Below are 72,089 nucleotides of genomic sequence, written 5' to 3' on the forward strand. Positions count from 1 at the left end.
TGTAATTGATTTTGAAACATGTAAACTCATACTATGGTGTAACTCTTTCAATTATATTTATGATGGTTGTATTTATTTTGAGCACTATTATACTCGTTGTTGTGATACTATACATGAAGTCCGCCACCCCCGGACGTTTTCGCCATCCTTGGTTTGGGGGTGTGACAGATTGGTATCACAGCATTGTTTATAGTGAACTAAGTATATCAAAGCACATAAGATATACAAACTATAAATGCATTAGGACTAAAGTCTCTGATTTAAACATTTTCAAATAACTATACTTTTAGAAATGAAATAGTTTCTTGTTAAAAAGTATGAGTACATGCACACATGGAGTATAGTGTCATATCTAGGTCGATACAAAAGTAAAATGAGGAGTTGGACACTACAAGTAGACCTTGGGATACGTAATCAGACTTGGGATGAATATAGCCTGATCAACTATATTTATCCGAGGTGTGACTAACGTATGCCGGGGAATGGTCGTAGTGAGCAACAAGCCTAAAAACTTCCCATACAAGAAAATCGTTAAGAACCCAACATAACATTTAAAATACTATAGGAGTATTTTGTGGTACTATAACTTATGTGAAAACTAAACAGATTCTTGCTAGTAGATCTATAATCACTAAGTGAATATGCTAAGGTTATATATAACTTAGATATCATAGACTTAGAATCTGTGATTATTGTTTTACTTCTTGTTCCTTGTTTGGTTGTGGTTTTAGAGTATGATCACTTATTCAAAGGTCTATCATATCTTTTGTTATATGTAACTGGTATGCACCATGTCGTTATAGAAGTAACTAAGGAGGATCAAACCCCTATAAGTATTTCTAGGAATATGATTATAATATGCCTCTTACCTCACCCCTATTCTCGCACGGACATCATAGCAAGATTCTACTTACCAGGAGACCCCTACTTTCCGAACCCGGAGAGATAGTGGATGATTAGGAAAAGAGTCGGAAGTGGAGCCAGAGGTCATCAACTCTCCGTACATAGCCAGGGTCCTCGCAAACCGTTTCGACTACATCGGACCTGTGCCCCGTTGGGCAACATTAATTGAGGGGTGGAGTCGCCGTCAGCGACAGCGATCACCATATGGAGACCAACGAGGTTGTAATGACCTCAACCATAGGGGACCGGTTGACAGAGCCCTCCCGGTGATGACCTAGCAGATCACGAACATCGAGTTGGGGAGTTGCACGCTGCTACAGAAGCTACCATGTCACAAACTCGAGACTTGGAAAGCCACTGCTATTTCAGAGACCAACTCATTAAGGACCTTATCGACGCACGGGCGAAGGCAAAGGAGTATCAGGATAGACACTCGACACTTGAAGAGAGAGTGGTCGTAGCCGAGCGTAGGTTGGCAGAACTACAGGACGCATCGACTTCGTTTCAAGCGCCACAAGGGACGGATCGTCATGAGTAGATTTCATATTACTCATAAGACCTTGTAGAATGGGTTATGAGCATGCGTTGATGGTACTCTCCTACATGTGTAGGCTTGACCCTGCAATCTAGTGATTACACTAGTCGAAGGATTTATTTGCGGTCCGAACTTTTCCTTGCAATGATGTGGTGTAGACCTGCATCGGGCGCAAAATTTTCTCTAAAACTAACTATACTAGAATCATACAAATGAAATGGGCATGCGTATTATTTCATTGGAAGCAATACTACTAAGAATTCATAAGTTTATTATATATAGACTCTCATTATGAATTATTTTTCAGAACACCATGAAAAAACGGAACACGATACACTTAGAACTAAGATAAACTTAGTTAGATAGCTCACGACGTATAAACCCTTATTCAAGACTCGTTACCATCTCGCCTTTTTAATCATTATGGTCGAAAGGTACCTTCTTCGTAGGCCTATATGGTGCGATCATGCCAGCACTAATGCACCGGATCCCATCAGAACTTCTCAAGCTGCGGTCACGACAGCCGTGACAGTCGTCATGGCGCAACTCAATGCTAACAACGCCAACAGAGACGAAGGCGGTGTCGGCAATACTAACCGTAGTAACAGTCAAGAACACCAGCGGGTGTCTACCAATGAAGGCGCCTCAGGCCACAAACCTAAGAGCAAGAAACGAGAGTTTTGAGACAAAAAGAAGCGCAACCTACCTCAAAAACACGCTAAAAGACAACAATTTTTGGCTGCCTCTGCAATTGCAACAGCAGTCACGACACATGCCTCGACATTAGCCACAACGTCTACCACTCAAGCACCGGCCAGACGATATATGGGAACACTTCCAAAGTGTAACAAGTGTAGCTACCACCACAATGGGGTTTGTCGGGTAATGCTCTGTAAAAACTGCAACAGGAACGAGCATACTGCCCGCTTCTGCAGGACTCAGGTCCAGCTCATTGCTTCAATCACCAATACCAGCATAAGTCTAGTATGCCACCTATGCGGTGAAATAGGACACTTCAAGAGAGACTGTCCAACTGAGAGGAATGACGGAGGAGCAGGAGGAGTGTGACAACCGAACCAACAGGAGCAACAAGGAACCTTACTAGGACTTTTGGGAATGTTTCAAAAACAAGAACGTTTAAGTACCATATGTTTGTAATGTATGTGGTATGTTTGCTAAGATTTTTGTCTTTCAAAGAGCAGTTAAAAATACACTCTCGTTTAATCGAATCAAAACACTTATATACATCCAGCGATCATAGAGAATCCTGTTAGGGATCATAATATGAAGTATCCTCGCTAATTATCAAAATACATTTACTATCAGTACTAGATGCTGCAATGCGAATCATCTGCAGTAATAATAACACCGACCCACACAGTGATGGGATTTCAGCATTCTAACACTCCTATGGTGTACATGCAACCCTAGAAACCTTGGATCTATGTTTGACTATGATACATGCAAATAATTATTTTTCCCAGTTTCTTATCCTATCTAGCATGGCATGGGGAACTTGAATCAAATAAAGCTAGTAGAATTACTTACCTTGTAGTTGTAGTTGATTGCTTGGAGTTTTAGAGCCTAGCACCAATAGTGTGGATGCCTCAAATGGAAATCACAAATCACCACAAACTTGGAAACTTGAGAGAATAGTCACCAACTTCTTGAAATCGGCCCTCTTAGTTTACACACATCAACTAGTGCAATTTCAAGAACCAAAGCCTCCTTTATATAGTGTGGTGGATTAGGGTTACATCCATGTAAACCCTAATACCCATGTCTTTTCATTTCCATGAGATCCATGGGTTAAAGCTCCATGGAGTATCCATGGACTTTCCATGCAAGCCTAGCCCATTCCAAATAAGCATTAGCCCACACTATATAAATACAAGAGCCCATATTTAATTAGTCATACTTTTGATCTCTAAATTAATTCTAGATTAATTATAGATCAATACTAATTAAATAATATGATTTTATATTAATATATTAGGACTTATAATATATTAATAAATCATAACTTACACTATTCTCAAACGATTATCCATAAATTGTTCGGGTGAAGTGCAACCCAAATGGACCATGCCGGGTCGGGTCAAGTACATACCAAATATAGTTATGGACTTAGACACTATATCCAACACTCTCCCACTTGGATAAGTCTAATAACTATAGTTGCAAGTATGACTTCAGGAACCGATCAGCAATCGTAGCTCTTTAAACTCTGTTGAACTATGAAGCGCCATTTTAGATAAGTGATCATATAATCCTCTGTTCTAGATATCAGCCGGACAAATACATGGAACATGGTCTTGCTTATTATCCAGTATTTGTTTCCCGATTTCCGATTTGTTTGACATAGAACTTAACTGAACACATCAATTTAGTTCTGATCGGGCCCGGTACATAGGTCAAAACAAAATCATCGAGGGGCCCAGATATCGCTTCTAATCCTAGAAGGAACAGATAAACTTTGACTAATATGTTTGCTCTACTACTTGTTGAATTACACACAAAAGCACAGTTTATAACATCGAGTTACCAATGCGTATTCGTGCAATCAATGCATAACCAACTCATAGGCAATAAATCATATCTCTAGGTTTGAAGACTTATATGATATTACCGTCTCACGATCACTCGAGATAAATTCCATGAAGTGATACAAGTGAGCGTGGGTTGAATCCAATACTCATAACTTATGAGCACCATGAGTATTGTAGCCCCGCTTTGTCTAACATCTTAGACCTCTACAAGCCAACCCATGACAGTCTTGATTCATATCTACTTCCAACATATGACCGACTGTGGAGAGTTTGAATAATATGATATAAACCATAACATAATTATTCTGGAAGTCAAAACATGCAAAAAGAAATAATAGTAAATGATTGACAAGAGATAACAACACTTTACTCATAAATAACAGCTTTTATTTATCATCAAATGTCAATTCCATTTTACAAATTTCAAGATTATCTAACTACTAAAACTAATATCATCCTTCAGCCCTATGCTCCGAGCATGCTGGAGATGCTTAGCCCGAGTCAGTCCCTTCGTGAGGGGATCTGCTGGGTTCTCATCCGATGATACCCTCTTTGCCACGAGGATTCCTTCTTCTATTCGATGTCTGATGAAGTGATATTTTCTGTCAATGTGTCTGGATCTCCCATGATCTCTTGGTTCCTTGGCTAAGGCAACCGCAGTATTGCTGTCACAGAAAATCTCCATTGGCTCCTTTATAGCTGGTACAACTCCAAGGTCTCCGATGAAGTTCTTTAGCCATATAGCCTCCTTTGCTGCCTCGCTTGCTGCTATATACTCTGATTCACAAGTGGAATCAGCCACTGTCTCCTGCTTGGAACTTTTCCAAGTAATTGCCCCTCCGTTTAGAGTAAAGACCCAGCCCGACTGAGAGTGTAAATTATCCCTGTCAGTCTGAAAGCTAGCATCACTGTACCCTACAACTCTCAAGTCCTCACTGCCACCAAGGGTAAGGACCCAGTCCTTAGTCCTCCGTAGGTACTTGAGGATATTCTTTTACCCCAGTCCAGTGTGTCTTGCCAGGTTTCCCCTAATACCTGCTAACCATGCTCAAAGCAAAGGCTACATCAGGTCGAGTACACGTCATAGCATACATGATCGATCCTACAGCTGAAGCATAAGGTATTCGACTCATTTCTGTTATCTCAGCCTCAGTATTAGGGCTTTGTGTCTTACTCAATCTAGCGTTACTCTGGATGGGTAACTCTCCTTTCTTGGAGTTATGCATGTTGAACCTTTTCATCACTTTGTCCACATAGGTGCTTTGACTAAGTCCAATTAGTCTTTTACTCCTGTTTCTCAGAATCCTTATCCCTAGGATATAGGCATCTTCTCCAAGGTCCTTCATAGAGAAACACTTCCCAAGCCAGGACTTTACTTCATGCAGGGTTGGGATGTCATTTCCTATGAGTAGTATGTCATCCACATACAGTACCAAAAAGCTGACTATATTCCCACTAGCCTTGATATAGACACAAGATTCATCTTCACTCCTTGAAAAGCCAAATTCTTTGACTTTCTCATCAAAGCAAAGATTTCATCTGTGAGGTGCCTGTTTTAATCCATAAATGGATTTCTCGAGCTTACACACTCTACTGGGGTACTCTGTACTGACAAAACCCTCTGGCTGAACCATGTAAACATCTTCAGCCAACTTTCCATTAAGGAAAGCGGTTTTGACATCCATTTGTCATATTTCATAATCATGAAATGCAGCAATGGCTAACAGAACCCTAATAGACTTAATCTTGGCCACTGGTGAAAAGGTCTCACCATAATCAACTCCCGGAGTTTGAGAATAACCCTTTGCAACCAGTCGTGCCTTATAAGTGTGTACATTACCATCCATGTTGGTCTTCTTCTTGAAGATCCATTTGCACCCAACTATCTTACGATCAGGTACATTGTCAACCAAGTTCCAAACTTGATTGTCATACATGGACTGTATCTCGCTATCCATAGCCTCTTTCCATTTAGCAGCCTCAGGGCCTGCCATGGCTTCTGTGTAGCTGTTAGGCTCATCCAGATTTACCAGTGTGTTATCACTTATAAGTGTCTCACCTTCTGTAGTAATATGAAAACCATAATAATGCTCAGGTGCATTCCTAATTCTGGTAGAACGCCTCATAGGTATAGATTTTTCAGTCGGCTCAATAGGAGTTTCCTCCTCAGGTTGAGGGCTAGGGTTTGAGGTTCCTTCACCACTTGACTCTTGAATTTCCTCAAGGTCAATTTGCCTCCCACTGTCTCCTTGGCTCATGAATTCTCTCTCTCTCGAAAGAATCCTCTTCTTGCTACAAAGACCACATTATCACTGGGTCTGTAGAAGATGTAACCAAAGGATTTCTGTGGGTAGCCGATGAAAATACATCTTTCGCTTCGGGGTTCGAGCTTATCATGAGTCTCGCATCTCACGAAATCCTTGCAACCCCAAATCTTGATGTGGTCTAGATTGGGAACTTTTCCAGTCCACACCTCGTGAGGTGTTTTGTCAACCTTCTTTGTAGGGACTAGATTAAGGATATGGGCGGCAGTCTCTAAGGCATACCCCCAAAATGAGATTGGTAGCGAAGCTCGACTCATCATGGAACGAACCATGTCCAACAAGGTCCAATTGCGCCTCTCAGCTACACCATTCAACTGTGGTGTCCTAGGAGGTGTCAATTGTGAGACAATCCCACATTCCTTAAGATAGTCAAGGAACTCAGTACTAAGATACTCACCACCACGATCGGATCGAAGCATCTTAATGTTCCTGCCCAACTGATTCTCCACTTCTTGCTTAAACTCTTTGAATATCTCAAAGGTTTCTGACTTATGCTTAATTAGGTAGACATATCCATATCTACTAAAATCATCAGTAAAAGTCACATAGAACCGATTAGCATCTCTTGTGGCGGTTCTGAAGGGTCCACACACATCCGTGTGTATGAGGTCCAACAAACCTTCACCCCTAGCACAAGTGCCAGTAAAAGGTGACTTTGTCATTTTACCAAGCAAACAAGATTCACAACTATCATCTGACTTTAGGTCAAATGACTCCAAGACTCCATCCTTTTGGAGTTGGCCTATGCGTTTCTTGCTTACATGTCCAAGACGGCAATGCCATAAGGATGCTTTATCTAAGCTAGTGGAAGAGTTAATACACAATACATTATTTCCTAGATTATCTACAACAGATACAGTTTCATACACGCCATCACAAGGTAATGCTTTAAAATAAAGAACATTATTAAAGAAAGCATCAATACTACCATTATTATTATCAAAATAAAAGGTAAATCCTTGTTTATACAATGCATGAAAGGAAATAACATTTCTTGCCATTTCTGGCGAATAATAACATTTATTCAAATCTAATGTAAACCCACTATTTAGCACTAAGGAATAAACTCCTATCTTGGTGACAGGTGAAGCTTTCCTGTTTCCCATGATCAAGTTTATCTTTCCCTGCTCCACATTCTCACTTCTTTTTAGTCCCTGCAAATCACAACATATGTGAATACCACAACCTGTATCAAGGACCCAAGACTTAGAATGAGGTGAGTTATTAGACAATATAGTGTATATACCTGCATGGTTGGGTTTTACTTTCCCATCCTTCAAATCTTGCTGGTACTTTGGGCAGTTTCGCTTCCAGTGCGACTTTTCATGGCAATAGAAGCATTCAGCCTCATTAGGGTTAGCAGAAGGAGTGACAAAACCTTTCTTGGTTTTGCTTGAAGAGGAGCCTTCAAGGGTCTTACCCTTGGTACCCTTAGAAGGGTTCTTTCTCTTCTTCCCTTTGCCATGCCCGATTGCCAAGACATTGGCCACAGTTGGAGTAGGAGTAGGAGTAGTAACAACCGACTTACCCTTTAGACCACTTTCGGCGGTCTTCAAGAGTCCTTGAAGTTTGCTGAGGGTGACTTCTTCCTTGTTCATGTGATATGTCATGCGGAATTGATCATAACACGATGGCAAGGAGTGCAAAATGATGTCTATTGCTAACTCCTCAGGGAAGTTCACATTCAGCTTCAGTAAACGGTCCACATACCTTTGCATTTTCTGCATGTGGCCCGTGATGGGTTCACCATCCTTCATTCGGGTTGTTATCATGGAGGAGATTATTTCATATCGCTCTTGACGAGCACTTTGATGGTAGCGGTCCATCAAGTCCTGGTGCATCTCAAAAGGATAATAGTCCTCATAGGACTTTTGGAGCTCGGCTGTCATGGTGGCCATCATGATGCATGCCACTTTTGTAGCATCTCTTTCATGTACCTCATATTCAGCAAGCTCTTCAGGAGTAGCAGTTGGCTCGGGTACCTTCAGCTCCTTGTCGAGAACATATTCTTTGTTCTCATACCGAGTGACCATCCTGATGTTTCTGATCCAATCTGTAAAGTTGGACCCATCAAAGATGACTCTCCCACAAAGATTCATGAGAGAGAGGGAGCTAGTAGGGTTTGAGCAAGAAGCATTGTTATTGGAAGACATCTGAAAAGAAGAGGGAATAGATTAGATTAGATATAGAGATAGTCCTTAACAAAACACCCAAATGTAATATTAAGGCTAGGACCCAACATAATATTTTATAACTTAGAAGAGGGATGCCGTAATCTAAGCTATAAGATATTTGAAGGTAGGTGAATGACAATTCACCAATTTCCACCATAAAAAAGGAAATATTTAATTAGGTTTTAATTGGTTTAAAAACTCCTAGATTCTTTGAGATTCATTGAACTTTCTTCAATGGCATGTTTCAATCTCGAGTGTGCCCTTCAAGTTTTGTGACTGGGATGCCGAGGATCACAAAACAAGGTGTGAAGTAACCATGCAAATTACTTGGTACCCTTAATGTATTACCCCTCAATCGATGTGCCGGTTAACCACACACGCTCCATCGATACTATGATAAACATTAAGTCACCCTTTACCTACCTTGTTAAGTTCAAGTTAGTGTGCCGGTTAACCACACACGCTCCACTAACGACTTAAACAAAGTGTAAAGTGTAATTTCATGGATTACCACCTTATTCATATTTTCCTAAAATAACTAAGATTGGGAATTCAATAAAGTTTAGTTACTTTAGTATTATCATTATACTTTTAATGAGAATTTATAAGTCCTTGTCCTACCCGTTCGGCTAACGACCATCCACCGATCAAGGAAGCGGTGGGTGAGAGTGGACACCCATTAAGTTGCCATTTTATAGGCAACAACCTTATACCCCCCTTATAGACCGGCTTCGTGAATGAGGCGTACTAGCGGTAAGACGACTTGATCTTATATATATATATATATATATATATATATATATATATATATATATATATATATATATATATATATTATTAACTTATAATATTATAAAGTATAAGGGTTGAATTTTAACTTTTAAAATTCTAAGGGTTGGAACTAAAGTTTTAATCATGACTTTACTTGTTCCAAAACTTGAGGGCAAGTTTTGTAAACTTTCAAAACTTTTCATTTCTCATAACTTATGAGTTAATGGTTATTAAAAATGAAGACTCTTCATTTTTTGTAATCTATGTGTTGTTTTAATGGTTATTTATAAATGTGACTTTTGGTTATCCATAACTTAAGAACTAGTTATGGACTCCATTAAAACACATAAAGATCAAGAATTAATCTAATCAATTATTAGCACATAATTTCTATGATCTTCTAAACTCATATGTTTATGAATGTTCATATCAAAAATTTCAAGAATCGTAAGTACATATACAAAACTTGAAATTTTGATACGAGCTTTTGAACAAAACTTCGATTTTCAAGTTTTTTTTTTTTTTTTTGCATCAAGTATCAAATAAACAAACCAGGCTCTGATACCACTGATGGGATTTCAGCATTCTAACACTCCTATGGTGTACATGCAACCCTAGAAACCTTGGATCTATGTTTGACTATGATACATGCAAATAATTATTTTTCCAAGGGTCTTATCCTATCTAGCATGGCATGGGGAACTTGAATCAAATAAAGCTAGTAGAATTACTTACCTTGTAGTTGTAGTTGATTGCTTGGAGTTTTAGAGCCTAGCACCAATAGTGTGGATGCCTCAAATGGAAATCACAAATCACCACAAACTTGGAAACTTGAGAGAATAGTCACCAACTTCTTGAAATCGGCCCTCTTAGTTTACACACATCAACTAGTGCAATTTCAAGAACCAAAGCCTCCTTTATATAGTGTGGTGGATTAGGGTTACATCCATGTAAACCCTAATACCCATGTCTTTTCATTTCCATGAGATCCATGGGTTAAAGCTCCATGGAGTATCCATGGACTTTCCATGCAAGCCTAGCCCATTCCAAATAAGCATTAGCCCACACTATATAAATACAAGAGCCCGTATTTAATTAGTCATACTTTTGATCTCTAAATTAATTCTAGATTAATTATAGATCAATACTAATTAAATAATATGATTTTATATTAATATATTAGGACTTATAATATATTAATAAATCATAACTTACACTATTCTCAAACGATTATCCATAAATTGTTCGGGTGAAGTGCAACCCAAATGGACCATGCCGGGTCGGGTCAAGTACATACCAAATATAGTTACGGACTTAGACACTATATCCAACACACAGAACGTACTAACAAGAAGCACAAGGTGCTCTTTCTCCCTAACAAATATTTCGTACGAATACAACATAACACATGTCTTACTAAAAAGATTCGATGTTGTCATTCAATTTGGATTGGTTTAGTCCGCACCTTCCCAATTGAATGGCTACGAATAGACCCTTCACCTAACCCGCTGAATATCGAAACCCTCGTCTCTCGTAAACACAAATCTGACACGGACCTCCGGGTCATCCCTCATTGAGAAACCTTGAAGTACTCATGGGAGGAGTATTATGCCCTCTGAAACCTTTCCGAAGTATTCCCAGCAGACCCTTCGGGAATATCACGCATGCAGCAGATAAAGTTCAAGTACAGAGGCTTGGGACGAATGCAGTCAACCTACCACTACTAAGTGTATACGCGAGGACAATATATAATTAAGATTCTACGGACATTAGATGTGTGTTTCCGCCCTATTTCATGTTCCATGTCTGGTTGTGGACTTGGGGCAGAGTCACCCATCCAACTGTCTTACTAACCTTAATTACATACGACCTATATGCGCGAGTTAATGATAGATGGACCAGGTACGAGTCCTACCATGAGCTTCGGAACAAGGCTACCCAGGAGTACGAGTGGACATTCTACCATTCGAATTAGTCTAGTCACATAAACCAACCCGTATGCTCCCTACCGATCTAATCGACAAACGAGAATCACTAAAGCAAGCCCTATACAGCGCTCCGAGGATAAGACGTTACTTATGCCTCAAGACGGCTAAAGACGTACGGGGTCGGCTGGGTCACTCATGACCTCGAACTAGGAGCAGTAGTATTCACCATAGAGATCTGGAGGCACTATCTCTACGACACGAAACGTACAATCATCGCCAATCATAGGAACCTAGAAGGCAGAGACGATGGGTAGAATTACTGAATGATTACGAGTGTGAGATTCGTTATCACCCAGGTAAGGCCAACGTGGTTGCTGATGCCTTAAGTCGAAAAGAATACTCGGGTCGCCGAGTAAAGTCATTAACCATGACAATCCATTCGCACCTGTCCATGCAAATCAAAGAGGCCCAACTGGAAGCTTTGAAGCCTGAGAATGTGGCGGGTGAGGCATTAAGAGGAATGGATAAGAATCTAGAAGTCAAGGACGACGGAGCTCGTTATCTCATGAACAGAATTTGGACACCGAAATTCTGCGGGTTCAGGGACGTCGTCCTGAACGAAGCACACAAAACTCGATACTCCGTACATCCCGGTTCGGACAAGATGTACCTGGACCTAAAGAAACTCTACTGGTGGCCGAACATGAAAGCCGAGATCGCTACCTACGTGAGCAAGTGTCTAACTTGCGCCAAAGTTAAGGTAGAGTACCAAAAGCCTTCGGGTCTACTCCAGCAACCTGCGATACCCGAATGGAAGTGGGAACAAATAACCATGGACTTCATAACCAAACTGCCTAAGACAACGGGTGGTCTTGATACCATTTGGGTAATCGTCGATAGATTGACCAAATCCGCGCACTTCCTGCCAATAAAGGAGACCGACAAGATGGAAAAGTTGACTAGGACGTACATCAAAGAGATTGTACGACTACATGGTGTGCCGATATCCATTATCTCTGATAGAGATAGTAGATTCACTTCACGGTTCTGGCAGTCCTTACAGAAAGCTCTAGGGACCAGGCTAGACATGAGTACGACCTACCATCCACAAACCGATGGGCAGAGCGAAAAAACTATTCAAACCTAGGAAGATATGCTAAGAGCTTGTGTTATTGACTTCGGTAAAGAGTGGGATACCCACTTACCACTTATTGAATTCTCGTACAACAATAGCTATCATACTAGCATCAAGGTCGCGCCATTTGAAGCTCTTTATCGTCGCAAGTGTAGATCACCACTGTACTGGGCTGAAGTGGGAGATACACAGTTAGCAAAAAGGTCAAGTCCCTAACAGCACCCTCACCGGCCCTGAAATCATAAAGGAAACTACGAAAAAGATTGTTCAAATTCGAGAAAGACTGAACGCATCTCGAGATCGACAAAAGAGCTACACCGATAAGCGACGCAAACCCTTGGAATTCCAGGTTAGGGACCGGGTGCTACTGAAGGTCCCACACCTCTTCACAAACTCTTGAAGTCCCGGTCAAAGTGCTAATGTCGGGACGAAATTCCTTCTAACGGAGGGATAACGTGACAACCGTCACTTTCTGGTCAAGACAAAGTCAAAGAAAGTTAACAAGTCAAACTGGTCAACTCGACTAGTACTAATATGATTAGGGATTTCTTTTTGGTTACTAATGTATGACTCTAAACCTTAAATGCAAAGTAACACTTGAAAGTTTCAAATGTTCAAAATTCTAAACCCTAATCAGAAGGAGGGAAGTAACAACTCTATAAAACACTATCACGTGCCCTTTGGGGGTGTATAACACTCAAAATGGGATGTAACTAAGCCTACAGTCTTTGAACTATGAAGAAAAACATTAATAAAGGCTCCCGACAAAGTCTCTCTCAATCTATCCTATTGTATCTATCTATCTCCCAAATCTCTCCAAGTATGTGAAATCTCTCCCAAATCTCTCCAAGTATGTGAAATATCTCCCAAATCTCTCCAAGTATGTGAAATCTCTCCCAAATCTCTCCAAGTATGTGAAATCTCTCCCAAATCTCTCCAAGCATGTGAAATCTCTCCCAAATCTCTCCAAGCATGTGAAATCTCTCCCAAATCTCTCCAAGTATGTGAAATCTCTCCTAAATCTCTTCAAGCATGTGAAATCTCTCCCAAATCTCTCCAAGTATGTGAAATCTCTCCAAGCATGTGAAATCTCTCCCAAATCTCTTCAAGCATGTGAAATCTCTCCCAAATCTCTCCAAGTATGTGAAATGGCTCCCAAATCTCTCCAAGTATGTGAAATCTCTCCCAAATCTCTCTATGTACCTTCCTCAGTCGAAAACAGCCCAAAACCAAAGGAGAAAACCTAAAGGAACCCTCTTGGTCCGGAACCCTCTTGGTCCGAAACCCTCTTAGTCTGGAACCGGACAATTTCGCATCTCCCTCAGCTTCGGACTCCTTCACTCCGGAGTACTCTTCCCTCGCACGTCTCAGAAGACCTCGCTCCGGAACCCTCGCAGGTTCGCTTCCTTCTCCCGGTTTTCGACCACTTTTGCGTTTTAAGCTCGTTTTCATGATTTACACGTGAGATTTTCACCCAAACTTATATTTTGACATATAAGACCATATATATTCATATTTTAATCACATTTTGGAGGAAATCTCAACTTAAGGACAATATCTAGTGGGTGAGATATTGAGATAGAGTGTTGATCTTTCCATGAAGTATGACTCAAGTTAACCCCCATACCCACATACGACAACCCTCAGTCACTATTCATCCATACCTAGTCAACTATTTGTCCTCTCACACCTCTCCTCCAGCTGGTATCTTGATCAAAAGTTGGAAACCCCCATCTCTCCTTCCACTTTACTCACTCTCTCACCAAGAAACAAACACTTCTCTCTCATTTCCCTCTCAAAGAACTCGAGACTCCAAGGCTGCCTTTGAGCTTCTCACCCTCATTCAGTAAGTATTCTCACCCTACATTGAACATTCTTCACTCCTTCACTCAGATTATGAATCTCTCATAACAAATGTCACCATAATTGTTCTTAGATCTTCAACTCTCCAAGCTCCTATCAAGTGTTCTTGACTTGGAAACCCTTTCTCTTCAGCATACATCTAAGGAAATCACTCAAGGTGAGTTCATACCCCTACATTTTCATGTTTTCTTCAAGTTTTAGGGGGGGGGGGATACAAGTTAATACACCAAAAACTTAACTAAATTCAAACAACAGCTTAATCAGAAAAGTTGAGTCCTATTCACAGACTGTTTTGACCATCTTAGACTTAATATCTTTCAAAACTGTTTAATATGTAAGTAGTTCAGGTTTATACCTTTCTAATGACTACTTGCACATCTCCATACGATTTGCCTACAATTTATGGTGATTTTCACAAAACTGCCTATCATTCAGAAACGAATTCGGACCGGTCTGTGAATATGAACGATTTCACACAAGTTAGAGACTTCTAAAAATCATAATAAAAATTATGAATAAACTACACACATTTTCTAAGCTCTCAGTGGTTACGAAATCAGTTTCCAACTTCGTATGATTTTTCTATGGTTTTTCTAACTCAGTGCAGAAAGGTTGAAAACTAGTTAACAGCTTACAACTTTCATAACACTTTGTAACATGTTGAGCAAAGTGTTTATCTTTGATGATTTCATATTTTACATGTGTTTTCTGTTAAGTTACATTTAAATAACATAAATTACTTACTGAATTGTAAGAGTCCTTTATCATTACAAATATACAAGGTGCAACATAAGAATTTTGGTTATGCTTTGCTAAACATACTACTTACTTAGAGAAAGGTTTTACACGCAATACAAACGAGTTTTTCATATGCTACATGATAAACTATAATAGGAATAGTTTATGGATTTCACATCACGAATTTATTACACAAAGGGTGATTTCACTTCCACCACGGAAAAGGTTTTACATTCAAACTATACGTAAACTCGTTAATGTAAGTTGTGAGATAATTCTTCAATTGTACTCTTAGAATACGGGTTAAAAATTTCCTGCAAGTTATAACCAAAGTCTCTTGTAGGGAGAGCGTGATAACTGTGTATAGATCTATATTGGGATTGACACCCCACACCTCGCTGCTAGCTACATCAGGACATGCAGGTCTACGGGTGACAAAAGTCATAGGATCTTGACGTCTGAAAAACGTTGTAGCAGGTTCATTCTAGTTATAGTATGGTTATAACGACTCACATAGGGAGTTAACAACATTTCAAGTTTACAGGGAAAATGCTACTTTAAAAAAGGGTTTTATCTATCTAAAACTACAAACATGTTATAAGTACAAAATACACACATACTCTCAGTCTTGGGATTTAAGACTACATGACTTTTATAAGGAAAATATTGGATTTTCTTGGGTACACATTACAATTACAAACACGTTATAAGTACAAAATACACACATACTCTCGGTCTTGGGAATTAAGACTACATGACTTTTATAAGGAAAATATTGGATTTTCTTGGGTACACATTACAATTACAAACATGTTATAAGTACAAAATACACACATACTCTCGGTCTTGGGATTTAAGACTACATGACTTTTTATAAGGAAAATAATGGATTTTTCTTGAAGTATACATTACCATTACAAAAAAAGGTTTTCAAACTCTACATCCAAAAGCTTATGAACTCACCAACTTAATTGTTGACACTTTTTCGAAATTACTTGTATTCTCAGGAAATCAGTGAAACAGGAAATCAACAGCTTTTGAGGATTGGACGTTGAATCGTCAAACATTTAATTTTTGTCATCATAGTGTAATTGATTTTGAAACATGTAAACTCATACTATGGTGTAACTCTTTCAATTATATTTATGATGATTGTATTTACTTTGAGCACTATTATACTCGTTGTTGTGATACTATACATGAAGTCCGCCACCCCCCGACGTTTCCGCCATCCTTGGTTTGGGGGTGTGACAAATCCGAATCGGCTACTAGCAAATACGAAATTCGAAGGCGACATCATAGTGAGATGTAATGATGAAGAAATCCACAAACTAATATCTCTAGTAGCCGGTAAGTATTGATGGGATCTAGGATATGTAACAATGTAGAAAAAAAATCCAAAGGGAATGACAACCCTATCAATCTAAAGTAATCCAAAAAATACGACTTTTAGTGAATAGCCGTCAACATACCTACTTTGGAATGAAGCATTCCGAATCACTTTTGTGCTCCTCATACAATTATGAACTCCTGTTAACATGACATCGGTCTTCAAAATCAATCATGAAGAAAATTTAGCTATAATGATCCAAAATCATCATGTAACGAAGTAAAAACCCGATTTTCAACCAAACTGGATCAAGAAGAACCGAAGTCGACTCAATAAAAGTACATAGTCATCGCAATAAATAAACTCCAATTTATTCTCATCAATACACCAATAATACTCAACTTAAATAAATATTTCTCAAGCTTCACAAAAAATCATGATTTTAAGAAATGTCAATCTTCTTTCGTGTAACCATACTAAATTCCCTCGACATGAGAATAAGCATGAAGCATTAAATCCGAAAAAGTCGAAAAATGGAAAATTTTAACGAATTCTTGAGTTTTCGAAATGCATTTGACTTGCGTCGGGATCCAATATGCACTGTTTATCTGAAACTATTTTATCAAAATTATTAGATCTGATCATCCTGAACATCAGCCTCAAAATATTAAACGTTTAGTGAAAATGCCCAAAACTAGCACTTCATTGAAACCTTAGGGAAAAAAGTGTAAATTTTTAGACTCTTCCCCATTTAACTATATCATCATCACGAAGCAATGCATGTATAAACCAGGTACGAAGCACGCACGATTTTAAGAAAAACAAAGCAAGTGATCAGTCCAAAGATGCATAATCGGAAGAATAGATTATGCAAAGCCTGAAGTGAAGTGTTGTTGGTATTTCCAGAAGTACATGTTGTTGGTATTACCCGAAGTACATGTTGTTAAGCCCGAAGAGATGAAATTACACAACCCGAGGAGAACGGATTTGATGAGTCACAATGAATGAATGAATATTGTTCTAACTTCAGGAATCAGGATGCATATGGGTGAACAAATCTTCAATTTTGACTTTTTCTTATAACTTTTGTTTGACTGTATTCAACAATCGATCACCAATTCACTACGAGCTCAGATTCTTCATATATAACAAGATTGGAATCACCAGAAACCTTTAATTCCAATCACTGACCAACGGAAATATAATCAGCTATTTGACACATCAGGTCTTCAAAACATTTATCAGTTCCACATTAATGAGACTGTTTATTCACTCTGGTAAATCAATTTTAATCATCCAATATTAATTTTGACATTTCATTTCCTTCTTAACAACTTCATTGGAATGATAATTAATAGAACTATTACATTTTATCTCAGGGTCTATTCTGTAAATATTTAGATTCATGAGGGTTAGATCTATAAATATGTAGAGGTCTTTAAAACAGATTTAATTAGACGTAAATTGCATTCTGTTCGTTGTACTCTGTAATTAGCTTTCAGAGCTTCATTATGTAAATCAATGGAGTTTTCATCAATTACTTCTCTTTCTTATCATATTAATCATATTGAAATGGTATCAGAGCGTATGATCCTTTGATCTTCGTTGTTTTTTTTCTTTTTTTTTCTCTTATCCTCGTTATAGATCTGAGTTCATCAAAATGGATTCAGTTCCGATTCAAAACTCGAATATACACAATGCTTCTTCATCCGTTCTTAATCCAAAAGGAAATGACAACACTATGTTTCTTGTTTCAAATCTCCTCACTGGAAATGAAAACTATATGCAGTGGAAATTCTCGATCAAACTAGCTCTCGGAGCTAAGAAGAAAACCGGATTTGTTGATGGAACCTTGAAACAACCAGAATCTGCTGGTACTGAACAAGATGAATGGATTAGCAATGATTGTATGGTCAGATCTTGGATTCTGAACGCAATTTCAAAAGAGATCGTCGGAGCCTTCATTTTCTTGACGACTGCAAGAGAATTGTGGCTTGAATTAGAAGAACACTTCGGAGAGAGCAATGGTCCGTTGATTTATCAATTGCAACGACAAATTGCTTCAATCAGTCAAGGTGATTCATCACTTTCAAAATATTATACCAATCTTAAACAGTTATGGGATCAATTGAATTCTCTTGTTCAAATTCCTTCATGTACATGTGGCTCTGCAAAAGCTATTTCTGATCATAACTCTTCTACACGATTGATGCAATTCCTTATGGGATTGAACGACACATGTGATAGTTTAAGAAACCAAATCTTGGTTCTAGATCCTCTTCCTAGTGTGTATAAAGCATATTCCATGGCAATCAGTGTTGAAAAACAAAGAGAAGTACAAATTAACTTTGCAAATCCTACTGAAGTTTCTGCAATGCTTGCTAGAACACCAAACTATAGCAACAATACCAAGAAGTCCTTCCAGACAAAGAACAAATTTGATCAAAAAGGAAAAATTAATTCTGATAAATACTGTGATCATTGCAAATCTGGTGGTCATACTAAGGATGCATGTTTCAAACTACATGGTTATCCTGATTGGTATAAAGAATTGAAAGAGAAAAAGAAGTTTGGGTCAAATTCTGCTCACATGGCCAATATATCATTTTATGCACAAAGTGAAAATCCTTTACATGAAGTTGGTGAAAATGTTCAAGCAACATCAGCAAATCCCAACAATGATGAGTCGTTGAACAATTTGTTTCAGCAATTCACCCAGTTCTTGAAGAACAACCAACATTCTGATACTCACTTTGCAAATTTGTCCCATTTTGGTGACTTTGCAGGTATGAATATTTCCTTATTCAATTCCATCAAAACTAGTCATTTTGATGTTGACACATGGATTCTGGATACTGGAGCAACTGCTCACATGTGTGCTCAACTTTCTTCTATTGGTCATCCAGTCCCTGTTTCCAATTATACCCCTATCTTTTTACCTGATGGTTCTATTAAATCTGTTACTCATACAGGTTTAATAACTCTTAACTCTAGAGTTGTACTAAAAAATGTATTATATGTGCCTCAATTCACATGTAATCTTCTTTCAGTGAAAGCATTAGCAACATCTGCTAACATTGCATTCACTTTTCTGCCTGTTTATTGTGTTTTACAGGACCTTCAAACTGCTAAAATCCTTGGCATTGGAAAGGTCATGGGCAATCTCTATGTTCTAAACAAGTTTAGTTTAGAGTCTGCAAACATAGAGTCCATTCTTAATTCTTGTAATCTTTCAAAGAATTTGAAATTCAACTTTTTTAATGTTGCTCATTTCAAGAATAAGGAATGTTATTCCATATGGCATAAGAGATTAGGCCATAGTTCTGAGTCTGTATTGATTCATTTGACTTTTATTCCTAAGAAATCTATTGACGAGTCACTTCCTTGTATTCCATGTCATCTTGCAAAACAACAAAGAATTCCATTTCATGTTAGTGACTCTTGTGTTGATTCTTCTTTTAAATTGATTCACGTGGATCTTTGGGGACCATATAGATCAAAAACTATCACAGGAGCATCATATTTCCTAACAATAGTTGACGATTTTTCTAGATCAACATGGACTTTCTTACTCATTGACAAAACTCAAGTTGTATTGACTTTGTCTAATTTCTTTGTATATGTCAAAAATCAATTCCTCACAACTGTCAAAATTATCAGAACTGATAATGGAAGTGAGTTCATCAATCACAATTGTCAAAACTTATTCTCTTCATTAGGAATAGTCCATCAAAGAACTGCTCCTTATTCACCTCAACAGAATGGAAGAGTTGAGAGAAAACACCAACATTTGTTACAAGTGGCAAGATCTTTGATGTTTTCTTCAAAATTACCAATCCATTTTTGGGGACATGCTATTTTGATGGCTACCTATATCATCAACATTACTCCTACACAAGTTTTAAATTGGTCAACTCCATACAAGAAGCTATACAATAAAGATCCTTCATATGATAATCTCAAGGTATTTGGTTGTCTCTGCTTTGCAACAAATACCATACCTCACAAAATGAAGTTTGAAAAAAGAGCTACAATGTGCTGTTTTATTGGTTACAATCATGGACAGAAGGCATACAAACTCTATGATTTACAAGACAAAAAGATAATTATGTCCAGAGATGTCATCTTTTATGAGTCATTGTTTCCTTACAAGAGCATAAAAGAAAATTCAAGTGGTGAAAAATTAGTCATTCCGAATGAAATTGAAGATTTTGAAGTGTGTGCAAATGATTTCATTCCAGCAAATGATTATAATCCATATGAGTTTGATCTTATTAATGAAGATGAACACTTCAACTTTCCAGAACAACAAGAAGGTGAAGAAGACATGTATGCTGAAGAAAATGATGTTGATAATGAAAATGACCAAAATGTTCCTGTAGCAGACAATCTTCGTTTTGGTTTAAGAGAAAGAAAGAAACCCTCTTGGCATAATGATTATATTATGCATTGTAACACTATTGATGCTACAACCTCAAATACCAAGAAATTCACATCTCCTCATTTTCCTCCTACATACCCTTATTACCATTCAGCTTTATTAACCCAAACACATAAAAGCCTCTTATCCACCATTTCTCAAATTCAAGAACCCACAAGTTATAATGAAGCCTGCAGAAATGAAGAATGGGTCAAAGCAATGAATAAAGAGTTAGACGCACTTGAAAACAAGCAGACATGGACTGTTATGCCCTTGCCACAAAACAAGAAAGCAATTGGTTCAAAATAGGTTTACAAAGTTAAACTTAATCCAGATGGGTCAGTTGAAAGGTATAAAGCAAGACTAGTTGCAAAAGGGTATAATCAAATTTATGGAATTGATTACCTTGATAGCTTTTCTCCTGTAGCTAAAGTGGTTACAGTTAGAATTTTATTGGCTTTATCTACATCAAGAGGCTGGTTATTAAATCAATTGGACATCAACAATGCTTTCTTGCATGGATTTCTAGATGAAGAGGTGTATCTACAACCTCCCCAAGGGTATGGAAAAGCGAAAAAAGGAGAGGTTTGCAAGCTCAACAAATCTCTCTATGGCTTGAAACAAGCAAGTAGACAATGGCATTTGGAATTCTGCAATAAGTTGTTGGAAATTGATTTTAAACAATCTTCACATGATCATTGTTTGTTCACAAAAGGTAAAGGCGAAACATTTGTGGCATTGGTCGTTTATGTTGATGATGTTCTAATCACTGGACCAAATAAGGAAGAAATTCACAAGGTCAAATATCATTTACATGCAGCATTCACAATTAAAGATTTGGGAGATGCAAGCTATTTTTTGGGTATTGAATTACTCAGAACTGAAAAAGGGATATATGTCAATCAAAGAAAATATGTATTGGACATATTATCTGAGACTGGATTAACAGGGGCGAAACCGGTATCAAGTCCAACAATCAAAAACATAAAATTGAGTACAGAAGGTGGGGAGACTTTGAAAGATCCGGAGAGATATAGGAAATTAGTTGGAAAACTTTTGTATCTCAATTTCACAAGGCCAGACATAAGTCATGATGTACAACAATTGAGCCAGTTCTTAAATACTCCAACCACGATACATTGGAAGGCTGCAATACATGTGTTAAAGTACTTGAAAAGTTGTCCCTCAAAGGGGTTGTTTTTTGAAGCAAATTCATCAATAAATAACATAGCTGCATTTAGTGACTCAGATTGGGCAAGTTGCAGTCAGTGATACAAGAAGATCATTAACAGGTTTTTGTATCTTCATTGGAAGTTCATTGGTGTCCTAGAAAACTAAAAAGCAGAAAACTGTATCAAAATCGTCCTGTGAAGCAGAATATAGAAGCTTAGCTGCAACCGTATGTGAACTCTTATGGATTAGTTACATCTTAAAGGATTTGAAGATTGAGTTGAAAATTCCGGTGGATTTATGGTGTGACAACAAAGCAGCAATACACATTACTAAGAATCCAATATTTCACGAAAGAACCAAGCACTTAGACATTGATTGTCACATTGTTCGTGATCAATTCAAACTTGGATTTGTTCTCCCAAAACATGTTTCAACAAAACAACAAACAGCGGATATTTTCACAAAAGGACTATGTGGGCCACAGTTTCAGTATTTGTTATCCAAGTTGAACCTCCAAGACATTCATGGAGGTACAACTTGAGGGGAGGATATTACATTTTATCTCAGGGTCTATTCTGTAAATATTTAGATTCATGAGGGTTAGATCTGTAAATATGTAGAGGTCGTTAAAACAGATTTAATTAGACGTAAATTTCATTCTCTTCGTTGTACTCTGTAATTAGCTTTCAGAGCTTCATTATGTAAATCAATGGAGTTTTCATCAATTACTTCTCTTTCTTATCATATTAATCATATTGAAAAGAACTAAACTTCATCTATATTTTTCAACATTAATCCTTAAGGAAACAACATCTTATCTACCCGTTTTCAGATCAAACGCAAATATCAACCAAAGTTTCTTGAGCTTTGATTGTACTTAAAAAATAATTATCCAAGTACATCTTGTTCATCATCAAAATCTCAATCATACCACTAATTATCGAACAACGAAATCAATTTCAGGTTCTCGACCTCAACATTTTTAAGATCAAAACATCAACAAAAAAAACTTTTATGTTGAAGTTTCTCAGCAAAACTTTTTGATTAATCTTCAAACCAATCAGAATAACAGTTGAATCTGATTCCAAATTGTTTAATCTCAAACTCACCTAGCAACATCAAAGAACATTAAGATATTATAAGCAGAGTGATATTGACAATAAGTTTGAATCCAAAATCAATTATTGTTTCAGCATGATATGGTTAAAACTCGATCGATTGCAAATTAGGAGAGATAAAATCAAATTTGGATGATTTACAAATCAAATCAAGTTTATACATATATTAAAGTGAAACATTGCATATATTAGGTTAACAACATGATGCAATCCATGAAAGTCACCGATCCAACAAAAATCTTGATTCAGATATTAAGCGTCGGAAAACACGAACGACATATACAAACAAAACATAAACATTAGAAAAACCAATCATGAAGGAATTTGGGCTACCATTGGATATGAACAATGTCAGATTAAAATTTTGGATTACACTTTTGACAAAATAAATTGGATCAAAATAATTTTAATAGATTTTGGGCTAATCTTTGGGCTTTGAACAATATAATTTTAAGATCTGAATAAAAAAGTCATTAACATGAAAATATGAAAACTATTATTATAAAAATTCAAACAAATACGAAATCGATCGAATTTTGTGAAATTGACAAATCGTGAACCATTCTATGAAATAATTACTTGAATCTTCATGGTTTGTGTAACGGCCCGAATTTTTTAACATCTAATCTAAAGGAAATATCAGATTTTTATCTACAATTTGCGGAATTATAAAATTAAAACACTTTAAAACCCATGTTAAATTAGCGGTTTACAATTTCGGTTGTTCAAAAAAAAATAGTGTTTTACAATAAAATCTTACATACAAATTAAAACAAGAAAAAGAAACCTAATGTATGTCCTTATGCTCATGTCTTCCTCACCGGCTGCAACCTGAACCTGCGAACGTGAAACATCTACTACATTAGACCGGTGAGTTATATTCTAATATGTTTCCATGTTTCATCTACTCTTTCCTTCTCTTATCTTCTTTCTCTTACTCTGCAAACTAACTCTTTTTCTAATATCATACACTACTATTCTTTCTTCTTTTATCTATCTCTTTTATCTTTCTTCTCTAAATCTTTCTTTTTACTATTTCTATGTCATCTACTATGTTTCTCATACTCTTTTTAGTCTCTTCTCTCACTCTTCTCTTGCTCTGCAGGTACTCTATCAGTCTATCTCTGTCTCTACCACTATATATTTTGTACTATATCCCTTCTCTACTATATCTCTTCTCTACTCTAATGCATTAGCATCTCGTTCTCATCTAAACGCGACGGTCACATTTCATACCATACTCTAATGGTACCACCAACCCACTATCATTATCAAACAATATTGTTATGTTAATTTTTACACATCATTTGAGCATATTTTCTTAATCATTTTCATGACATATTATGTATATTTAACATGCATTTAATACGTTTCATTACATCGGTAGTTTGGGAAAATTTAACTCGTTTAAACTTAAATTGTGCAGATTTATGTAAACGGGTCGGAACACAAGCACTACAGCTTGGGGGGCCGGAATCAAAACTTCATAATTGAACTATATTATAACATATCAAAACTTCATAATTAAATTATATTAACAAGTTTTATTTGGTTCAAAATAATGACATATCAAAAGTCTAAATAAAAAAACTAATATAAAGATTGTTACATTGTTAATCAAAGTGGAACGCGACGATCTTTTGCATTTTTAAAGTCTTCTATAATTGTCTCTAAACTAATCTTTTCAGCAAGTTCCCGTTCGAAGTGCAAAACCAATGAGTCATTTAAAAACTCGTCTTCCATTTTATTCTGTAACCTTGTTTTAATGAGGTTCATTGCTGAAAATGATCTCTTTGTTGTAGCAGTAGAAACTGGAAGAGTAAGTATGAGACTAGCTACTCTATAAATAAGATGAAAGTTTGCTACTCTTCTAGTCTTTATCAACCATTGACACAATTCTGACATAGATGTCAATAGTTTATAATCTGCATGTTGAACGACATCAATCTCATAATGTTGAAGTTGTATCTTCAAAACTACTGTCTCTTGTTCATTGAAATCTTCAGGATAAAACTTCTCTACTAACTTAATTATATCACCACTTCGAAAGTTGTTGAAAGTCGAAGCAACTCCGTTGAGCCATCGTTGAATCGATGATTGAGTTCCATTATTTGACAATTAATTGCTTCGAAAAATATATCCACTCGGTAATGATGTTCAAGTGTATGATTACTACACTCGTTACGAGCTCGAGCCCCTCTACTAAAGTATGGAGAAGAAATATCAGGGATATCAATGTTGCATTCCTGACAAAATGACATAACAAGAGAGAGCAAACCATCCTATCTTTCATCTTTCATTTTTTGTAAAAACAATTTGGTAGATGCAACTAGCCTCAATGTGTTACAAATATCTTGAGATTATCTTTGTAAAGCTTGACAAAGTAAATCAGTGATCTCCATTATTTCTTTCTCGAGATGAAGAATAAAAATGAACTCAAATGTAGTAATAGCCTCATATGCTGAATCTGCATCACCTTTGATTGAACCAGTGCCATCTTTAATAATTTTAAGTAAAACCTCACAAGTTGGACTAAACATTTTGATTAAGCTCGAAACTGATTTGAGGTGAGAACTCCATCTAGTATCACCAGCTCGTTGTAATGTACCAATTTGATTAAGACCTCTACCCGTCTCTAACTCATCAATAGAAATCTTATATGAAATTTCCTCGGCTTATGCATCTCTAAGTTGGTCGGCACGCTTGGAGGAAGCACCAATAACATTGACAACAAAAGATAATCGAGTAAAAAACTTCTGTAATGCAACAACTCCTCGTGAAGTGGCTATTAATGCTAATTGCAATCGATGGGCAAAACAATGAACATAATACGCATATGGACAATCATTTGAAATCAATGCTTGCAAACCCTTGAAATTACCTCGCATATTGTTTGCACCATCATACCCTTGCCCACGAATTGACTTAAGATCAAGATTATTATGTGACAATACATAATAAATTGCATTCTTAAGCGTTTGTGTTGTAGTGTTAGGTACATGAACAAGCCCAAAGAAACGCTCCATAACAAAGCCATCTTTATTTACAAATATCAAAACAATTGACATTTGTTCTTTATTAGACTGATCACGTGCTTCATCAATAACTAAACAAAATTTTCCACCATCAATCTCCGCACAAATCATCCTCTTCACCCTAGTTGATATAAGGTTTAGAACCTCTTTTTGAATTGACGGTGATATATATGATGCATATTTAGGAGCGGTACGAAACAATTCTTCCATCTCCGTGTTAAAATCGCCAATTGCCTTCAACATTTGACGAAAATTTCCTTTGTTTATGGAATCTAATCCTTCATCATGGCCTCTATATGCAACTCCTTGAAAGGCACACCAACGTACTGCATAAATAGTAGCTTTCAATCTTAATCTGTTATTTTTACGCTCTTCTTTTGTAAATGTCTCAAACACATTTCATATATCTTGCGCCTGGTTTAACAAATCATCACATGATTTTTGTGCAACGTTGTGAAAAGATGTACAATCAGTCCCTATGTGATGCAAAAAAGCACAACTTTTTCCACCAACTTTCTTCCAATTTTGAAATCCATCTATAGTAAATGCTTGTTGGCCGTAATGTCCCATTCCAGAAGGCTTGTTAAATAGAAAACACGGAAAACAAAACGCAACATCTAAGCTCTCTGAATATTCAAGCCAATGATATAACTTAAACCAAGAAGCTTGAAAACTACGTTTATGGGTTTCTGGTCCGGATTTTGGATATACAGAAAGTGTTTGTTGAAAGGGACCAAGATTAATATATGCTCGCCTAATAGTATCTCGTTGATTAACCGGATAATCATAAATTTGCTTACGCAAACCAGGATCTCGTTCCAGTGTGTTAAGATCTATTTCATTAATTTCAAGATGAGGTTTTTTGAAACGGCTATCAGTATTAGGAACATTGGGTGTGGGGGCATCTTCATCCAAAACGATCTCTGGTGGCTTTTCAGAATCTTGAACAGAACTTGGGTGTTTTCTTTTAAAAAACTCATCAATAGTTGATTGTTTTTTCATGTTGATATCCACTACAATAAACAAATGATTTTTTTATTTTAAAAAGATAATATAAAATATTTATGATATAAATTAGTTTCATATCAAAACTATATATATATATATATATATATATATATATATATATATATATATATATATATATATATATATCCCTAATCTAATAAATAAAAGCATTGTCGCCACGTGACAGTCAATTAGCCCTCCCTGATCGAATTATCCCGCCTATTTCATGCGAGTGGATTTCCGCTTATGTCCCTGCTGTTGAATACGTATATGGTTTTGAATTCTTGTAATCCCAATTGTTGATCTCCTTAGATCTCGCCGATTTCTAATTGACCCGATCATCTCAAATGCCTTTAATTTAGGAACCTGGTTGTATTTCCAAATGAATTCCGTAGGTTACTTTTTTCCTCTGTTCTTCAATATCAATTATTCGTATTCAGTCTCCATTCCTAATTTCAGTTGGATCGTCACTTTTTCTTCAACATCTCCTTAAATCGGAGATGTAAAATCTATATATCATTTTTTTATTTCTTCTGTATATCATTCCCTTTCCATCTTTATTTTAATTATCAAGCTTACATTGTCTTACATAAAATATCGATTCAGATGGATCCATTGAAAATTAGTTAAATCGATCGGAGGTTGTGTGAAGGTCGGAGCTCTCACAGATACATACACACTTAAGACAAAATAGGTTTTTGAGCGTATTCATGATTGAGGTGAATTTACCCATTCTTGATTTTTCTGTTTCCTTTGTTTTAGATTAAATCGTAATATAAGATCAATGGATGGATTTATTTCAGATTGGAGAACTTCAGGCAGACACCTTCTCGCCACCACCATCAAATGTCGGACATGGAAGGCGGCGAAAGGTAATCGAGTAAGGTACATGACCAATTTACATTTGTGATATCATCATGTATCGCCGGTTTTTCCCTTTCCTTCACTCACAACGGACTCTTCTCGCATCTACAACAAATGTCAAAGAAACCCCAATCTTTAATTTCTTTGTTGATACTTAGAGGTTTTTGTTATTTTGAGTGAGTGTAAGGATATTGGCTGAAAAACATATGGAGTCTGCTCTTTGTATATTCTGTAATTTTTTCCTCCCATTTCAGATGATTTTCATGCTCTTCAGTTGCAGCTGCTGAGGGATGCAAAGAATCAGGTGCATTTTGATACATTTTGTGGGTGTTTTGACCTAATTAGAGCTAATTGCTTTTATAAAATTAACAGATTCTGCAATTTTGTTGTTGGTTTTACTTTATCGGAGTGTTTTTTTTGGGATTGTATTGCTTTGATTTTCAATTGGGTATTTGGGTAATTCGTTGCATGTGTTGTTTTGAAGTTAGTTCGAAGTTGCTTCATTTTACCTAATTAGAACTGCCCTTTTTATAAAAGTTATATTAAAAAAAAACAAACATGGGTTCCATACGTATGCAGATTGCAGATTTATAATAGTGGTAGATGTATTACAAAGAGTGAATCTTATTTGGTTATTACAAAAGTGTTGGACATCTTATAATATAAAATGATAGCTATTAAGGATATATTTAATAAAGTTGTTAATCTACAATACATAGGACCTGTTCATTGAAGTTTCATAATTGTGTTAATGTGCATTCAGATTGTTGCTACAAGATGAATACAAATATTTGACAAAGTACGTGTGTATTAATGTGTAGACATGTTTGATATTATAGGGAATGATTTTTATTTTTATTTCTAAATAAACATTTTCTTGTAAATTATACACTTTTATTAAAGAAACTTATCATTGACAGCATTATATCATAAGTTACTTATGCACTTTTTAGTGAATATCTTTATTACGTAGAATTAGTTTTGAATTCAAAAAAAAATATATTTAAATGCAAAAAAGGGCATAATAATATCATTTTAAATTAACAAAAAAAAAAAAAAAACAAAATACTTCTGTTAAAAAGTTACTAATATCATTTTAAATTAACAAATATACATTTTCAGACAAAACACTTAATTTTGTATAAAAACAAATGTTTGTAAATCTATGAATGGTTATGTTTTTTTAAAGTTTTAATGTCGTTTTACTTTGTCAACCGTGTAACACACGGGTTATAACCTAGATATGAAATCATTCCGGTTTTGTTAACTTTATTCTTTCTGTCGCGAAAAGTATTTCTTCTTTATTGAAGCTGGATGTTTGTGAAATTTGATTGTGCTTTGATTCATTCAATAACCTGAATAACCTGAATGTTCTATTTAGATAATATAATTGACAACTGCAACTTTTACTTATCTCTCATGATTATCTCCTAAAAAGCTCACACTTTTGCTGTTAGTTTTCCAATAAGTATGTTTTCCTGGTCTGTTATGTCTCTAAGTAATTTATTTGCATGGTAACCGATTTAAACAACATAATTTGAACATAATTATGTTGATTGTTGTAGCTGCATATTTTTGGTTGTTTATCTTAGTAACATCTTGAAACGTTTGGATTGTTTCTCTTATTTTGAAAACTACTTAGCCATTGGTATTATATGTTTATATATGAATATTAGCAATGTACATTTACTTTGTTTTTTGCCCATATTAGTAATGTACTTCCATTATGTTACCCGTATAACATTGTACTTTAGCTTGTGAGTAAATATTATAAATTGTAAATATTTATTACATCTTTCTTATTTGTATAAATATACTAATTATTCAACAAAAATGTATATGAAGGGTGAACATCTATAATAACTCGGTCATAAGATTTGCTTGATGTATATGGAAATGATTCTTTTCTCAACTATCTAATATTTCTGCTTATCCCATCTATTGTACTTCCTTTCAAACGACTTGAATTTTTTAATATATGTTTGGTAACATCTTTTGTACCTATTTATTTTCATTCCGGTCGTATCCAGTTGCAAAATATTATTTTACAAATCATTTAAATACAAATTTGTTTGGGGCGGTTCTTTTATGATGTGATTTTGTCATCATATAGAAAAAATAATTTGATTTTTTTAGGGTAAATTTGAAAATAACAAGCTCTTTTTGAGTGTTTAGGTGGTTTTTGGTGTATACTTAATGGAATGAAAAGCAAACTATAATTTTTTATTTATAAAAATACACCATTAACCGTAAAGCTTCACTTAGAAAAACCTATATAAAGAATACTTTACAAATTTATGTTTACACTTACAAAGAAGTGTACAATTTATGATAAAATATCGTATTTTTGCACTAAAATTTCATTCTTTTTAGTAATCAAATTTTCCAAAACGAAATACCTTGTTAAAAGGTCTTAAGTCATGATTTTCTTAATAACTTTTTACTTTATACGACTCCAAAATAACTTACTTTTTAACATTAATATTTTGCAAAAAAACATTTTCATTTTGCAATATACTAGCAAATTTACAATGTAATTACGAAACATTGTTTTTTTTCTTACTTTTATGTTTTTGGTTATACGGAAATTTAAAAATTCTACAGTTATCTGTATTTGTTGAGTATATCTCTAAATGTAATGTAGATTTTATGTTTAACAAATTATAAGACCCAACAAGTTGTTTTATAATGCACCATTTATATATATATATATATATATATATATATATATATATATATATATATATATATATATATATATATATATTAGTCCAACCTATACTGATTTACAATTCCTAGGAATTTATATGCAAATAAATCAACATTTATTTTAGAATAATGAATAATAAACTAATACATATAATAAATCAACATAATAAATCAACATGAATAATAAGTTAATAAATATAAAATAATGTATACATATTACGTATATATTAATTCAATTTGTATATGTAATATCTTAATTCAATATATGTATGTCAGAGTCAGAAAATGTGTAGTCAATTCAAAATGCATAGTTTTTACTTTATTAATAAAGTATTGTCTATTTGCCTAGTGCCCTAATGTATAGACTATGATATATTCATATATATGATCGATTAATAGATGTATAAAGAAAAAGAAAGAAACGTATGTACATGGTAAAGTGAGAACGAAGACAATAGAGACTGAATAAGGTGCAGGCTCCGGCGACTGGAAAAGAGTACAAGACAGCAGTGGTCTTAACGGACGACAATGTTCTTCCGGTGAGTTTCGAGATATAGTATTATGGCGGCCGGAATAAACTTTGGATCGTAGGTTTAAACTTTTCAGTTTTCTTAAACCCAAACTTGGGTTAAATTGTTATAATTTGGATTAGATCGTTGGGTTTTTATAGATATTATGTTTTCTTATTTTATAGAATCCTAAATAAATAAGATTGGCTTTGATTTTGTTTGTGATCTTCCGATAATTTTGATACCGTTTATTCCTTCATATATATATATATATATATATATATATATATATATATATATATATATATATATATATATATATATCATGTATATTCACTTGATCTAGAAAACAGGGGAGGGGGGGGGGGGGGGCAAAGATGTCATTCTAATATATTTTTTTCCAACTATAATATCTGATTATGTATAACAGTCATTAGAAGACCTAAAATTGGGGAGGCCATGGCCTCCCCAGCCCCTAAGACGGTCCGCCACTGCGGGTAATGACATCTTCGAGGACTGATAGAAGTCACCTGGAAGGCCTTGCAACCGTGGTTGAAGTCACGTGACAACATACACGATAAAGCAATAAAACGAAGAGATTTAAAGATTTTTTTGGAAATTTGGCAGCAATGCACGGTCTTCGTAAAGTGATTGGATCGAGGGGAAAATATGGTCTGATCGAGCTGAAATTTTACAGAGGTCTTCCCAACTCATTGATCTTCAATCTGAACGGTGGAGATCGGATTCAGAAGAAGTTTAATGCACATTTTGGGCCTCATGAACAGCATCAACGAATCTGTCATATATGAAAAAAGGCAGCCCATGTTTGTAATTTAATATCGGCCCAATATCATGTATTGTGTCAGCCCAAAATATGTCAAAAGTGCACAACCATTTTAGTGATGTTTGGATGAATTTAAACAACACATAATCAACAGCCCAAATCATTAGTTTAGCCCAATATTAAGTCTAAAAAAAAAAGAACTCACGTTGCCAAGAAAAAAAAGGAGATCGACTTGAAGGTTTCTTTTGGCTTTCGGCATCAAAACACTCTTTTATTTTCCGTTTGTAAGTTTTATTTTTTTGTTGATTGTTTTGTAGCCGTCTTAAACGGCTAAATCATCGGCGACATTCAATTTATAATCATGTGATTGATTTTTGATTTGCTATTGAAGTTGTTGATTATGTTTCTTTTTCCTTTTTAATCATATGATTTCGGTTTACAACAATTTTCATTGTCTTGGTTCTTTTTGAACTTGATTACCTTAATAACGGTTTAGACGATTGAATTGTTATGTTGATTGTTTGGTTCCGTAATCGACCATTTAATTAACTTAAGTAACAAATAATACTATTGACTTCATAAGATATTGATTGACATTATGAAATCAATTGGTATAGTTGTTGGTTTACTAGATTATGAGAAAATCACTTGTGGTTCGTATATTTGTTTGAAAATTACTGTAATTTTCACATAATTATAGAGAGTTTGTTCGGTAATTATGTAGTGAATTAGTTCCAATTAAAAAACTTGTTTTAATTGGATGATTTTGTAACTTGGTTGAAAAGTTTGTAATCAAGTGCTAGACAAATATGATTTATTATTCGATAAGCTCATTAATTAGTCCGGTGAGCCTAAAAAGTGTTTAAGAAATTCTTGCAAAATCATAACTTATGATCATGTTTTTTTCCAACAATTACACGATTATAATATGAATTTCGATTAGGTTATTTTTAGTTTATTATTTTTCAATTTAAATTAACACATCCGGTTTTATAGTTTGAACTCCATTTTTTATCTAGTGAATTATATGATTTGATGTTATATTGTTATTTTTTCTAGCTATTTTAGTTTTGTTATAACCGAACGTTTGATTCTTAACCCGGTTCATGTTGGCCGCCTGAATTAATGTTAGTTCATTCTCGTTATTCGATTTGTAACATCCGTAATTGTTTTATGAATTGATGATAAGTGACACACATCAAATTGGGTATTTGATGGGATTAACTTAGGTGTAAACTAAAAACTGCACATTCTTATGCCCTTGAGCTTTTGAGGAATATTGGATGTTGTTGCGAACATTCATACAAAACTTAATGCAATCTTTCAATCTATTTTTAAGAGCGTGTTTAGAATAGGTTAGTTAGGTTAGGTTTAATTAAAATAACTTGTTTTGATTAAATAATTTGGTGAATGGAAGATGCTAGAGCTTGTTAGTATCTTCAATAACCATCTTAGATTAGAAATTAATTTGACATCATTTTATAATTAGCTTGCATCATTAGGTGAATAGAACTCGAAACCGGATTATTTTTAATTTTCTTTTTAGTAGTTCTTTTGTTGTTTTTGTTAGTTTATTCGTCTTCAAATTCTTCCTTCGTATTTACGTTTTATGCATTTGAATAAAAACATGACTATTTTGATTTATTTATTGATTAAAACCGAGTCCCTGATGATCGACTTTGTTTGCCACTATTACTATTATTTTTTAATCATATAAGTGCAAATAGGACTTATTGTTTGATGGATTCGACACCCATCAAAATGGAGCCGTTGCAGGGGACGCAGTGTATTTAATCAATTTACTAGGTGTGAGACCCATGTATTACATTAGTTTATTTAAAAACAATTAAATATGAAATTTTAATAATTTGAAAAGTTTGAATTTATAAGAAAAATGAGAAAAATTTTGAATTATTAAAATTAATGAGGCTTTAATATATTGAATACATTACATATATAAACCTTTTATAATAAATACCTTACATATATATTACCATACATATTAAATGTGAAATTTTAATTTAATAAAATGAAAAATACAATAAAATGACAAGTGGAAAATAAAAAATTCAAAAATTCTAGAAAATGACATGTGTCCAAATGAAGGAGAAGAGGACATGTGGCAAAAAATTCTTTATTTATTAGAGATGATATGCCAATGTTTTCATATATGTTTAATTGTTTGATGCTTAGTAATCATTAGAACAGTGCATATAAGATGATTTGTATTAAAAAAAAATGATTACAAAAAAAAAAGGCAGTCGAACATTAGGATTTTCTCTGTGGTGTACATTTTCTCTTAAAGGTGAAAATGTTTTGTAATTGTATCATGTTAAGTGTTAAAGATGAAAAACTTTATTATAGTGCAATATATATAGATATAAAAATCGTTTTAAACCAACGAATTAATTTAAAAAAAAAAGGTGATTTGAATGATATATTTATATTTGAAGAAAACAAAAAGATAGCCATTCATGTCATTTTCCTTTTCGCTTAAACGCACTCACAACCTCAGTAAATGACACTATTTGGTGCTGCCCATACCACCCCTACCATTAAAATCATGTATGCCATCACTTCCATCTCATCTCTCTTTTAATTTTCCTCTTCTTTGTTCAAGAAATCGAAGTTGTTCCCTGCCCTTTAACCTTTCCACCCCATCATTTGCACAACCATGGTATCCCACCACCTAGACCACCCTACATCTCCATCACCCTCCCCTATGGTGTAGACAATTCTGAAATACAAGGTTTGCCACTATATTTCGCACAATCACCTCCACCCCCGGGCACCAAAGCACCCACTCCCCCGTTTAACCTTTCCAAGAAACACACACTTCCCTTGCTGTAAATTGCGTAACCCAGACCCCCATTGTCCATATTTTGTGGTTGTCTTGGAATTTTTGCAGAATATTGACACAAGGAAGCATTTTCATGGCTGCAAACACATATTGATGGTGTATTCAACTCAAATAAGTTCTTTGGGACTTTCTAAGCAGCCTCGAATTAAAATGATTGAGCTCAAAATCCAAACTAAGGTGCTTTCAAAAGTATAAGTTCGAGTTCAAATAGCTGAAAAAGGAATCACATACAAATCCAGGTGTACATCTAATTCCAATTTTTTGTTCTTCATAAATGTCAAACTATTTTTTGCTAAATTTCTTAAATTGATCTTACTTCAAATTGACTTTGCGAATTATGATAGTTTTGTGTTGTGCTAAATTGGTTGAAAATAAAGGTAGTGGGAAGTTAGTAACACACACTACACTAATATGCATATAACATGAAATTATGGCTCTATTTGACCAAGTTTACCACATTTATCTTGGTTGATCTGGTTTGATTTTGTTGACTTCTCATTTATGTGTGAATTTAACTTTCTTACTCATGTTTAATTGTCATAAATCTATTGGGACCACCAATATTGGGATAGTGTCATTCGTTTGTGCATTGTATTTATAAATTATGTTCTACTTCACACGCACACACTCACTAAGTCTATGTTACTTACCCTCGTACGAGTAATTTGAAGTCCGGGTACTTCCCAAGCATCGAAGACAATGCTACATCTTCAGCTTGGGGAGGGGTATGTGTCGCATTTGCATTCTTTTAGTTCACATCTTCATTTTAGGACTTAATTTTTATTTATTTATTTATTTATTGTAGAAAAACCACAAAAATATTTTTGCTTTAGTCCACTTTGCAACTTGCATTAAAAAAAACTACATAAAAAAAAGATTTTCCATTTTCATTTTTGTTTTTGATCCAACCCCAACCAAAACCTTTGAAAAACAATCAAAATCAATAAATGAGTTGCATGCCTTGAAATTAGACTTGTTCGTGCTTTCTTAAAATTTCAAAAGAATTCTACTCACACACTTACATGATTCCGAAAACTATTCGTGCAAAAAGAAAAGTGAAAAGGTTATCAACACTAAAACATAATAATAGGTACAGGTTAGCCTTTGGAACCTGCAACTGGTCTTACAGTTCGTAAATGCTCAATTAGAATTAAACTCTAAATCTAAGGAATCATACAAATAATAGAAAATTTCAGTGACCCGAACTTTCTAGAGCTCTAAAAAGTCTTTTCTACCCATTCCCTTCTAAGTACCCTGCTCGGGGACATAAGTTTCTAACTATACCTAGGGGCCCCTGCATATTAAGGACTTATTATTCCAGATGTTAGTTTGTTTTGGTCCCTTTTCGCATACAAGTGCAAGCTTTATGAGATTTTTGGTGTCATGCATGCATTAAGTCAATTATTAAGTCCCTTTTAAGCTTAAGAGCTTCATTTATACATGCATGAACGTAAAGTTGGCAACTTTACGTGGTTTCTAGCTCAAGGAAGTTAGATCTATGTTTTGGGGTTATGTCTTCAAGGATCAAGTGCTTATTGGTTAAGCCCTTGCTCTATCAAGCCTTTTTGGTTGGGTTTGGACCCTTTTTGGTAATCCCTATCGGTAAAGATGGAAAATTTACCGTTTTAAGTCACATTGTGGTCTAGATCTGAGCTTTGGACTTCTTGGAATCGGAGAGTGTAGGAATTCAGGAAAACACGGTGTGTTGGCTGAGATTTTCCCGACTGTTTAGATGATGGCGAAGCACGACGTATTGGCAAGTGAACACGACATGTTTGGTCAACATTGACTGTTGACTATTGACTTTGACCAGAAGTTTGACCAGGGTTGACCATGGGTTATTTTGGGCATTGGGTGTTCATTTGGAATTTGGGCTTTTGGATTGTTTAATTGGGACTTGGCTTTAGGCCAAGTTATGAAGAGGGTAAAAAGGTCTTTTACCCTAGTTTGGACACTTAGTATGAGTCGGATCCGATTATTGATGGATGGTTATCTTGTGATTGATAGCGTGGGGGTTCTTGCGGGCCAGCAACCATAGATTCTTTTTGTGAGATTCGGCAGTGCGAGGTGCGTCTCCTTTCTATGTTTAGTGGGTCGAAAGCACCAATGCCGACCCATGATTTGTTATGCTTAGTATGCTTGTTTTCTGCGTTACTCTTGCATGCGTTATGTGTTTTATGTTTACTGAGCGGGGCCCGATGCCAGACGGGGCCTGATGAGTATATTGTATGATTAGTTATTTGTAGGGATGAGCATACGATCCGTGGGACCGGACCGGACCGGAAAAAAACCGAGACCGGACCTGGACCGAACCAGATTATCATATTAGTGGGCCGGTTTTTGGGTTTGGTTTTTATCAATAATCGGGTTTCGGGTTTGGACCGGACCGTACCCGAATTAAAGGATTTAACCCGGACCGGACCGGAAAAACAAAAGTTATTTTTTTATCGACAAATAGTAAGCAAGAATTAACAAAATAAACAAAATGTTGTCGGGTTGAATTGATTCGTCCTCTCCTATGGATCACATTATAGTGTCATTTTTTTTTTGTTTCGGCCTCTTCTTTTGATCGCATTATGGTGTCGATTTTTTTTCTCAAAAAACCAAAAGTTGTTTCCTATATAATTTTTTTAATAAAAATTGTGCAGTTCATTTTTTTTTAAAAAATAATGCAGTATTTTTTAGTAAAAATAATGTTGTTAAGTGCAATTTTTTTATAAAAATAGTGCAGTTTTGTTTTATAAAAATAGTGTAGTTTTTTTATAAAAATAATGATGTAAAGTGCAGATTATTTTATGTAAAAATAATACAGTTTTTTTTTATATAAAAATAGTGTAGTTTTTTAATAACGTTTGTATTTGTTTGCATATACCTCATTTACACGTGTTCTAATTTGAGTCTCGCAGTGTACCGTTATATTCATCTTCTTTTATGTATTTTTTTGGTCGAATTGTGCAAACAACAAAGATACGAATGATGGATGTTAAATAATAATATTATAATTTGAAATAGTAGCTAGAGAGTAACATGACAAACAAAACCTGAAATCGTAAACAACAAACATACGAAACCCAGTTTGGTATCAAGAACAAGATTGGACCGAAACTGTAAACAACACTATCAAAGTCTAATTCGGTCCAAAACCCGAAACCCGGTTTAGTACCCGGAACCGGACCGGACCGAACCCGGACCCGCTACACCCAAAAACGGTCCGGTTTTCGGGTAACGTAATTCACGATTTTTGGTCTTCGGGTTTTCGGTCTTCGGACCGGTCCGGTCCGGGTTCGGCCCGTTGCTCATCCCTAGTTATTTGTATGTGCTTTATGATTACCGGTTACTACCCAATGTGTATGTGTGTGTGTGTGTGTGGGGGGGGGGGGCGAATGCTAGTCTGTATGTTATTTATATATGTTATTATGGCATGTGTTGTATGTTTATATGTTTATACCGAGCGGGGCCCGATGCTAGGCAGGGCCTGATGATCTGTTTATCGAGCGGGGCACGATGTCGGGCGGGGCCCAATGCCGGGAGGGGCCCAATGCCGGACGGGGTCCGATGCCGAGTGGGGCCCGATGAAGGGCGGGGCCCATTATGTGTTTATATGTGCTATTATGTATGGTATGCAGTATGTTGGGGAACTCACTAAGCTTTGTGCTTACAGTTTTCAGTTTATTCAGGTACTTCGGATTTTCAAATAGAAGATCTCGGGATGATTGCAGAGCACACAAAACATGTTTCTGTATTCTGTGATTTATTCTGATTTGATGATGTTTTTATAAATCTCGATTAACTTGGTTTATGGAAGTGATATGTATTAACGATTTATTAATCTAAAAATGAAAATTCTATATCATTATTTTTGGGACGTTACACATACTCCTGAATATAAATAACTCCATATTATCTAATCACCATACACTTACAAATTTTTTGATTTTATAAATGTTTCGGGGTAATCTACTTAACAACTAATCTTTTCACCATTTCTCATGCTTATGCTCTTAGCATGCATAAAATATTTTCCTTTGGTCATCACTATTTTGAATCATTATAAAGTTATTTATTTCACAACTAGATCTCCGTCCTCAACTCTATCTTGAATGTAGTGGAATTTTCTCCTTCTATGCATTGACCTTCTATGGTCTCAAGGATCGTTAGTCAATGCAACCGCACCTTCACAAAATATTTCTAATGACAATTTATTACTCAAAACAACTCGAAGGTCAACTATGAAGTTTTCTAGTCCAGATATGCTCCTTGGATACTTTACTTGCACTAATGTAATTCGACTCATATTGTTGAGTCTACCACCATCTCCAACATGAAACCTTTCATGCTACAGCCTTGTCATTCAAGAGGATTTTCCATTTAGACTATGACTCAGATTCGTCTCTAAAATTCATGTCACTCCAGCTCTTCTCAATCATTTTCTCCACTATCTACAAGCAACCAATCCTTTGGTATCTTTCAATACCTCAGAATGTTCGTGACAGTTGTCTAGCGACTTTTTCGAGTAAATTACGGATACAGTCTCATGATGCTCAGAACATCTGAGACATCAAAACAAGCACTAGTCATAGCAAACATGTTCCATCATATATTCGAAGCATATCTGACTCGACTCATCCTATCATTTTCAAGACTAGAACAAAAACTTTGAGATTTACTTAAGTCCTTGATATGATGCATAATAACAATCCCTTTCTTGGAATTCTTCATGTTGAATTTTTTCAACACATTATTTATATATGTGCTTTGTGTTAGGTACATTTCATGCACTCATTTTGTAGCTTTATTTCATAAAAGTGCATTGCATATAGGTTTAAACTCATGCATTTTGCATGTTTTTCGGGATTTTTCATGAGGCCATTTCATTCACACACTTTTGTAATATTTCAGGGACTTTTGGAGGTAGGATCTGTTGGATTATGTGTCTAAGCCTATAACTATAATTGATATGTACTTGACCCGATACAACATGGTCCATTTGGGTTGTAACACTCTGGAACAATTTGATAGGATAGATACTTGAGAAAGAGGTTATTTGTGATTTATTAATATATTATAAGTATAATATATTAATTGAGAAATCATATTATTTAATTAGTATTGATCAAGAATTAATTTGGAATTGATTTAGTGATCAAAAGAGACTAATTAAATTAAAGGGGACTGATTATGTAAATCAGTGAGACATATGGTTTGGGCTAATGATCCATTGTTAAACTTGTAATGGGCTAAGATTATGTGAAAGTCCATGAAGTATTAGTCCATATAAGTTATGGATCATAAGCCTAAGTGTAAGAATTAGAGTTTGCTTATTACTCTTGGAATTCTACACTATATATGCATTCCTCTAAAGCCAAAATCGGGGACTATGTGTTCTAAGAGAATGAAAAACGATTTTGTGTCTCCAAACCTCTCTCTCAAAGTCCCCCTATTGTTCTTGGTTTGTTATAATTCCATTTGAGGCATCACACTTGAGGTGCTAGGCTCTTGAAAGACCAATTCCTACTCGCTACAACAAAGAGGTAATCTTCCAACTTACTTTTATGATTTATATGTCAAATTATATGCTAGTTGTAGGCTTCATGCTTTGGAAATTTTGTTGCATGTAAAATTAGATAAAACTTAGATCCAAAGCTATTAGGGTTGTATGTGCACCATAGGAATCTTATAGTACATAAAACCCAATAGTGGTATCAGAGCCGTGGGTAGTTTTCTATTATATTGATGCAAATGGTTAATTTTCAAAGTTGGAAAAATGACATTTCTGGCCACTGCCTGATGAACTCGATGAGTTCATAATTGAACTCGACGAGTTGGATGGTTTATGTCTTGAACTCGACGAGTCCATAATTGGACTCGACGAGTTGAATCATCATATGGCAGGATTTTCGTTTTTTTGGCCTGCTTTGGATTAGGATAATTACCATAAAATGTTTTGGTTCATAAAATTTGACTTTACTAATATGGTAATGTTTATCCCCATCTAAAACATGAAGCTTGTCAAATTTTAAGATAATTACTTGATTTTGTGAAAAACTAATTATTTGTAAAATTTGAATCATTTTGCTACAAAAGTTAAATTAGTTAAAGATAAAATTATTTGATTATTTTATTAGTTAAAAAAGTTTGATCTAAAGAATTTATGAAACCTCCATAAGTTATAGTTATGAAAAGTTTCACTCATAAAACAAATTAACTCCATAAGTTATTGGAAAATGAAAAGTCTCATTCATAAAAAATGCATAAAACTCATAAGTTATGGAAACCAAAAGTTTTAAAAAGTTATAAAACTTGCCCTCAAGTTTTAGAATTTAAAATTTGATTAAAAAAGATTTTAATTGTGAAATATTAAATGCTAAACCTTTTGGCTTCATAACTTAAGTTGAGAATTAAAAGTTGTAATTATGGTTTTGTTGATAATTAATTAAAAGAGTATTAATAAATCCATAATAATATGGTTCGAGTTTAATTAAATTAAAAATCTAGTTTAATTAATAGATTAAACCACTTAGTATTTTAAATGTTTAAAATACACCCTTATACTATATAAAATTAAAAGTCTAATATATTATATATGTATAAGTAAAAAGTCAGTCTTACCGTTAGTAGGCCTCATTCACGAAGCTGGTCTATAAGGGGTGTTTAAGGAAGAGGCCTGTAAAATGTCCGCCATTATATACACTCTTACCCACCGCACCCTTGACCAGTGGAGGGTCGTTAGCCGAACGGGTTTGACAAGACATTTAAATCCTCATTAAAAGTATAATGAAATAATAAAGTACCTAAACTTTTATAAATTCCCAATCTTAGTTACTTTAGGAAAAATGTGAAAATGGTGCTATTCCATGAAATTGCATTTTGCACCTTGTTAAGTCGTTAGTGGAGCGTGTGTGGTTAACCGATACACTAATTTGGGATTGACAATGTGTGGCAAAGGGTAGCTTGATGTTAATCATGGATCAATGGAGCGTGTGTGGTTAACCGGGACATTGATTGGATGATTTGTAACATTAAGTGTATCAAGCTAATTTGCATGGTTATTCACTGTGACATCCCCATTTTCACGGCCAGAAAAGACCGATTTTGTTTATGCTTTATAAAAATCAGAGTACTTCTTTTAATAAAAATCTTGCGGAATTTGTTCCCAGAAAAACATGATAAATACGTTATCAAAGCATTTCCGAAGAAATGTATTTTTATTCATTTTAAAACATTTGGGATGTCATCCTTAATACAGAAACATAAGCATAAACAGAACTTACATTCATCTACACTAGTGATCTACATCTCTTTTAAATCTCTCAGTGTAATGTAACTTCATATCAACACCTGTGATACAAATAAACTGAGTGGGTCAGGTTGGGAAACCTGGTGAGTACATAGGGTTTTCAACCCACAATAATATAATTATTATGTTTAAACATCAAACAATCAACCCAATTACCCATCCCCATTATCTTCTTTACTCTTAAGGATCTACCCTAAGAATCAATTATTCCTCGTTCATTCATTCCTAAGGATCATCCTAAGGAATCGGCACGAAGTCCATCGTTGTCAATGACACAGCTGTCAAGCACAGCTGCTAGTTCTATCACTTAGGCGCAGCTGCCAAAACTGTGACATTCTAAGTGAGGCGCAGCTACCAGTATTGTGCTTCGAGCACAGCTGCTAGGGTTATCTCGTTTATTGACAGTATAGTTTTCGAGAGTCCACTCGCAATACATGTCAATGGGTTTTTAGAGTACACCGGTGAACACATCATTCACAACACCTACAGGTTGCGAGCCTGCCAGTGTTCCACTGGACTGTCTAGAATAGTCCGTGGTTGTCATCCATACTCTGCTAGATGACGGGGCCATCATTTTGGAAAGGCTTCTCACATCGTCCACCTCTCACACTCACCTCGTGGTCTATAACACCTCTCAACTCATCATCCAACTCATATTCCATCTATTACATCTACCCATGTTTTACCCAACATATTCTCGTAGATATATATATATATAGTTTAAATCATTTAAAACATGTATAAAATCGTTCATCCAGCATAGATAGCAAATATACAGATAATATGCACACATAGCACGTATAAAATACTTCATATCTATGTGTAAGATGAAAGTAACTATGCACTCACCTGGAAGGTGGTGTCTCTGCACTCGAACAACGCTTCGTTACTTCTTAAAACAATTTCCCTCGACAAAACCTAGTATAAATACCACTAGGGTTTAGTTTTAACGTTAACCGCGACTAATTAATAGTCTAGATATTATTATTATTATATAAGCGTTAAATAACACTCAATATAACTCATAATAATAGACCAAATAATTATTTTAAGGACCTAATAACATTACTATAATTATTTAAAAGTTATATTAAAAATTGCGTAGGCGTAGCTCACTTACAACGAATTTTAACGAAAACCGGGTTTTGCTCGGAGCAGCGTTTCCGAACCGAAAGACCCTTTTTCTCGGGACTCCGGGAGCCTCGGGGCTTCCTTTAGGTGCTAGGGGTTTTTCCTAGGGTTTAGGGGTGGTTTGGGATCTTAGAGAGAGAAAGAAACTAGAGAGAGAAGTGATTTTGGTGTGAAAAATCCGGAAACCCTCGCCCCCTTTTATAGCCTGCGAGGCCTCGGATTACGCTGGGCGTAACCTTAGCTACGCTGGGCATAGTGCTCGGATGAGGGTGCCAGCTTCGCACCAGCTGGCTCGCACATCGGATGGATAAGAGTCGAAGTACGCGGGGCGTACCCGGCCTCGGACGCGGGGCGTAATTGCGAGGCTACGTGGCGTGATCCGAAGCGAAGCCTTGGGCAACAAGCAACGGCTCAGATGCGGCCACGTCATCACCCTTCTTGCAGATTTCGCAAATTGCACATTCGACTTTAAAAATTCGTAACTTTCACATACGAGCTCTGTTTTCGACGTTCTTTATATCCACACGTAGGCGGGAACATACTCTACAACTTTCGTTTAGACTCCGTCTGCTAATTTTGACTTTATTTTAAAAGTTATATTTTTAACAGGCCGGGACAGGATTGATCCGTTAAAAATTCATAACTTCTTCATCCGACGTCCGTTTTCGTCTGTATTTTTATATTTATGCTACTAATAACAAGATCTTCGATTCTCGTTTAGGTTGTGTCGGCTAAAAACCGCTCGATCTTATATTCGAATTTCGGGTTGTACACTACTAAGCCGAAACTTCGAAAAATCATAACTTCCTCATACGGAGTCAGATTTGGGCGTTCTTTTTATGGACGCTCTCGGTTTAACGTATTCTACGAATTTTGTTTAGATCGCTAAGGCTAAAAGTCGCTCTATCGTAAATTCACTATTTACGTCTCCCGGTGCCGTGTCGGTTCTGCCGTAAAACTTCGACGGGTCATAACTTCTTCGTTATAACTCGGATTTCGGCGTTCTTTATATGTACGGAAACCTTGAGACATATTCTAAAACTTGGTTAAGATTATTTATTCTAAATAATCTTTTGTCGAAAAGTCGTTTTCGACCCCTATTATCTCTAAATCGACTAGCCCGGATCTACGGGCGTTACAATTATCTCCCCTTAGGATGATTACGTCCCAGAATCATCAACGAAACAGGGCTCACATGATGACTCCATACGTTATCTCTTCATCCTAAGTAATAACCGTAACTTTGTTGTTTCTTCGAACGAGTATCTAACTCTTAGACTCCTTGACTATAGGCTGTGCCCAATCTTGCATCCGCTCTCTATCTCATGTTAGACTTCCAATCATGATCTTCATGTTCTTATGTGATTTAGTCACGTCGTAGTACTTCTAACTACAAGTTTCTTACTTTAACAACGATCACAATCGCTTTGACTATCTTCAATCTTCTGGCTTAAGTCGGATGCTACATCAAACTTGGTTCTCTGAACCACGTATCATACTCATCTTAATCAGACTCAATCTGATATGACCACTAGGGTCGGAATAACAATCATCTTCTTAGTCATTACCGAAATGATGGTAACGACATACTTGAATAAAACGAAATGAATTGCTAGTTGCTTGGTAACCTTGTGACTTTCCCTGATCCAAGCGTGAGTCTTGTGCTTCCGCTAGTATATGCATCTACTACCTTTCACACCTACTCATACTCGTCCCAAGTATTGTCTCGCAGTTTTTTTTTTCCAAGTCACCATGCTGAAATCACATAACAGTTTAACACACCAGATAACAAAACGAAGTCTTTATTATTTCTTGAAACTATTACCTAGGTGTTCAAGTTCACACTATACTATGCTTCTAATAGGCTACACCACATAGTACTATGACTACTTCGTGACTTGCTCCTCGGATATCTGTCCTCACTCCTGATTCCTTGTATTGTTAGATGCTTCGTTAAGGATGCTTCTTGGCTTCGGAGGTGCATCCTCTCTTGCTGCTTCATTTTTCTTTGGGCAGTCCCTAGATAAATGCCCTTCTTTGTTACATCCGTAGCACACCCTCTTTTTGGATGTGAACTTGCTGGCGTAATGCCCTTTCTTTCCACATTTGTAGCAAGTCCCTTCCTCGTCGTATCTCTCATAGTGCTTCAGCAGTACATTTGGCATTGTAGCCCTTATCGGACAATCCTGCTTGAAGTGTCCCTTTCCACTACACTTAAGGCAAACTTCCTCCTTGGTTGAGCACTTGGGGGCATAGTGACCAGTATTCCCGCATTTGAAGCAGGTCACTTCCTTATGGCATCCCCCGTTGTGTTTCCTTCCATACTTGTTACACCATTTTGCTTTACCTCTTCCTCCTCCAGACTGTGAGAACATGTTGTTCCTGTTGGACCTTGCAGTTCCCTCAAATTTCCTCTTTTTGCTAACCTCTACCCAGATGGCTGCCTCAAGAGTAGGTGTCTGGCGTACTGGCACAGTAAGTTCGTCCTTACTTTGTTGAAGTAATCGTCTTGTCTCTTCCATCTGACGATCCAACATCATCTGCACCATTGCTTGTACCCCTGCCATCGTGATCGTCTTGGGTGTAGCTGCTACATCTGGCACACGCTCAATCACTTGTAGTTCGGTCTGCGGGTTATCGCTTCCAAATCCGCTTCGAGTGCTCATCATGTCAATCTATACACCAAGTTGGATGTTTGGCATGCAGTGACGAGAATTAAGATAGAGAAGATTTTATTTACGATCGACGTGTAAATCTCCTTATTACTCTAAAAAGTTACATGCCAGTTCTAATACCGTAATTAAACGTTTAGAAGTCTGAACACGTAAAGTTTCCAGACCCACTCGGCAATAGACCATAGATCCGATCATACATTTAGCATCATAAAGCATCATAAATCATTTAGCACATAAAAGCATGTTAGGCATTTTCCCTAAATAAGCTAGTGCTTGTGTCTATTCAGGTGTATTACCTAAGACACACTCCTCACAATCATTGCTTAGCATTCTAAGTTTAAGTCTAGAAATAAATCCATATTCCTAGTTCGCTTAAACTAATGCTCTGATACCAACTGTGACATCCCCATTTTCACGGCCAGAAAAGACCGATTTTGTTTATGCTTTATAAAAATCAGAGTACTTCTTTTAATAAAAATCTTGCGGAATTTGTTCCCAGAAAAACATGATAAATACGTTATCAAAGCATTTCCGAAGAAATATATTTTTATTCATTTTAAAACATTTGGGATGTCATCCTTAATACAGAAACATAAGCATAAACAGAACTTACATTCATTTACACTAGTGATCTACATCTCTTTTAAATCTCTTAGTGTAACTTCATATCGACACCTATGATACAAATAAACTGAGTGGATCAGGTTGGGAAACCTGGTGAGTACATAGGGTTTTCAACCCACAATAATATAATTATTATGTTTAAACATCAAACAATCAACCCAATTACCCATCCCCATTATCTTCTTTACTCTTAAGGATCTACCCTAAGAATCAATTATTCCTCGTTCATTCATTCCTAAGGATCATCCTAAGGAATCGGCACGAAGTCCATCGTTGTCAATGACACAACTGTCAAGCACAGCTGCTAGTTCTATCACTTAGGCGCAGCTGCCAGAACTGTGACATTCTAGGTGAGGCGCAACTACCATTATTGTCCTTCAAGCACAGCTGCTAGGGTTATCTCGTTTATTGACAGTATCGTTTTCGAGAGTCCACTCGCAATACATGTCAATGGGTTTTTAGAGTACACCGGTGAACACATCGTTCACAACACCTACAGGTTGCGAGCCTGCCAGTGTTCCACTGGACTGTCTAGAATAGTCCATGGTTGTCATCCATACTCTGCTAGATGACGGGGCCATCATTTGGGAAAGGCTTCTCACATCGTCCACCTCTCACACTCACCTCGTGGTCTATAACACCTCTCAACTCATCATCCAGCTCAAAACCCATCAGTAATAGATGGAATATGAGTTTTGAGCATTCTAACACTTCCTAAGTGTACATGCAACCTTAATAACCTTGGATCTATGTTTCTCTAATAATCATGCAAAGTTGAATTCCAAGGTTATATTCCTATCTAGCATACATGGGGAACATTTTTAACTTGAATGAAAGATAGAATAACTTACCTTGTTGTTGATTATGATCCTTGAAACCTTGTGAGCCTAGCACCCCAAGTGTGATGCCTCAAATGCTTCACACAACACCAAATGCAAAGGAGTAAACTTTGAGAGAATCTTACACTTGCAAAATCGGCTCTAGCCCTCTTGTTTCTTAGTGTCACCGATTTTGGTGGAGAACATGTTGCTTATATAGTGTGTCACATCTAGGGTTACACCATGTAAACCCTAATGTGGCATGACTCTTCATTTCCATGACCCATGGGTTTGTAACTCCCATGGAGCCTCCATGGAGCATTCAATGGGTTTAACCCAACTTGATTTTCCATGGAGCCTTTTAGCCCACTATACAAGTTATGGATGATTTACATGATCAACCCATATATTTAATTAGTCATCTTTTGATCACTTAATTAATCCTAGATTAATTCTTGATCAATACTAATTAAATAATAGTATTAATATATTAGAACTTATAATATATTAATAAACCACAAGTGTTATTTCTCTCATTTAGTCTATCCAAATGCATGATGCCATGCAACCCAAATGGACCATGCTGGGTCGGGTCAAGTACATACCAGAAATAGTTATGGACTTAGACACCTTATCCAACAGTCTCCCACTTGGATAAGTCTAATAACTATAACTACAAGTATGACTTCAGGAACCGATCATCAATCGTAGCTCTTTTCAAGGTTTCTCGGAACTGAGAAGATGATGATACGCCATTTCAGATAAGTGATCATATAATCCTCTGTTCTTGATATCAGCCGGACAAATACATGGAACAGTGTCTTACTTTGTGTCCAGCAGTTTGTTTCCCGATTTCCGATTTGTTTGACATAGAACTCAATTGAACACATTAACTTAGTTCTGACCGGGCCCGGTACATAGGTCAAAAAAAAATCATCGAGGGGCCCAGATATCAGCTTCTAATCCAAGAAGGAACAGATAAACTTCGACTCATATGTTTGTTCTACTACTCATTGAATTATACACAAGAGCACGTTTTATAACATCGAGTTACCAATGCGTTTTCGTACAATCAATGCATAACCAACTCATAAGTAACAAATCATATATCTAGGTTTGAAGACTTATATGATATTACCGTCTCACGATCACTCGAGATAAATTCCATGAAGTGATTCCAGTGAGCGTGGGTTGAGTCCAATGCTCAGAACTTATGAGCACTCATGAGTGTTGTAGCCATGTCCAACAACTTAGACCTCTGCAACCAATCATGACAGTCTTGATTCATACCTACTTCTGACATATGACCGACTGTGGAGGTTCGAATAATATGATATACCAAACATAATTATTCTGGAAGTCAAAACATGCAAAAGAAATATAGTAAACGATCGACAAGAGATAGCAACACTTTACTCATAAATAAAACACCTTTTATTCATCATCTAATGTCAATTACACTTTACAAATTTCAAGGTTATCTAACTACTAAATCTAATATCATCCTTCAGCCCTATGCTCCGAGCATGCTGGAGATGCTTAACCCGAGTCAGTCCCTTCGTGAGGGGATCTGCTGGATTCTCATCCGATGATACCCTCTTTGCCACGAGGAGTCCTTCTTCTATTCGATGTCTGATGAAATGGTATTTTCTATCAATGTGTCTAGATCTCCCGTGATCCCTTGGTTCCTTGGCTAAGGCAACTGCACTTTCACTATCACAGAAAATTTCCATTGGCTCTTTAATAGTTGGTACAACTCCAAGGTCTCCAATGAAGTTCTTCAGCCATATTGCCTCCTTTGCTGCCTCGCTAGCTGCTATATACTCTGATTCGCAAGTTGAATCAGCCACTGTCTCTTGCTTGGAACTCTTCCAAGAAATTGCTCCTCCATTTAAGGTAAAGACCCAGCCTGACTGAGAGCGGAAATTATCCCTATCAGTCTGAAAGCTAGCATCACTATACCCTACAACTCTCAAGTCTTCACTCCCACCGAGGGTAAGGACCCAGTCCTTAGTCCTCCGTAGGTACTTGAGGATATTCTTTAACGCAGTCCAGTGTGCCTTGCCAGGGTTCCCCTGATACCTGCTAACCATGCTTAAAGAAAAGGCTACATCAGGTCGAGTACACGTCATAACATACATGATCGATCCTACAGCCGAAGCATAGGGTATTCGACTCATTTCTGCTATCTCAGCCTCAGTACTAGGGCTTTGTGTCTTACTCAATCTGGCGTTACTCTGGATGGGTAACTCTCTTTTCTTGGAGTCCTGCATGCCGAATCTCTTCAGCACCTTATCCAAGTAGGTACTCTGACTAAGTCCAATTAGTCTTTTACTCCGGTCTCTCAAGATCCTTATCCCTAGAATATAGGCAGCTTCTCCTAGGTCCTTCATAGAGAAACACTTCCCAAGCCAGGACTTAACTTCCTGCAGAGTTGGGATGTCATTTCCTATGAGTAGTATGTCATCCACATACAATACCAAAAAGCTAACTATACTCCCACTAGCCTTGACATATACACAAGATTCATCTTCACTCCTAGAAAAGCCAAATTCTTTGACTTTCTCATCAAAGCAAAGATTCCATCTGCGAGGTGCTTGCTTTAACCCATAAATGGATTTCTCAAGCTTACACACTCTATTAGGGTACTTTGTATTGACAAAACCCTCTGGCTGACTCATGTAAACATCCTCAGCCAACTTTCCATTAAGGAAAGCGGTTTTGACATCCATTTGCCATATTTCATAGTCATGAAATGCAGCTATGGCTAACAGAACCCTAATAGACTTAATCTTGGCCACTGGAGAAAAGGTCTCATCATAATCAACTCCCGGAGTTTGTGAGAAACCCTTTGCAACCAGTCGTGCCTTATAAATGTGTACATTACCATCCATGTCGGTCTTCTTCTTGAAGATCCATTTGCACCCTACAGTCTTACGACCTGGTACATTCTCAACCAAGTTCCAAACTTGATTGTCATACATGGACTGTATCTCGCTGTCCATTGCCTCTTTCCACTTGGCTGACTCAGGGCCTGCCATGGCTTCCGCGTAACTGTTAGGTTCATCCAGACCTATCAGTGTCTCATCACTGATAAGTGTATCACCTTCCGCAGTAATATGGAATCCATAGTAATGCTCAGGTGCATTCCTAACCCTTGTGGAACGCCTCAGAGGTACAGACTTGTCAATTGGCTCAACTCGAGTTTCCTCCTCAAGTTGAGTGCTAGGGTTTGAAGTTCCTTCACCACTTGACTCTTGAATTTCTTCAAGGTCAACTTGCCTCCCACTGTCTCCTTGGCTTATGAACTCTCTCTCTCGAAAGAAAGCCCTCCTAGCTACAAAGACCACATTCTCACTAGGTCTGTAGAAGAGGTAACCAAAGGATTTCTGTGGGGAGCCGATGAAAATACACCTCTCACTTCGAGGTTCGAGCTTATCATGAGTCTCGCGTCTCACGAAAGCCTCGCAACCCCAAATCTTAATGTGGTCTAGTTTGGGTACTTTACCAGTCCACATCTCATGAGGAGTTTTGGCAACTTTCTTTGTGGGAACTAGATTAAGGATATGGGCGGCAGTCTCTAAGGCATACCCCCAAAATGAGATTGGTAGCGAAGCTCGACTCATCATGGAACGAACCATATCCAACAAGGTTCGATTACGCCTCTCAGCTACACCATTCAACTGCGGTGTCCTGGGAGGTGTCAATTGTGAGACAATCCCACATTCCCTAAGATAGTCGAGGAACTCTGAACTAAGATACTCACCACCTCGATCAGATCGAAGCATCTTAATGTTCCTGCCCAATTGATTCTCGACTTCCTGTTTAAACTCTTTAAACCTCTGAAAAGTCTCTGAATTATGCTTGATTAAGTAGACATATCCATATCTACTGTAATCATCAGTAAAAGTCAAATAATAACGATTAGCATCCCTTGTGGCATGTTTGAAGGGCCCACACACATCCGTGTGTATAAGATCCAACAAACCTTCACCCCTCTCACAAGAACCTGTGAAGGGTGACTTTGTCATTTTTCCAAGTAAGCATGATTCGCAACTATCATCTGACTTTAGGTCAAATGACTCCAATACTCCATCCTTTTGGAGTTGGCCTATGCGTTTCTTGCTTATATGTCCAAGACGACAATGCCATAATGATGCTTTATCCAAGTTATTATCATTAACAGAATCCATACACAATACATTATTTCCTAAGTTATCAACCACATATACAGTTTCATACACACCATCACAAGGTAATGCTTTAAAATAAAGAACATTATTAAAGAAAGCATTAATCGAACCAACTTCATTATCAAATGAAAAGGTGAAACCTTGTTTATACAATGCATGAAAGGAAATAATATTTCTTGCCATTTCTGGCGAATAACAACATTTATTCAAATCTAAACTAAACCCACTACTTAGCGATAAAGTATAAACTCCAATCTTGGTGACAGGTAAAGCTTTCCTATTCCCCATGATTAAGTTTATTCTTCCATGCTCCACATTCTCACTTCTTCTTAGTCCCTGCAAATCAGAACATATATGAATACCACAACCGGTATCAAGGACCCAAGAGTTAGAATGGGGTGAGTTATTAGATAAGATAGTGTAAATACCTGCATGGTTGGGTTTAACTTTCCCATCCTTCACATCTTGCTGGTACTTTGGGCAGTTACACTTCCAATGTGACTTTTCATGGCAATAGAAGCATTCAGCCTCTTTAGGGTCAGAAGAAGGAGTGACAAAACCTTTCTTGGTTCCACTTGAAGAAGAGCCATCAAGGGTCCTAGCCTTGGTACCCTTCGAAGAGCTCTTCCTCTTCTTCCCTCTACCTTTCCCGATTGCCAAAACCAGGGCGGAGTTTGGAGTAGGAGTGTTAACAACCGACTTACCCTTAAGACCTGTTTCTGCGGTCTTGAGGAGTCCCTGAAGTTTGCTGAGTGTGACCTCTTCCTTATTCATGTGATATGTCATGCGGAATTGATCATAGCACGATGGTAAGGAGTGAAAAATGATATCTATTGCAAGCTCCTCAGGGAAGCTCACATTAAGCTTCAGCAACCGATCCACATACCTTTGCATTTTCTGCATGTGGCTCGTGACGGATTCCCCATCCTTCATCATGGTTGTTATGATAGAGCATATGATTTCATACCTCTCTTGTCGTGCACTTTGATGGTATCTTTCCATCAGATCTTGGTGCATTTCAAAAGGGTAGAAGTCCTCATAGGACTTTTGGAGTTCCGCTGTCATGGTGGCCAACATGATGCATGCCACTTTTGTAGCATCCCTTTCATGTGCCCGGAAGTCAGCGATCTCCTGGGGAGTTGCAGTGGTCTCATCAATCTCCTTAAGCTCCTTGTCAAGGACATATTCTTTATCCTCGTAGCGGGTAATCATCCTGATGTTTCTGATCCATTCATTGAAGTTGGATCCATCAAAAGTGACTTTCCCACACAAGTTCATAAGGGTAAAGGAGCCATTAGGATTAGAGCCAGAAGCAGCATTGTTTGAAGACATCTGAAAGAAGAGGACAAGATTAGTTTAGATATTAAGAGAGTCCTTAATAAAACACCCAAATGTAATATTAAGGCTAGGATCCAATCACAATATATTATAACTTAGAAGAGGTATGCCGTAATCCAAGCTATAACATATTTGAAAGGTAGGTGAATGACGATTCACCAATTTCCACCATGAAAAACGAAATAAAAATATTAGGTTTTTAATTGGTTCTTAGAAATTCCTAGATTCCTTTGAGATTCAATGAACTTTTCAAAGGCATGTTTCAATCTCGAGTGTGCCCTCCAAGTTTTGTGACTGGGATACCGAGGATCACAAAACGAGGTGTGAAGTAACCATGCAAATCACTTAGTACCCTCAAGGTTTATCACTCAATCGATGTGCCGGTAAACCACACACGCTCCACCGATGCTGTGGTAAACCTTAAGTCACCCTTTACCTACCTTGTTAAGTCCAAGTTAGTGTGCCGGTTAACCACACACGCTCCACCAACGACTTAAACAAAGTGTAAAGTGTAATTTCATGGATTAGCACCTTATTCACATTTTCCTAAAGTAACTAAGATTGGGAATTTAATAAAAGCATTTAGTTACTTTATAATATTCATCATACTTTTAATGAGAATTTATAAGTCCTTGTCTTACCCGTTCGGCTAACGACCCTCCACCGATCAAGGAAGCGGTGGGTGAGAGTGGACACCCATTAAGTTGCCATTTTATAGGCAACAACCTTATACCTCCCTTATAGACCGGCTTCGTGAATGAGGCGTACTAGCGGTAAGACGACTTGACGTTATACATATATATATTAGTAACTTATAATATTATAAAGTATAAGGGTTGAATTTTAACTTTTAAAATTCTAAGGGTTGGAACTAAAGTTTTAATCAAGACTTTACATGTTCCAAAACTTGAGGGCAAGTTTTGTAAACTTCCAAAACTTTTCATTTCTTATAACTTATGAATTAATTGAGTAATAAAAATGAAGACTCTTCATTTTTATAACTCTTGTGTTCTTTTAATGGCTTTAATAAAAGTGAGACTTTTGGTTTTCCATAACTTGAGGACAAGTTATGGACTCCATTAAAACACATTATGATCATGAATTAAACTACCATGAAGGTTACAAACAATTCCTATGATCATCTAATCTTGTTAAGTTCAAGAACATGAATATGAACACTTTCAAGAATCAAAAATTACACTTAAAAAAAAACTTGTAATTTTAATAATTGCCATTGTAAATGGATTAGCATAAACATTACACCATCTAAAACAAGCTTTAAAACATCAAAACAGTTTAGGGTAATGTTTCTAGTCCATTTCCAGCAACAAATGTGCAAACTTTCATACGAGCAGAAAACAGAAAAAACGATTTTTTTTCAAGCTGTTTGCACACAAAAAAAAAAAACAACAAACAAACCTAGGCTCTGATACCACTGATGGGTTTTGAGCATTCTAACACTTCTTAAGTGTACATGCAACCCTAATAACCTTGGATCTATGTTTGTCTAATAATCATGCAAAGTTGAATTCCAAGGTTATATTCCTATCTAGTATACATGGGGAACATTTTTAACTTGAATGAAAGATAGAATAACTTACCTTGTTGTTGATTATGATCCTTGAAACCTTGTGAGCCTAGCACCCAAAGTGTGATGCCTCAAATGCTTCACACAACACCAAATGCAAAGGAGTAAACTTTGAGAGAATCTTACACTTGCAAAATCGGCTCTAGCCCTCTTGTTTCTTAGTGTCACCGATTTTGGTGGAGAACATGTTGCTTATATAGTGTGTCACATCTAGGGTTACACCATGTAAACCCAAATGTGGCATGACTCTTCATTTCCATGACCCATGGGTTTGTAACTCCCATGGAGCCTCCATGGAGCATTCAATGGGTTTAACCCAACTTGATTATACATGGAGCCTTTTAGCCCACTATACAAGTTATGGATGATTTACATGATCAACCCATATATTTAATTAGTCATCTTTTGATCACTTAATTAATCCTAGATTAATTCTTGATCAATACTAATTAAATAACAGTATTAATATATTAGAACTTATAATATATTAATAAACCACAAGTGTTATTTCTCTCATTTAGTCTATCCAAATGCATGATGCCATGCAACCCAAATGGACCATGCCGGGTCGGGTCAAGTACATACCAGAAATAGTTATGGACTTAGACACCTTATCCAACAATTACATCTACCCATGTTTTACCCAACATATTCTCGTAGATATATATATACAGTTTAAATCATTTAATACATGTATAAAATCGTTCATCCAGCATAGATAGCAAGTATACAGATAATATGCACACATAGCACGTAATTTATATAAAATACTTCATATCTATGTGTAAGATGAAAGTAAAAATGCACTCACCTGGAAGATGGTGTCTCTGCACTCGAACAACGCTTCGTTACTTCTTAAAACAATTTCCCTTGACAAAACCTAGTATAAATACCACTAGGGTTTAGTTTTAACGTTAATCGCGACTAATTAATAGTCTAGATATTATTATTATTATTATATAAGCGTTAAATAACACTCAATATAACTCATAATAATAGACCAAATAATTATTTTAAGGACCTAATAACATTACTATAATTATTTAAAAGTTATATTAAAAATTACGTAGGCGTAGCTCACTTACAACGAATTTTAACGAAAACCGGGCTTTGCTCGGAGTAGCGTTTCCGAACCGAAAGACCCTTTTTCTCGGGACTCCGGGAGCCTCGGGGCTTCCTTTAGGTGCTAGGGGTTTTTCCTAGGGTTTAGGGGTGGTTTGGGATCTTAGAGAGAGAAAGAAACTAGAGAGAGAAGTGATTTTGGTGTGAAAAATCCAGAAACCCTCGCCCCCTTTTATAGCCTGCGAGGCCTCGGATTACGCAGGGCGTAACCTTAGCTACGCTGGGCGTAGTGCTCGGATGAGGGTGCCAGCTTCGCACCAGCTGGCTCGCACATCAGATGGATAAGAATCGAAGTACGCGGGGTGTACCCCGCCTCGGACACGAGGCGTATTTGCGAGGCTACGTGGCGTGATCCGAAGCGAAGCCTTGGACAACAAGCAATGGCTCAGATGCGGCCACGTCATCACCCTTCTCGCAGATTTCGCAAATTGCACATTCGACTTTAAAAATTCGTAACTTTCACATACGAGCTCTGTTTTCGACGTTCTTTATATCCACGCGTAGGCGGGAACGTACTCTACAACTTTCGTTTAGACTCCGTCGGCTAATTTTGACTTTATTTTAAAAGTTATATTTTTAACAGGCCGGGACAGGATTGGTCCGTTAAAAATTCATAACTTCTTCATCCAACGTCCGTTTTCGTCTGTATTTTTATCTTTATGCTACTAATAACAAGATCTTCGATTCTCGTTTAGGTTGTGTCGGCTAAAAACCGCTCGATCTTATATTCGAATTTCGGGTTGTACACTACTAAGCCGAAACTTCGAAAAATCATAACTTCCTCATACGAAGTCAGATTTGGGCGTTCTTTTTATGGACGCTCTCGGTTTAACGTATTCTACGACTTTTGTTTATATTGCTAAGGCTAAAAGTCGCTCTATCGTAAATTCACTATTTACGTTTCCCGATGCCGTGCCGGTTCTGCCGTAAAACTTCGACGTGTCATAACTTCTTCGTTATAACTCGGATTTCAGCGTTCTTTATATGTACGGAAACCTTGAGACATATTCTACAACTTGGTTAAGATTATTTATTCTAAATAATCTTTTGTCGAAAAGTCGTTTTCGACCCCTATTATCTCTAAATCGACTAGCCCGGATCTACGGGCGTTACATTCACACATTGTTTGTGATCCTCGGCATCCCAGTCACAAACTTGAGAGGGCATAATCGAGATTAAACATGCAATTGAAAAGTTCAATGAATCTCAAAGGATCTAGGAATTCAATTCATTTAAAACCTAAAGTTCATTTTCGTTTTTCATGGTGGAAATTGGTAAATCGTCATTTACCTACCTTCAAATATTTTTCAATTGGATTACGACATCCCTCTTCCGAATTGTAAATTATTGTGTTGGGTACTAGCCTTAATATTTCATTTTGGGTGTTATATTAAGGAATTAAATTAACTAACTTGAATTTCTCCCTTATAGATGTCTAGTTCTGACAACTATGGTCTTCCCGAATCTTTTGAAAATAAGCTTTCCTCATGAAGATGATGTTCCCAGAAATCATACTTCACTTCCTCCACCTCCTCCAGTAGTTCTCCCTAACCCACATGTTCAAAGACTTGAAAATTTCAAGGTCACTCAAACCCTATTGGCAAGCAAACACTAAGATGGAAGGTCTGTGTGTGCACATGTCTTGGAGATGAAGTCACACATTGACAGACTGGGAATGTTAGGTGTCGTTGTCTTGAGGAAGTAGGCCGTTGACTTGGTTCTTCAGTCACTTCCTAAGTCATATAGTGAGTTCATTAAAGATTACTATATGACAGACCGCGACATGTCCCTTATCGATCTTACCTATTTGCTAATTGCTGCTGAATCAGAAATGATTTGGCGCACTGGTAAAGAAAATTTGATTGGAAGATCTACTTCCCAAACTTCCATGGACAATGACAATGGAAACATTAGAAGTCCAGAAAAGATTTCTCTTTCCAAGGGAAAGGGAAAGGCTAAGTCTGAGATTGTCCCATGTGCCATTCTGAAAGATTCTGTTTGCATCTATTGCCAAGAGAAGGGGCATTGGTTGCGAAGCTGTCGTAGCTACCTGAAGGACCACAAGGATGGTAAAGTCAAAATGTTTGACTCTGCTTCAGGTAAGTCCACTATCTAACTCTATTAAGTTCCTATTTGGAGATTCTTAATACATGATGTAATAAGATTACATTTTGATGTTTTGTAGGATCAAAGAAGAGAAAGGAAGCTTAAAGAAAGAGCAGGTTGAGTCTGATCGCGAAAAAATGGATTTCGATCGCATGGTTCAATGATCAGAGTTTTGAGCTGCTTAGGAGTTATGATAGATTGCTTAGGAATATTTAGAAACATGGTTTTCTTATGTACTTGCATTGTAAGGACAAGTTTTTCCGCAATTTTATAAATAAAGAAAATTTTGATTTTATCTTGTTTTATATTTCCTTGCAATGGCATTTGTGAAAATTGATGTTTGTATATTTCTATTGTTAGCAATATTGGAAAAGGATTTGATTCTTCGTTTGTGGTATTGTCAAAATTTACCAAATAAGGAAAGATTCTCATCACCCAAGTTTCAATCGGACAAAAATTTGGAATCATGCAACTTGTATTGTGTGATAAATGAGAACCACCATCTTTGGGAAATTAAGACTAATTCCTTGTTCACATGTATATGCGAGTCAAGTGAAGGACTAAGGAATCTAGTACACATCATTGTGCACTGGTCAGGTCTACCGCAAAGAACAATAAGACTATTTGTCATGATTTACTAAAGTTAGTAAATATGGTTATGCTTACAAGATTAAGTGTAATTCTGAATCATTGAAAAAGTTTCAATGTATAGCAGACCGAATAAGAAGAATCAAAGTAGGCAGAAAGATAAAAGTTTCTCCAATCTGAAAGGAAGGGAGAGTACTTTAGTATCATGTTTTATGATCATCTTAATGATTATCAAAAACCATATCACAATTGATCCTATAAGGACACCTTAGTGCATTTGTATGACTAAGAAGAGGAATCGAGAATTGTTAAAATGGTTAAATCATTTAAGGCGAGTCATACTTCATTCCGAAATCAAAGTCTTAGAGTCATACTCCAAGATTATGACTTGAGTGACATATCTTAAGTAGGTTATAACACATTAAAATTGGTGGTTGTGATATTTTGGATAAAAACAAAGACCAACTAAGACCAATTGTGTGAAGTGTTATTCTTGATAAGAATCTGCACTAACTCTTGAATATTTGTTTGTCAAGGAATGTTTCCTGACAAGAGAATCTTATATGTCAAGAGGACAGTGGGAGTCCTAATGATCTTGAATAGTTTCAAGAACTAATCAAAAATAAAACCTATTGTTTATCACTAGCACACGACTTGAGGTTTGTAACCTATCGTGTTGACATATTCTTGTTTCTGTGCCCATTCCAGTTAAGTTGACTACGCATGTGAGTTCGATGAATTCTCAATTGTTTGTATAACAACATGGAATCAATGGTAGGCCCTTGTGCTGCCAGGTGGCAAGAAATTAAGATTGAACAAGTTCAGTCCGTATGAGTTTGGATTTGTCACTAACCTTGTCTTGTGATTATGGTTATGACAAATTCACATGGATAGGAACACATACACCATTAATCTAAGTGACAAAGGTTTCTCTCCGTTTTATGAAATGATTGTGAGGAAACATTTTCACTAAGTAGATTTTAAGGAGACAGAATTTGTGATATTTGCATTCTCAAATTCGATTATGATTACGACATCCCTCTTCATAGTTCGAATTGTGAGAAATGGCAAAAGGTCTAAACATTTGAGACTTATTACTGTAAGTTCTGAAATTGTTTAGACACATGTGAGCTATCTAAGGAAAGGTGTATGAGTTTGAGAAGCCTAGATAAAGTCTTATCGAAGCATATTGTATCAGAAATCTGAACTTTGGTAAGAAAGTCAACAAGTATTGATTTCTAGAAGTCCAGCTGATTTTTGGGTACATGTCAAAGCTAGTGGGAGCATAAGTGTTATGCTAGTAAGATAATAATTATTATGCTAGTGGGAGCATAATTTTTATGGTAAGTGTTGCGAGTTAGCAATGTTAGTTATAGAAAACAAAAGTGTCAATTCACAAAGTTGCCCGGTTTTCAATATTTCTTGGTTTTTGTGCCAAAAACTTGCGAAAATCATAACTTTCGCATACGAGCTCCGTTTTCAACATTCTTTATATGCACGCGTAGGTAAAATTATACTCTACGACTTTTGTCTAGACTTCATCGGCTGATTTTGACTTTATTTTTAATATTATTATTTTTAACAGACCGGGACAGGAAATCCGTTAAAAATTCATAACTTCTTCATCCGACGTCCGTTTTTGTCTGTCTTTTTACCGTTGTACTACTATTGACAAGACCTTAAATTCTCGTTTAGGTTGCGTCGGCTAAAAATCACTCGATCTTTATTTCGAGTTTTTAGCTGTACACTGCTATACTGAAACTTAGAAAAATCGTAACTTCCTAATACGAAGTCAGATTTTGCCGTTCTTTTTATGAAAGTTCTCGGTTTAACATAAACTATAACTTTCATTTAGATTGTTAAGGCTAAAAAGCCTTTTATTGAAAATTCAGTTTTTACATTGAACAGTGTTTTGCCGGTTTTGTCGCGGATCTTCGATTGGTCATAACTTCTTCGTTATAACTCGAATTTTAGTGTTCTTTATGTTTTTGGAAACCTTGTTACAATCTCTATCACTTGGTTCATCCCAATCCAGATTGTTTAATAATTTATTTTTGACGGTCAATTATGTAAATATACACAGTATGCTAAAATTTCTCTTTATTATTTTAAAAAGAAATACAAATTAACCTACATTATTACATAGGTTTGAAATAACGGTTTGTTACATTAAGGGAGAGGAACTCATACTTCATTTCAAATCTAAAAGCCTAGATTGTGAGATTTTAATCAAATTTAGTCAAGGATATATATGAATGTTATGTTGGAATAGTTGAACATAAGAAAATTCTATATATGGAAATATTATAGCAAGAGAATGGTAAAGTATCATGTCGTTATGTAAGACATTATGAATCGTATTCCATATGCTTCGGGTATAGGATCGATTGCATATGCTATAATATTTATGTGTTCTGAATTTTCCAAATGCCTAGGGCATTAAGAAGGAAAAAGGACCAGAACCGGATATGACTAAAGTTGCTAAACAATTGCTAAGAACAATCTAAGGTTCGCCAAAAGATTGGTTGCTTGTGGGCAATTAGAAGTATTGTAATGGATAGACCATATTGACACTATTATGAATAGACAAGATTTTATTAACAATGAGTTGTCATATGGCAAAGGAATGCACTTTGAACTTGAGACTTCGCCTCCATGGAATTGTTTTGTTATCAATCTCTAGTAGAATACTTTGTAATTTCATTGTGCAAGTCTCTGTGGCTTTGGTGCATTGACATTACAAAAGGATCATTGCATAAAGGTTAGAACCTAACACATTCTAATAGTGGCAAGAATTTGGCATTCTTACACTTATGATAAAGATTTGGAGTTGTGAAATGAGTTTCATTAAATATGTATTCAATTGATCTATTTCACAAAGAAAGGACCATAGGTAAACATAGTGTGCATGCTTGGAGCATGGGATAACTATTGTTTTAATTCAATTATAAAGTTGATAAATCGAAACATTATACAATGAACAATATGTAATCAATATGGTGATTAAATAAAAGGTGTTTTATTTATATTCAAAAGTTTTGAGACCATATTGGATTCGATTATTCTTGTGTTTCACTTTGCATGTTTTGACTTCCCGAATAACTAGGTTATTCAAACTATCCACAGTCGATCATACTTTGGAAGTAGGTATTGAAGCTAGACTGTCATGAATGGGTCTGTAGATTGTCTAAAGTTGTTTAGACATAGCACAAGTTTGCTGCAATATTCATGAGTACTCCTGTAATAAGATTTGAATATTGGATTCAACCCACACTCATTTGAATCACTTCATGGATTTTATCACGAGTGATCATGAGACGATAATATCTTATATTCTTGAAACCAAGACATGTGAGTTGTATTTACAAGTTGGTTGCACATTGATGATATGTAAACGCACCGGTAACTCGGTGTTATAAAATGTATCATTGTGTGTGATTTGATGAGTAAATAGAGCAAGCATATTTGTCGAAGTTTATCCATTCCTTTACCCAATGTGGGATAAAAGCGATATCTGTGGGCCCCTCGATGATTTAGTGATGACAACCCTAAGTGCTTGGCCAAGCCTGGACTGATTTGATTTGTTCAAGTAGTCAGTCGTCATAAATCAGAAATCGGGAAACAACACATGAACAGAGAGAATGATTATAATCCATGTCTCAGTTCATACGATATCTAGAATGGAGGAATATATGATCCCTTTTCTAATGGACGCGTTACTAATAAGATCAGAGTTCGGCAACGGTCTTTTTGAGAGCTACGATTACCAATAGGGTTTTCAAGTCGTACTTGCGATTATAGTTATTAGACTTATCCAAGTGGGAGACTGTTGGATTATGTGTCTAAGCCCATAACTATAATTGGTATGTACTTGACCCGATACAGCATGGTCCATTTGGGTTGTAACACTCTGGAACAATTTGGTAGGATGGATACTTGAGAAAGAGGTTATTTGTGATTTATTAATATATTATAAGTATAATATATTAACCGAGAAATCATATTATTTAATTAGTATTGATCAAGAATTAATTTGGAATTGATTTAGTGATCAAAAGAGACTAATTAAATTAAAGGGGACTGATTATCTAAATCAGTGAGAGATATGGTTTGGGCTAATGATCTATGGTTAAATTTGTAATGGGCTAAGCTTATGTGAAAGTCCATGAAGTATTAGTCCATATAAGTTATGGATCATAAGCCTAAGTGTAAGAATTAGGGTTTGCTTATGACTCTTAGAATTCTACACTATATATGGATTCCTCTAATGCCAAAATCGGGGACTATGTGTTCTAAGAGAATGAAAAATGATTTTGTGTCTCCAAAACTCTCTCTCAAAGTCCTCCTCTTGTTCTTGGTTTGTTATAATTCCATTTGAGGCATCACACTTGAGGTGCTAGGCTCTTGAAAGACCAATTCCTACTAGCTACAACAAAGAGGTAATCTTCTAACTTACTTTTATGATTTATATGTCAAATTGTATACTAGTTGTAGGCTTCGTGCTTTGGAAATTTTATTGTATGTATAATTAGAGAAAACTTAGATCCAAAGCTATTAGGGTTGTATGTGGACCATAGGAATGTTATAGTACATAAAACCCAACAGGATCTTGCTAGAGGAGGTAAATAAGAGATGTTGACAAAATTTCAGGACTTACGGAGCACCGGGGATGAAGATATTGAAGAATTGAAGATTTTGGCAATGCAGGGATTTACACGGACGTGTAAACTATAACCTTGAGTTTATTCGGGCCGTCTAAACGAGGATACTTGAGCATCGCACATTGAAGGCCGAACCATTTTAAGCAGTGTACTTTCTCAATTACATGGGTCGTGTAAACGACAATGTTAATTTACACGGGCCGTGTAAACGTGGTCGTGGGTTAAGAAGTAGTTTTTCATCTTTCTTAAAAGGGTGCAACCGTTTCCATTTTGTCCCTGGTTGGTTTTGGGAGCTTTGTTGGCGATTTTCTGAAGGGATTCGGAATCTATTAACACTTGGAAACACTTGGATTTCGTTTGGATTTCGATTTGTAAGAATTTTAATTTCATTTTCTAGATTTGTGTTCTTGTTCTAGTCATGCGTGGCTAGAACCCTAGACTCTCCAACTTTATGTCTTGACTATTGAGTGTGATTTCAATCATATGACTTGGTGTTTGTTTCTAATTTGTATTTAGTGAATTTGATTTTGTTTCAATTGAATGTTTGATTTGAATTCTAGTCCTTATTGGCCATTTGAGTTAGGGTTAAATCATCCAAGTTATCTATTGTGTAGAATCCGTAATTGTTTTGTAAAATAGAACAAGTAACAAGCACTAAATTCAATTCTTTAGAATACATGATAAATCATTTCTAAGGATCTTAAATGGTTTAGGAATGATCGGTGCAAGCTCAGTTCCTGGCTCGTCATCATCGTGAATCAACATATGTTGAAGTACTGCTGAAGTGTTTAGAGGTTACTGTTCACCATTCAACGTTCGACCACCATCGTTTTTGAACTGCCTATGAATGGTTTAGATCAATCTTCGTTGTATTGGAAGAAATTTCGTTTAATGTACATTGTCTGGAAGTGGATACTTCTTACATCGAATGTGTGGTAACATTTTACTATTTTTGATTCTAGTATTTTAAAACAAAAATTTCAAAAAGATTTTTCTTATTTTTTTTTTCAAATTTCAAAAACAAAAATTCCAAAAAGATATCTTCATTTTGTTTTGTATATTTAACATTTTTCTATGTCTCAATGTTTCAACATATTGTGGTGGAAAATGCTCAATGGAATATATTCAACAACGGGACAGGTACAACTTCGAACTATAACACTAGTTAGGTGTCCCTAGAAGCATGTTGCTGTATGTTGACCATAAGCCTCATAAGCTCACTGTATTTTGAAGCATTCATGGATCTCTCACTACGAGTGTTCCTTATCAATCAGGCTTTATTCACATTAGTCGAAGAGCTACCTTTCTCTTCTCATTTTGAGTTAAGAGGTTACTGCTAAGTCCATATCAAATTGCAGAGGTACAAAGTGTTTTCTAAACCAATATTTTTCACCAAAATCTTTCTTCATGAAACACACACATCACTGCATATCCTCAACATCTCTGGTAGAAACCAACCAAAATGTAGATATTGCACATGTCTGTGGTTATGATCCTGATTTATTTTTCCGTGATGATGGTGAAACCCAATGATCCCAAATTTTATGGAATTGACGGTGAACTTTATGTTCAAGATTTTGGCGAAACATTTGTTTCTGTACCACAATTCGATATTCAAAATTGTATTCCTTTCGTTATGCGTGGTCTTGACAAAATGTTCTTTCACCAAGACATTTTTGCCCAACAAGATCCAACTCTTATTATTTTTTTTGGAATATGATTTCAGTCTGAATATCTTTTCGAACCCTTGTTACTTTGTAAAATTTTCTCAACCTCACTTGTTCTTGACTACACCGGTCATACAAGTAATTTTGATCATTCAACTCACACTTATGTTAAGTTGTGGTTTTTGAACAAAATTGAGCCTACCATCAAAGCCTGTGGAAAAGAAGCCCTTTGATACTCATTAAGGAGTATTCGATTGTACTTCACGGGATACCACACAAGCAGTTCGTCATCTCTCTTGATGTTGAACGAAGTGATATTTTCCTGGGATCCAACTGATTTTACATCGAATGTTATTTGATGTCACTAAATGCACATTTTTTTTAAAATTTGATTCCCACTATTTCTTCAGCACACACTTGTACTGGAATCCTCGAGGTTTGGGTAATACCAACTCAAACCTAGATTTCACAATGTCTGGCATATGATTTCGCTTTCCAATCCCAAAAGCGAATGAGCCTTACCTCATAGGGAAGGTCAAAGTGCTCTCTTGATGACGAAGCTTTATGGTGACATAACGAAGGTGAACTAAAGGTTCTTATCTCATTGGGATCAACAAAATGTTCGGCGGATGTGACGGTTCAATTCTTTCACGCGTTTTTAGGGAAAAGTGATGATCACTTTTTCTGACGTGGCGACTTTTTCGGGAACCGACCCCATACACAAAGCTACACGTGGCAGATTTTCATTGGTGAACGTTTCAAATTCAAATTTTACGTTGATTATAAAAGGATTTTGGTGGACTAACTTGAAGACTTTATTCACTCTGGTCAAATTTTTTCCCAAATATTCATTCACGATAATCGTATCTCCACAAAGTTCTCAAAAACCCTAATCATGGCGGCCCCAACTGGTCATGTTGATCCATCAAACACCATCACTGAAGAAGCAACATCTCAGCCATTAAAAAAGATTCAAAGTTCGAATTTTCGTGTTCAACCCGATGTTAAGAAGTATCCTGAACAATTACAGATGTTGATTGTTCCTCTCAATCACTCTGTTCTTTCCACTGTTTTGTCTTCTTCATTCTCTGTACCCATGACATGGTTATCACTGGCTGGATCAACGATAGTCTTTGACAAGACAACTAAAGTGGTGACATTCCAACTAACGAATGACAAGTTGTACAAGCTTACCAAGAGGCAGTTTTCACAAATCATGAAGCTTCTGAATTCAGGTCCATTTTATGAAGTTACAACTGAACATATTATCCACATGGTCAATAAGATGGGTTATCAACCACCCCTCATTAGAATAAGTCATTTTCGCATGACTGCTTTACCATGTGTCTGGAACTTCTTATTTGGGATCTTTCTACGCTGTATGACTAGTCGCAGTTCAGGGCTCGATAAAGCAAATTTGGAAGTATATGAAATGATTACAGGTCTTTACTATGATCTGAATGTCGATTATGTAACTCAGTTGTGGGAAGAATTCGGAACAAGAATTTCTCATACAAATGTCACAAATGGTGTATCATGTGCGAGGTATTGGAGCTTGATTTTAAGAGAAGTTTATAAGAAAGAGGGAATTTTGGTACCATCCGAAGATGCAAAGGCGGGGTTTTCAACGTATCACACTCCTAAAATTGTTACTGATGATCCAATTTTATTTCCAAGAGTGGCTCGAATTCCTGATGTCATGTTACCAAAAGTAGATCCTGCCCATCCGGTTCTTGTTCATTATTTGATAACTATTAACCCAAATGTTCAAGTTGGGGTTTTGTTGCCAAAAGGGGCAGAAGGCACGTCGAAGGTTGTTAAAGTTTCTAAGAAACCGAAGAAGCCTGAACAACCTAAATATGTTCCTGTGCAAGTAGAGAAGGAGGTAAAAAAATCGGTTCAAGAAAATGTTGAAAAAGAAATTCCCAAGGAGGTTGTTCCATCGAAGACGGGTGTTCTAAAATGAACCAAGAAGCCTGCTCATCGACCTCGTCATTCTCCTGAACCAACGATCATTGAAGAAGCTTTTGATGAGCCATTTTCTTCACCAAAAGAGGGATCTATTTCGAAGATAAAGAAAATTAGCAAACCCCAACTTAACAGAAGGGGTGTGCGTATGCGTGATGTTCCAGTTCCAATATCACCAACATCGAAGAAACGTATAGCTCATGACGTAGTAAAAAAGATCAAGAAGAAGAAGAAACAGCTGGCTGATCCACTTGAAGAAGTTGTAGTTGAAACTGATTTTGAAAGTGGAAGCGAAGGATCTCCGATTCGTCATGATATTGGATTGGGATTTGAGACACCTCAAAGGGATTCTCCAGTTAAGTCGACTTTCGAGGAGACTGGAAGTCTTGGTGGCAATGTACACATATATAATATGGATACAACCACTAATTTGAGTGAATCTCGATCTACTACCATCCCTGCGAAGGCAAATGTCATACCACCAGAGGTTTTGAGGGCTGAGTCCGTTACAGATGAGGTTCGAAGCTCAGGCATCCCTGATATTTCCATATTTATACATACTTTTAGGCAATATTTGAATATATTTTTATACATATTTTTGGTTATTTGCATGAAATAATGGTACTTATGAGATTAAATTGAATTTTGCAGCCAAAATAAGTCATTTTGAAGAATAAGGACTAAAAGTGGAAAAGGAAGAAACTTTGGAGGCTTGGAAGCTTAAAGAGAAGAAAACCCACAGAAACAGCTGTATCCACGTTGTGGATATCACTTACACAACATGGAAAGGGAAAAATCTGGAAGATGAGTACGCACGAAGTTGAAATCCTTGCTTGATAAGGATTCATCCAGGTCCACGACGTGTAGCCTTATTCCATGACGTGGAATGTAATTTCATGACAACTATAAATTCCCTTGATCTCTACAAATTTAAGAGGTTGGGTGGTTAGAAAAGGTTTCCAGAAGTCGATATTCAGAAGGTTAGAAGGCTAGAAAATTGGTTTGAATATCAAGGAAGAAGGAGAAGATCATAACTTACTTTTTAGTTCGGTACTTTTACAATGCTTTCAACTATGACTTGTTTGAGTTTATTTGTTAGTATGAATAGCTAAATCTAGCTGCTTCTGTTAGCTAGATGAAGCTGGAACTTATGGTTTGGTTATAATAACTTAGACTTTTATTGTTGGTTAATGTCTTGTGTTCGATTAATTATACCTAGCATGCTTGATTTGATACTAGATTACTTTAAACTCTTATTCTGTGTAGTTAGTGACCATTAATCTGCATGAATTTGATTACCTCGTAATTTAGTGAACATTAGATTATTAGAGCTAAGATCAAACCAATCTTAGATAAGTAACTGAATTATTGAATTTGGCTGTGCTAGAGAACTCATATTATGAACATAATTGTGTTTGTTAACTCGATCTTACATAGCTCCAATTCTACTTAATAGTTAATTATGTGTTAAATTATGTGTGACTATGCATAGATCTACATGAATTAATTCAACATGAGTTAATTTGGAATTGAATTGCTAATAATATTTTAATTGGTAACCAACGAGAATTGTCATAATTAATAATTAAACCATTGAGGGAAAGTGGATTCAAACTAACAGAAGTGTTTTTGTTACTTGACTGAATTGTGTTTAGGAATTTAAGTTTATCTAAACTTGAAAAATTAGATAAAAACCATTACTTTGTTATAAATTCAGGTTAATTTAATAGTTAGTAAATTAATTAATTAAATCTGTTCCCTGTGATCGACACCCGACTTACCCAAACTATTCTATAATATGACTAGGTACACTGTCTAGGTGCATTTTAGTTAGTTAAGTTAGTTAGGTTATAAATTTAAAACTAGTAGGTACTTTTGTGCACATCAAGTTTTTGGAGCCGTTGCCGAGGAACAACTTATTTGATTGTTAATTTATTTGCTTAGAATTAATCGATCCTTTTTGTGGGCTAAAACCTGCGAAAGGTTAATTTTCTGCATTAATTTTTTTCTCAGAACTGAGATCACGGCGTGGACCTTAATCCACGACGTGGGTTCAGTTAGGAAGGTATTTTAGGATTTTTAATTTTTAGTTTTTGTTCAGCTTTACGTTTTTATTTTTGTTTATTTTTCAGTAGTTCATGACCAGAGGTTCCAACAAACCTTTGGTACCACCACTTGAAGATCCAGAGTCGGCCCTTCACAAAAAGACAGATAAAAACGTGAAAGAGAGTCAAGTACATCTTCAAAGGACAAAAGTAAAATGGAAGATCTTCATCAAATACCTAGTCCACAAGAATCTGCATACGATTCCGAACCTGAATTCGAATTAGAGAAAAGTGAACCCGGAGACGAGCCAGAAAATGAAATGGCGAATATTGCGGATATGTCCATGGGAGCATACAAGAAGCGGATAAGAGACGATGCTGGTCCCGGTTTAGTACAACCTACGATTCCCACCACTGCAACATTCGAGTTGAAAGGGCACATCCTTACTGCACTTAAGGATGTACCATTTTCTGCGAAGGATCATGAGGATGCTTACAAACATTTAGATGAGGTCAATGACTTTGAGGATTATTTCAATATCCCAAATGTTCCAAGAGAGGCTGTGTTGTTAAGGATGCTTCCCGTTACTTTTAAGGGAGCTGCAAAAGACTAGTTGAAAGCACTTCCACCCGGTGCAATTACTACTTGGGCACAGATGCATGAGACATTTTTAGAACAATTCTGTCTACCATCAAAAAATATCTAAACTCAAGAAGGCATTAACCAACTTTGAGAAAAATCCGAGTGAATCACTTAATGAGGCATGGGAGCGTTATAAAGGGTTACTAAGAAATTTCCCTCAAAACGAATTAACATACAACAAGAGGTGTCTATCTTTTATGACGGGGTGAATGTCATGACAAGGCAACTCCATGATTCTCAAGGACCACTTACTAAGAAAAATACGGGTGAAGTAAAGGAGTTGATTGAAGAGTTCTCAAAGCATTCTCGTGAATACCATAATCCAAGACATGATGGAGCTAAATGAGTTGGGGGAGGAAATTCTGGAGATATGGCTGCTGTACTAGCTATGCTTGACACCATGGATAGAAGAATGACAAAGATGGACCAATCAATTCATGCTATTAGAGTTGGTTGTGAAAGGTGCAATGGTCCACACTTAACAAAAGATTGCCACTTGGATGAACATGGAAATAAAAAGGTGTAAGTTTGGTACTCGAGTGGGGACAAGTATGATGAAAATTGGAGGAAACCAAAGAGGGAGTGGTTACCATATGACGAGTATAAGAAGCTGAAAGAAGAAAAATATAGGCAGACAGACCGAGGATTTTACCAAAAAGAACAACCACCTCCTGAAAAGAAAGTTGATCTTGAGTCTTATTTATATAGATTTATGGAGGCTTCCGAGAAAAGACACGATGACACTGATGCAGTAATAAGGGACCAGCAAGCATTGCTAAGGAATCAATAGGCATCAATTAAAAATATCGAAGCCCAACATGGTCAACTAACCACTTTGGTGTATCTAACCCAATTCCCGAGAACAAGCCTCAATCACACGTAATGGTAATAGAAACTGAAGAGGACACCATTTCTAAATTCCTTGAAGCACTTGAAGTCAATCCATCTCAGTCTGAGCCAAAGCCAAAGAAGTCCAAACTCGAAGAACGTAAACTTGCTGAAACTTTGAAACCACGACGTGGAGATCCAATCTCCACGACGTGGAATAGGTCTGATCAGAAAAATTTGAATAATGTTCCTACTTATCGTCCTCCTTTACCGTTTCCTTCCCGAGCCAATATTCATCCACTGGAGCAGGAGCATCTGAAATTTATGCAACAAGTGAAGGGTATTCCAATAAATACCTCTGAAATTTATGCAACAAGTGAAGGGTATTCCAATAAATACCTCTTTCATTGATTCGTTATCTAAAGTTACCGAGTATGCCAAGTTTTTGCAAGATTTAATCACTACTCACCAGCAGCTAGAGAAGGATTCCAAGGTAATTCTAAGTGAGCAGACTTCTAAAGTAATTATGGGAGAGTTACCGAAGAATATGGGAGATCCTGGACGCCTTACTCTTCCATGTGAATTTGGGAATAATTTGAAGACTTATGCTTTAGCTGATTCTGGGGCTAGCATAAATCTAATGCCTTACTCATTTTATCAAAAGCTTAATATTCCAAGGTTGAAGGCTGCAAGAATGACAATTCACATGGCCAATCGTTTAGTGACACATCCTAGGCGTATTGTGGAAGATATTTTAGTAAAAATTGGAAAATGAGTTTTTCCGATTGACTTTGTCATCTTAGACATGAAAGAAGACAACAATGTCCCAATTATCCTTGGTCGCCCTCTACTTAATACTGCTAGAGCCTTGGTTGATATTCGCGAATCCAATCTTACCTTGAGAGTGGGAGAAGATGAAGCTACTTTTGGAGTAGAAGATGGTTTCGAAGGGATTGATGTTCAAGCTGAAGTTTTCAATGTCGATAAAGAGAATAAACTTGAAGAATTAGAAAAGCTTATGGAAGAAAAGATTCGACAAGTCAACTGCAGCAAACCGAGAACATTCATTCCACTTCTGTTTGAAGTTATTGCTTATAAAAATCCAACTTCTTGGGTCAGTGAGGAAAGTGGAGACTTTTCAAGCGACGACGACGAGGTTACTTCCGGGGAAAAGAGTCCAGCTGTGGATGAAAAGATGGTGCCTGTGGAGCTTAAAAATGAAGAAATTAAACATGTGGAAAATAAGGGAATTAAAAGAAAGCTCGAAGAAGGAGATGTAAAAGGTAAAAAAGTAAATTCCAAAAAGGCGTATCTTAGACGAGTCCAAGCTTATAAAAGGAAATGGAAGGAACAAAAAGTGCAATTGGTGATTGATACTCCGAATAATTCAACGTAAGGTGGCACGGAGTCCGGCTCAAGACTCCAACAAAAAGAAGCGCTTCTCGGGAGGCAACCCGAGCTTGGTTTGCATTTCTTTTCGTTTTTGAGCTTAGTTTAATTTTTGCATTTTAGTTGAGCTGTAGGATAATTAATCATGTTATTATTATAATTACTAAACGAATTGGTGAAAATCATGTGTGGGGTTCTAAATTTTTTTTATGGTAAATAAATTAAGGTTTTTACATTAAAATTGGACAATAAAAATGAAAAATTTTATTTATCAATTCCGTGTCGTGGGTTACAAGCCCACTTCGTGGAAACAGAAGTAGCCTGATAAAGATAAAGCCCACTTTACAGGCCCATGACGTGGAATTAAGCTCCACGACGTGGACTTTATAAATCACGGATGGGGATCAGTTTTAAACTAAACCCTTTGACCATTACCTCATTTGTTTACTCTTTGCACACGGACGAAAAGCTCAAGCCCCACCATCGATTTTCTGCCACTTTCTACCATTTTCTTCCAAATTTATTGCATCTATTTGTCTTCAAACTTCATCTGGTAAGTGTTACTTCCACAAGATTTATAGTTTTCTTCACATTTTATGCAATTGGTAGTTAGGGTTTCTTTAGAGATAAAATACCCAAAATTGAGTCCATTAGATGGTTGTTTTCGAATGCATGTGT

At 36.3% G+C, this 72,089-nt stretch overlaps 1 protein-coding gene, 2 long non-coding RNA genes and 1 other non-coding gene across 5 annotated transcripts; 2 read left to right on the forward strand and 2 right to left on the reverse strand.

The window, feature by feature from the left end:
• Nucleotides 1-25,636: 25,636 nt before the first annotated feature.
• LOC145121914 (uncharacterized) lies at nt 25,637-26,998 on the reverse strand. Its single transcript, XM_079057595.1, has 2 exons — nt 26,464-26,998; nt 25,637-26,322 (listed from the first exon to the last, which is right to left on the reverse strand). The coding sequence occupies exons 1-2, from the start codon at nt 26,996-26,998 to the stop codon at nt 25,637-25,639; spliced, it is 1,221 nt and encodes a 406-aa protein (XP_078913721.1).
• Nucleotides 26,999-27,427: 429 nt separating this feature from the next.
• On the forward strand, nt 27,428-28,196 carry LOC145119122 (uncharacterized). 2 transcript variants are annotated; one of them, XR_013713689.1, is made up of 4 exons: nt 27,428-27,506; nt 27,611-27,723; nt 27,808-27,889; nt 28,123-28,196. It is a non-coding gene; the product is annotated as an uncharacterized LOC145119122 (long non-coding RNA). The 2 variants fall into 2 exon arrangements; XR_013713688.1 differs by having other exon boundaries at nt 27,452-27,723.
• Nucleotides 28,197-34,396: 6,200 nt separating this feature from the next.
• Nucleotides 34,397-38,586, forward strand: LOC145120836 (uncharacterized). Its single transcript, XR_013714392.1, has 2 exons — nt 34,397-34,969; nt 38,408-38,586. It is a non-coding gene; the product is annotated as an uncharacterized LOC145120836 (long non-coding RNA).
• A 30,670-nt stretch (nt 38,587-69,256) lies between these two features.
• Nucleotides 69,257-69,363, reverse strand: LOC145123161 (small nucleolar RNA R71). The gene has a single exon (XR_013715034.1). It is a non-coding gene; the product is annotated as a small nucleolar RNA R71 (small nucleolar RNA).
• Between the last annotated feature and the right edge of the window lie 2,726 nt (nt 69,364-72,089).

This window comes from Lactuca virosa, chromosome 6, assembly GCF_052849685.1.
Source record: "Lactuca virosa cultivar CGN04683 chromosome 6, Lactuca_virosa_CGN04683_v6, whole genome shotgun sequence".
NCBI classification, from domain to species: Eukaryota; Viridiplantae; Streptophyta; class Magnoliopsida; order Asterales; family Asteraceae; genus Lactuca; species Lactuca virosa.

Coding starts and splice junctions, on each gene's coding strand:
- LOC145121914 (XM_079057595.1), bottom strand. CDS start 26,998: ATGAAAAAACAATCAACTATTGATGAGTTTTTTAAAAGAAAACACCCA. Junction 26,323..26,463: donor GCATCACATAGGGACTGATT/GTACATCTTTTC, acceptor CTATTTATGCAG/TACGTTGGTGTGCCTTTCAA.